The sequence below is a fragment of the Magallana gigas genome, chromosome 6, assembly GCF_963853765.1.
Source record: "Magallana gigas chromosome 6, xbMagGiga1.1, whole genome shotgun sequence".
NCBI classification, from domain to species: Eukaryota; Metazoa; Mollusca; class Bivalvia; order Ostreida; family Ostreidae; genus Magallana; species Magallana gigas.
This window is the reverse complement of record NC_088858.1, coordinates 13347752-13419840: the sequence shown is the minus strand read 5'-3', so window position 1 is coordinate 13419840 and position 72089 is coordinate 13347752. Positions and strand designations below refer to the sequence as shown.

At 32.0% G+C, this 72089-nt stretch overlaps 6 protein-coding genes across 6 annotated transcripts; 4 read left to right on the top strand and 2 right to left on the bottom strand.

The window, feature by feature from the left end:
- Positions 1–11792: 11792 nt before the first annotated feature.
- Positions 11793–15018, top strand: LOC136276136 (neuroglian-like). The gene is made up of 9 exons (XM_066087209.1): positions 11793–11985; positions 12165–12285; positions 12388–12566; positions 12686–12871; positions 13084–13203; positions 13710–13806; positions 13943–14127; positions 14315–14476; positions 15005–15018. The coding sequence occupies exons 1-9, from the start codon at positions 11919–11921 to the stop codon at positions 15016–15018; spliced, it is 1131 nt and encodes a 376-aa protein (XP_065943281.1). The 5' UTR covers positions 11793–11918.
- A 758-nt stretch (positions 15019–15776) lies between these two features.
- On the top strand, positions 15777–19153 carry LOC136276134 (neuroglian-like). The gene is made up of 8 exons (XM_066087202.1): positions 15777–16121; positions 16301–16702; positions 16822–17007; positions 17219–17338; positions 17845–17941; positions 18078–18262; positions 18450–18611; positions 19140–19153. Exons 1-8 carry the CDS (start codon positions 15941–15943, stop codon positions 19151–19153), a joined length of 1347 nt encoding a protein of 448 aa, XP_065943274.1. The 5' UTR covers positions 15777–15940.
- An 820-nt stretch (positions 19154–19973) lies between these two features.
- On the top strand, positions 19974–27859 carry LOC105336822 (neural cell adhesion molecule L1). Its single transcript, XM_066088987.1, has 10 exons — positions 19974–20256; positions 20436–20837; positions 20957–21142; positions 21354–21473; positions 23151–23247; positions 23386–23570; positions 23682–23843; positions 24163–24312; positions 26188–26281; positions 26387–27859. Exons 1-10 carry the CDS (start codon positions 20076–20078, stop codon positions 26730–26732), a joined length of 1923 nt encoding a protein of 640 aa, XP_065945059.1. The 5' UTR covers positions 19974–20075; the 3' UTR covers positions 26733–27859.
- Positions 27860–44545: 16686 nt separating this feature from the next.
- On the top strand, positions 44546–46345 carry LOC136276489 (uncharacterized). Its single transcript, XM_066088590.1, has 2 exons — positions 44546–46092; positions 46265–46345. The coding sequence occupies exon 1, from the start codon at positions 44827–44829 to the stop codon at positions 45994–45996; it is 1170 nt and encodes a 389-aa protein (XP_065944662.1). The 5' UTR covers positions 44546–44826; the 3' UTR covers positions 45997–46092; positions 46265–46345.
- A 12967-nt stretch (positions 46346–59312) lies between these two features.
- Positions 59313–59693, bottom strand: LOC136276133 (uncharacterized). The gene has a single exon (XM_066087200.1). The coding sequence runs from the start codon at positions 59691–59693 to the stop codon at positions 59313–59315; it is 381 nt and encodes a 126-aa protein (XP_065943272.1).
- On the bottom strand, positions 59690–60523 carry LOC136276132 (uncharacterized). The gene has a single exon (XM_066087199.1). It carries the CDS (start codon positions 60521–60523, stop codon positions 59690–59692), a length of 834 nt encoding a protein of 277 aa, XP_065943271.1.
- Positions 60524–72089: the final 11566 nt, after the last annotated feature.

Below are 72089 nucleotides of genomic sequence, written 5' to 3'. Positions count from 1 at the left end.
GAATTATATTAAGAATTTTTTTGTTCTATAGCAGCTTGTAGGATTACTTTGTCACATTACACAGGTAAATAAAAGGAACTCGATATATTGTAATAAAAGGACTGCTGGGATCTCCACTGCATCAATTTAAGGAAGCATGCTTGTATAAAAATACTTCATAGTCTCAAAAAGGCATTTTACTTTCGTTTTTCTTTTTGTAGAGAATAATGATACAGTTACTTCCAAGGCTATTTGGAAAAACAACCCGAAGGCTAGAATTGGAGAAAATGCAACGTTGCAATGCGTTTTTTCTGGAAGGTGAGAAGAGCTCAATTTTAATGAAATAACGAGCATAACGATCACATTTACAACTTTTGACTAAAAATGTTTCATACTTAACTTTTTGCAAATTTGGTGTTCTTGTAACAATTTTATTTTAAAAAAAATTCATAGTCCTGTTCCGAACATAGACTGGTCACTAAAAAATGGATCTGTTGTAAAACCTAATTCAAAATACCAAAGTAAAAACAACGGAAGACATCTCTTTATACGGAATGTAACATTTGATGATGATGGTGTCTATACATGTGTTGCCGACAAAAGCAACTTGACCATGAATTCATATCTAAACGTTACAAGTAAGTAAATGGATTACACGTATTCGCAGTGAAAATAATTACAAACTTAATCTTATTTTATGGCATGCTCACGTTTTAACAAAAACAAAATCTGACCCAGTTCTACTTTTACGTTTAATAACTTCATAGGGGGCCATTGGGGAGTCCCTGCTACAACAACAACATATAATTTCGTCTTATTGATATTTTTAGCTCCGCCAATTTTTGTTGATGTTGGTAATCGTTTCATGATGAAGTTAATACAGCTCTCACACATGGAAGATACAGAAATTCGATGCAATGCAATTTCGGCGCCAAATGAATCTGAACCTGTCGTTATTCTATGGATGAGGAATGGAAGAAACATAAACAAAGGCAATCACAAAATACTAGTTTATGTTTATACTTATTATCGTTGTAAAAATATTTATTATAATGTTTCAGGATTTCATAATTAACTTATCTGAATTGAAATTTAAATATACTTAAACACAATATTTTAAGTCAGTTTGTTATTAAAACGTTAATATATTTTTCTGCACCCTATTGGTTTCAAAATATTGTCATTTTATAAAAAATAACTTAACAAATTAAATAATTTTAATATACTTTTACTTAAATAATAAATTTAAAATTTTTCATTGACCTTTTATTAATAAACTTTGAGGATTTTGTAATTAAATTAAAGCTTTTGTATTGAACTTGCAGATCCGTTATATAGGTTTTCAGAAGAAAAGAAGAATATACATATAGGAACCAATGTTCCAATTTCAGAGAATGGAGACTGTTTCACATGTGTTACAGAAAACAGCGAAGGAATTGGAGTTGCAAATTTTATCTTAACTTTTAAAGACAGAGGTATTTCGGGTTTATATTTATCGTTTACAATATTGTGAGTCTTTAGGAAAAGAAATATAAAATATTATGAATTAATTAATGAAGTGAAATGAGTCATTATCGTGAAACTTTACTTTTAAAATGGTACAGGGAGTTTTAGGTACTTTTTGGTATAAATTGCACTAGTATATTCAAGAATATTAATGATAAAGAAGAAGGTACAGTTTCTATCAATATTTGCCATAAAACTCAAATGTTGTTTAACGAGGCCGAGTACAGATCAAGTACGCACGCTTTCGCGCAGCGTTTCATTTGTATTGTGACGTCATCTTTTTGCTTGGTTGACGCCTTGTCATGACGGATATGGTTTACTGTTTTGGTGTCCTGTCGATCCTGAAAGGATAGTAATCACAGAGCCAGAAACACAAAAACAGTCAATTTTAAAAAAGCAAATTATAGTGAACCGCCTTAAAACCTGCGCCAAAGAAAACAAATTACACAAAGCCACCTTAAGTTATAGGGAAGACTGGTGGATCAAATTCCATGTGGCGACAGCTGAGAATGTTTACAGGGAATCCAAGACGTCATAATTTGAGCTTAAATACTCCAAAATGTATGTAAGTTTAATTCAACTGATCTTAAAACATTCAGGTAGTCCATCCATAACTTTCATATTTCATATCTTATAGAGTTTAAGTTTGATCACTAAAATCTTAGTGAGAGTTTAAGGGGTTTATTAAATAATAAGGATTCACCTTTGAAATTTAAAAAAAAATAAAATTGACAAATTTATAATATGTTGAAGTTAACATTGAAGTCTATGGGAAAAATGCATTTTAAAATATATTTCTTTAGTACTAGTAATTTCCTTTCATATCTCTTTGTAAATAATGACTACCATAAAATGTCTTTGTTCTAGACTATGGGATGAAAAATCATCGAAAGTGTTTATAATAAAAACAATCGTTAATGATTTCCTAGTTTAAAGGGGAAAAAGTTGTTTTAATTTAACCAAATTATTCAAGTCCGGTTTTCATAAGAATATTTCCTGTTTTTATTACGCACAACGCACACAAAATAGTTTTCATTTGACATTTAAGTGAATAGTGAACAGGATTTCTCACCCAAAAACATGTCTAAATGCAAGGTAAATATGCATGTTGTGTTTTTAACAGAATTGAATGTCTTTATATTTGAGGGTAAGATGTAGGATAAATATGGCATCAGTTAAGCAGTAGAGGTCGACAATGTGAACTACTTTTGCATAAATTGCCACGTTTTATTATTATTTTTATCATTAAACACTGCTGTATCATAATTCGTTGCTTCATAGCGATTCTCTAAATCACTTATTGCATTTTCATTTTTTGGTTTTAAAGGATCACAATCAGTTAATCTGCCTCCATGGATAACATCAGTGTTTGAGCATGAGTATAATGACCCCTTTAAATCTCCAGTGCAAGGCAAAGAATGGGATTATAAAGCGAGGAACGCATTTCTCTGTTCAGTCATTATATTACAATGATTTGTAGTATTATAAAAAAATCATTAATATTTGTTACTTTGTATGATTATTCGCTTTACAGCTATCACTGGTTTAAGAATAACGTTCTTCAGTATCCTCGTTCGTTAAAATTCTTGAGGCAGGTAAAAATTAATTTTGAAATAGATCATAGCTCCTTGCAAAGCAATGAATATGTTTTAGCCTTACGTCAATTAACGCTTGATGTGTATTGTTTTCTACATATATCAAATTTTCTTTAAAGCTCTTAATGACTTTAGTGGGAACAAACACGGAAAAATTACATGTAAGATATTTCATCACTGCAAGATTCCCTGTTCCAACCATCCAAATTGTCAACCAATCAATGAGTGTATATTTGACTGGAAAATTGGGGAAGGAACAGAAAATACCATTAAAACAAATGAAAACGTAATAATTGATAGTAAGGGTATGAATAACATTTCTTTTTCTTTTTAATTTTGTCCATACAGTTTTTTTTAAATTTTAAATTACTTGTTTTATATTTGAATTTTGTATATTTGTATATCCAATTGATTTTTCTTCTTTCTTTTAAACTTTCAAATGTGTTGGGTTTTTCCACTAAGAAAGTATTAAGTATGTACATTTTCAGCAATTCCTTTTAAAGCGTTTTAACATTGAAGGTGATCTACATTTGCTGAGTATCAACAGATCCTACGACAGCTAAAATTTAACCTGTGGCATCTGGAATGGAATCGTAAGGAGGTGGTAGTTTTTCGCTAGTAATGGGAGGCATTGTACAACTACGTAAATGCACCCATCCAAATGAATACACCCCATAGCGTGCATGGGGATAGGATCAAACGAAATATTTTAAAGTTCAAAGTGGTTTTTAAGATGTTAAACATTTGGTCTCTTCAATTACATGTTAATCCTAAATGATGCATTTTCCACAAAATATTTTCATTTCCCGAGGGAATGCTCCGCTTTGCGGTGCCCTTGTTGTATATCTGATTAAGTATCCTAGCTTATAAAGTTAAATACATTCACTCTCCACTATTGTATTTTGGTTGCTATATAATAATATTATTAAACTAGAGACGAGTTCGTTGCAAGCAACGATTAGGTCTTCCGTCGTAGCTGCGTCATACTTGTGACGTATTACAAAAAATTGATAGCTGACCATAGTACAATATTAGATGTATAAACACTGAAAAACAAAGTATTAATTTAATACTACTGTGACCGCGTAGATTTTACGGTGCTAGAGAATTCGTCTGGATGTGTATCGGTCGTGTTCAGTACGAACCGGGTGAGGGAATGTTGGCGTAAAGTGTATAAGGTATAAGGTTGTGGCGCGCTGTGGGCCGTAAGCTAAAACGAAGGTTAGGTTTGCCGTATTCCCGAAGGTCCACCAGTATACAGTTCCAGAGAAATAAACAGGCAATTGATGCAGGATTCCACATTTATTGGACGAGACTCAATAATGGCAACATTATTACAATTTAACAGACAGACATGTTACAAACAAGTCGGATTTGGCCAGTAGTGGCCTCTGGACGCAAGACTCTGGGTGCATGAGTCGGACGTGGCCGGGGCTGGCCGCCGTATTCCAGACTGCGCATTGACAATTGTACATAACTATATATAAGAATCTTAACAATGAGTATAAATTGACAGGTAATGATATAAGTAAGCTGAGTGAAAGGTTAACAGATATAAAATAATTAAATAAACTCAATGAGTCTTTGATGTCCAAGAAATGAAAATCTGATAATTCCACAATGTTGTTTTAAGAGATTAACAGTCCTTGAGACATGACACTCTGTCTCTTTGAAATCACATATAGAGTTTGAAAAGTGTCAATCACTTAATAAAAAAGTATCTTTGTAAGAAATAAACTGTGAGAAAATATTACGAAACAGATGTTGAATTTTACAAGTAAAGTAAAAAAAAAAAATTATAATTAAACAGTGAATTTTGCACGGTGATACTACATGTTTATAAGCAAATACAGATCTTAACACGTTGTCTCTAGTTTGATTCGCCGCATTTTATTCACAGAGTGGGACTGTGGTTATGCCCGGTACGAAGGTAAAACGACCATTGGCAAACGTTTTACACGCATTTTTACCGAACGCAAGCGCCAATGAATCTTTTAGTACATGTATATATGCGGAGATCCTGGAAATTTTACAGGGGGTTTTGAAGAATAATTTTGTATTTCGAGGAGGGGGAACATGCGCGGATCGGAAAATTTTTTCGGGGTGGGGGTTGAAAAGTTTGACGGTTATTTGAGTTTGCCAAGGGATGTCCGAGGCATATTTGGTAAGTTAATAATGTACATGTAATTGAAAGAAATTTCGAGGGGGGGGGGGGGGTCTGGAACCCTTCCCCTTCTACATCCGCGGATGGAGAAGACCGATGCCGGTAATTTTACTGTAATTTTAAACATTTTTATTTAATTATTCATATTCATAATTATCAGAAAACCAATATTATCTTTTAAAGCAGTTAAAACTTAAGATACGAACTATTTAGTCTCAGTGAGTATTGCGTCCGCGTACGACAGAAATGGCAATTTTCAAGAAATTCGGATGGACGATCTGGGTCATAGGTCGTCCATCCGATTCTTTTTCAGACTAAAAGCTACAGACCTGCAGTTAGAGATTGCCAAACTCTTACTGATTATATCAATTTGTTTGTCTCAAAGAATCATTTTTTAAATCAATAAAGTTTCACCTTAAAAAAAGAAAGAAATCGGGCACAATTTTCAATGTTAGCATTTTAAAATTTTATGGTCTAATAAAATTTCAAGAAACAACTCTTCATTGCTTTATCCGAAATATTGCATGAAAAAAGTCTTTACATCGCATTTTTTAAATTACAAAAGGATATTCAAAATGAACTTGGACTAACCGCTAACAAACAGGCATAAAGAGAGACTGAGAACCAATTTCTTCTCTTTTTTTCACATCAAAAGAAATTCAAAAATAAATCAAAATATATTTTTTCATTGTATGCGTGAATGAAAATGTAGATCAGCAAGGGGTTCTTTGTCGTTCAAGCACCTACTTAACAGATTGTTACACGGGTCTACAACGATGACAAATATCGAAAAAGCAATATTGTGGGTGAAGGATGAATGTGTAATTTGTTTTTGAAGTTTTTTTTTGATACACGTAATTATATTTATCTGGATCGGTTTTGTTTGTTGGTTTGTTTTGTTTATTAAAGAGGGGAATAAAGAAATGAGTAATTTCCAGGCACGTAGCATCGTTTTTGAAAGTGGGGGGGGGGGGGGGGCAAACTCATCCAACAAATCTTGACAAGCAAAACTTTTGAATTTTACAAAATTTTCAAAATTTCACTCCTAATTTCATGATTTTCATATCATTTTTTTTACTCGCTACCAAAATGGGGGGGGGGGGGGCAACTCCATGATAATTCAATTTTTTTATGTAAATTTAAAAAAAAAAGTTGCTGCGAGAAAAAGTGGGGAGGGGAGATCTTTATGTCATATAACATGTGAAACTGATTTCATTCCACCCACAAACTTGAAATATTGAAATAATTTTAATGAAAGCAATATAAATAGACGTCATAAATCCCATATCAAACGACATATTACCACTTGATTCTGCACGTCTTTTTAATGAATTTATAAACAGCGGCAAATTCTAAAATGTATTTTTGAAGGTAATGTTAGCTGCAAGTCTGTAGCCCTTGTATGAAAAATTTCGGATCGTAGTCAATTTTTCCGGGATACAGACCGAGCAGTACATATATGCAGCTAAGGTAACTAAGAATGCTTCCAATAAAATACTTTGTTGAGTAATGCGAGCTTTTAAGAAAGCAATACTCATATTTGTTTAAAATATAACACCCCAATACTTCGTCTTACATTCGCTATTTGTAGAACAAGCAGAACCAGTATCAGTCCGACCGGCCTCACCATATACATTGTTCGAATTTAATTACCCTAGCATTGCATTGCTCTGCATGTACACAATTTCTTTTAAAAATTAAACACTCAAAGTGTTCATCTATATGGCTACTAATCTATTTGTACACATATCGTACACACGTGATTCAAAATAACCCAGACGGAAAACGGTAAAGAATTCAGTCATTGAGTCTACATTTTATAGAACTTGTAAAAAAAACACATTGCGGGTCTGAATGTTTGTTGATATGTCAATCTATCAATATACAGTTTGTTAATTTTTTTCGATTGCTAAGGCTACAGCGTATTTGATGAACATTGAACAACTTTTTTTCCATGCCACTTTTTCCCATGGAAGATGGCGAGTACAAATATAAAGCATTTATAAAATTTATTTAATTACCTCTTTAGAATTGTGTATGGAATAAATAATTTATAAGTTGCTGCTGAAGGTTGTTTGGTATTTTCGTTTGTAGATGTTTTGCAAGTAAAAAACGTGAAACGCGGGGCAAGTCATAATTAATATCCCTAATAACTGTAACTTAAAACTAGCAGCTTTGGATTCAAATATTATCGTATACGAATATTAAGTTCACTTTTTAAAATCATCTCCATGGTAATAATATTATATCCATCGCAAATCAGTATTTTGTAATGTTCTATCGGGAGCAATCCCGCGTTCGTTTAAATTACCAGGGTACATTTGTCATGTCATTAATACACATTGTGCTTTATAAGACGGCCGTGTATACGTATTGTAGAAAAGTTGAGTTTAATTACCATGCATTAGAACCATTTTAATAACACATCTCCCAGTACTGAAACTATTCAAAATGTCTCTGTTACAGTAACACTGTGGGGCTTTAAACGTGTACGTCCAGCTCTACAAGCACATGCACTGTCGTCTAGGCGACGGCCTGAATACAGCTAGCGACTCTCCTATCAATCGGTTACCTGAGTCTCGTAATGCATCTAAATATAGACAGGGGCACAGTAATGAAACAAACAACAAAAATAAGGTCAAAGAAGTTCATCTTTATGAAATGAAAATGTACATATGAATAAAAACATTTGGGAATTTTATGTGGAATTATTTTTGCGCGCTGCATGTATCAGTTAGTGCATTACAAGAAGATCTTTCATAACCTCCTAAAAGTGCACACCCCCACACAAATGGACCGAACTGACAACAATTGTTTCTGCAAATACTGACTATAAATTACGAAAACATTAAATTGAATACTATGGAAGGATTCAAAATTAATTTCTTTACAACTTTGCCTCAATAATGCATTAGAAATTTTTATTCTTTTACAAGTTATTGACAAGAAACTTTTGACGCCTCTAACTCCCTAATTATAGGGGCCAGCCCCTTTTTCTGTATACCGAATGAAATGTCTTGGTAAGACCAAGAACTTTTAAATACATGTTATAACAAATTTTTATCAGATAGAAAACTAACACGGAAAATAGGCGAATTTTTTTGAATTGTTTTCTTACTTTTGTTTCAACATCTATACCTCCCCTTTTATTTGCATTTAAATAATTAATAAAATATGTGTCGCACAAATTCAATGTATTAGCTTCCAAACAAGCCCATCTTTGAGACACTGCCAGTCATTGTTAAAGCTAAACCCCCCTGAACAAAAGAAGTCGTTCAATTTTACTAAAAGGGGAATAACTCAAAACCGGATAGGGATTTTCCTCAACTAAAATATGCAACGACAACATACATCTCGCGGCATGTTTTCAGTCCTGAAAATTTCAAAACAATCAGTGAACAAACGAGCGAGATATTAAGGATCAAAGTTGGCGTCTAGAAGAAAAAAATAATAAGAAGAAATTTGAAATTTTTTCAGAATAATAGTAAGGTCTTCCGCTCCCAGCGGAAGACCTTAACTAGTGAAGCTTCTCCTTTCATTAGCAGGGCTACATAACTTTTTGATTAACCGAAAGATAAACTTATAGAATTATATTAAGAATTTTTTTGTTCTATAGCAGCTTGTAGGATTACTTTGTCACATTACATAGGTTAATAAAAGGAACTCGATATATTGTAATAAAAGGACTGCTGGGATCTCCACTGCATCAATTTATGTAAGCATGCTTGTATAAAAATACTTCATAGTCTCAAAATGGAAAAACAATCCGAAGGCTAGAATTAGAAAAAATGCAATGTTGCAATGCGTTTTTTATGGAAGGTGAGAGGCGTTCAATCACATTTTAAACTTTTGACTAAAAATGTTTCATTCTTAACTTTTTGCAATTTTTTTGTTCTTGTAACAATTTTATTTTTAAAAAAATCTCATAGTCCTGTTCCGAACATAGACTGGTTACTAAACAATGAATCTGTTGTAAAACCTAATTCAAAATTCCAAAGTGTAAAAACCGGAAGACATATATTTATATGGAATGTAACATTTGATGATGATGGTGTCTATACATGTGTTGCCGACAAAAGCAACTTGACCATGAATTCATATCTAAATGTTACAAGTAAGTAAATGGATTACACGTATTCGCAGTGAAAACAATTACAAACTTAAGCTTATTTTATGGCATGCCCACGTTTCAACAAAAACAAAATCTGACCCAGTTCTACTTTTACGTTTAATAACTTTATAGGGGGCCATTGGGGAGTCCCTACTACAACAACAACATATAATTTCGTCTTATTGATATTTTTAGCTCCGCCAATTTTTGTTGATGTTGGTAATCGTTTTATGATGAAGTTAATACTGCTCTCACACGCGGGTAGGTTAAGGCAACTCCGAGTTTAATGACCGTCAACATTATGATCAATTTAAAAACTGTTTATTTTTATGAAAACAGTGCTAAATATGAATACCAAGTGAATGTGTTCACCAATATTTTATTTTTCTACTTCGGAATCGACTCGATCTTTGAAGCTGCCGTACCATGGTATCACGTGACAGTTAAAAAATAGATTTCTTTTTTACCTTAAAGTGTTACACTACCCCGAAGTTCATTTGTATGTTTGCTACAATAATTCGATCGGCAATTAGTTCATGTTTATAAGTATTATATATAATTACTGCTAGAATCCTATTGTTAATCGCATAAAATAAATATTGTAAATATTTATCGGAAACCCTCTCAACTTCTATAATTTCATTATAAATATTACGTATTTTTCATTTCAAACAACAAAGCACAGGATTCTAGCAGCACTTTTCAAGTAGTTTAGGTCATATACCGTTAATATATACCAAAGTCATCCTTCATAATATCCGGGGTAGTGTTACACTTTTTCCTTTTTTTGTACACACTGACAGAGGAAAGGCTGGTCAAGCCATATAAATGTCGATCTGCTTACCTTATAAAACTCGCTGATTAAACAAAATATCAATGCCTGTATTATCCTGATTATATCCTAACTGACACTCATCTAAATGTTAGGTATCTGTATTGAATAAGTCTTATTTCGGCATTGTTTACACTGCATTCCGATGATTTTTTTCTCCCAACATGATCTTCTCTATTAAACATGCTTGTGACGTCTTCAATGATACTTATACGTAATAGAGAGAAATCGAAGATATATTCAGTTATAAGAGTTTCTAGTGATATTTATTGATATAAATAAAACAATAATATTTTTTTCTGCATCCTATTGATTTCAAAATATTGTCATTTTATAAAAAGTAATTAAGCAAATTAAATAATTTTAATATACCTTTACTTAAATCATCAATTTAAATTTTTCATTGACCTTTTCATTAATAAACGTTGAGGAATTTGTAATTAAATTGAAGCTTTTATATTGAACTTGCAGATCCGTTATATAGGTTTTCAGAAGAAAAGAAGAATTTACATATTGGAACCAATGTTCCAATTTCAGAGAATGGAGACTGTTGCACATGTGTTATAGAAAACAGCAAAGGAATTGGAGTTGCAAATTTTATCTTAACTGTTAAAGACAGAGGTATTTCGGGTTTAAAATTTTTCGTATACAATAATGTGAGTCTTTAGGAAAAGAAATATAAAATATTATGAATTAATTAATGAAGTAAAATGAGTCAGTCATTATCTTGAAACTTTACTTTTAAAATGGTAGAGGGAATTTTAGGTACTTTTTGGTATAAATTGCACTAGTATATTCAAGAATATTAATTATAAAGAAGGTACAGTTTCTATCAATATTTGCCCTAAAACTCAAAGAATGTTTAACGAGGCCGAGTACAGATCGAGTACGCACGCTTTTGCGTTTTGTATTGTGACGTCATCTTTTTGCTTGGTTGGCGCCTTGTCGTGACGGATATGGTTTACTGTTTTGGTGTCCTCTCGATCCTGAAAAGATAGTAATCACAGAGCCAGAAACACAAAAACAGTCAATTTTAAAAAAGCAAATTATAATGAACCGCCTTAAAACCTGCGCCAAAGAAAACAAATTACACAAAGCCACCTTAAGTTATAGGGAAGACTGGTGGATCAAATTCCATGTGGCGACAGCTGAGAATGTTTACAGGGAATCCAAGACGTCATAATTTGAGCTTAAATACTCCAAAATGTATGTAAGTTTAATTCAACTGATTGTAAAACATTCAGGTAGTCCATCCATAACTTTCATATTTCATATCTTATAGAGTTTAAGTTTGATCTTTAAAATCTTAGTGAGAGTTTAAGGGGTTTATTATATAACAAGGATTCACCTTTGAAATCAAAAAAAAAATAAAATTGACAAATTTATCATATGTTGAAGTTAACATTGAAGTCTATGGGAAAAATGCTTTTTTAATTATATTTCTTTAGTACTTGTAATTTCCTTTCATATCTCTTTGTAAAAAATGACCCCCATAAGATGTCTTTGTTCTAGACTATGGGATGGAAAATCATCGAAAGTGTTTATAATAAAAAAAATCGTTAATGATTTCCTAGTTTAAAGGGGAAAAAGTTGTTTTAATTTATCCAAATTATTCATGTCCGGTTTTCATAAGAATATTTCCTGTTTTTATTACGCACAACGCACATAAAATAGTTTTCATTTGACATTTAAGTGAATAGTGACCAGGATTTTAATTTCTCGCCCAAAAACATGTCTAAATGCAAGGCAAATTTGCATGTTGTGTTTTTAACAGAATTGATTGTCATTATTTGTGAGGGTAAGATGTAAGATAAAAAGGCAGAAGTTAAGCAGTAGAGGTCGATAATTTGAACTACTATTGCATAAATTGCCACGTTTTATTATTATTTTGATCTTCAAGCACTGCTGTATCATAATTCGTTGCTTCATAGCGATTCTCTAAAACAGTTATTGCATTTTCATTTTGTGGTTTTAAAGGATCACAATCAGTAAATCTGCCTCCATGGATAACATCAGTGTTTGAGCCTGAGTATTACGTTCCAGCAAAACATCCGACCCCTTTAAATCTCCAGTGCAAGGCAAAGAATGGGATTATAAGGCGAGGAACGCATTTCTCTGTTCAATCATTATATTACTATGATTTTTGGTATTATCCAAAAAAATTAATATTTGTTATTTTGTATGATTATACGCTTTACAGCTATCAGTGGTTTAAGAATAACGTCAAAGTTCAAACTAATGATCAAGTGGTTGTCAATGAGCAGAGTGGGGATATTACCTTTCATAACCTAACAAAAGAAGATTTTGGAGTGTATTATTGTGTAGCCGAAAATAAGCATGGTTCTTCAGTATCCTCGTTTGTTAAAATTCTTGAGGCAGGTAAAAATTAATTTTAAAATAGATCATAGCTCCTTGCAAAGCAATGAATATGTTTTAGCCTCATGTCAATTAACGCTTGATGCGTTTTGTTTACTAAATATATCAAATTTTCTTTAAAGCTCTTAATGACTTTAGTGGAAACGCACATGGAAATATTACATGTCAGATATTTGATCACTGCAAGATTCCCTGTTCTAACCAGCCGAATTGTCAACCAATCAATGCGTGTAAATTTGAATGGAAAAGTGGGAAAGGAACAGGAAATACCATTAAAACAAATGAAAACGTAATAATTGATAGTAAGGGTAAGGATAACAATTTTTTTTTCTTTTTTTTTAATTTTGTCGATACAATTTTTTTTAAAATTTTAAGTTACTTGTTTTGAATTTGAATTTTGCATATCCAATTGATTTTTCTAGTTTCTTTTAAACTTTTAAATGTGCTGGGTTTTTCTATTAAGAAAGTATTAAGTATGTACATTTTCAACAATTCCTTTTAAAGCGTTTTAAAATTGTAGGAGATGTACATTTTCTGAGTATTAACAGAACCTACGACAGCCATAATTTAAGCTGTGGCGTATGGAATGAAATCGTACAGAGATTTGTGAGGGGTACAGCATATACAGTTAAAATAGATGGTAACTAAATACGTTTTGCTGAAATAGATATGTGAGCTTGAACCTAATCAAACGATATAAGATGTACGTAATAGGACCATTGTCAACGATTAAGTGTATCAAACAGTATAATTTAAGAAATCAACGAATAATAATGCCTTCAAATTTAAATGAAATAACGTTTTGAGCTGAAGTGTGAATGCCTTATACAGACCATTTTACATCATAAAATTACTGTAGATTGGCAATTAACCACGATGGTTTTAATTTTACCATGTTCATGATTTCTTTTTCTGAGAAGTTAAAACATTCGTGAATACTATCATCATTTCAAAAATGTTTCAATGCTTCTACATAAATCGTTGCGACATTTCGTACAGCGTGAAATTAAAACCATTGCGATTGCTACCTGTTTAGATATCGTGAAATTTTAAAACGACTTCGATTATCTGTTGAACTCAGACTTCAAATATTTTTTTGTTCATAGTCTCAAGAAGGCATTTTTACTTTCGTATTTCTTTTTGTAGAGAATAATGATACAGTAACTTCCAAGGCTATTTGGAAAAACAATCCTAAGGCTAGAGTTGGAGAAAATGCAACGTTGCAATGCATTTTTTCTGGAAGGTGAGAAGCGCTCAATTTTAATGAAATGACAAGCAATACGATCACACTTACAACTTTTGACTAAAAATGTTTCATTCTTAACTTTTTGCAAATTTGTTGTTCTTGTAACAATTCTATTCTTAAAAAAAATTTATAGTCCTGTTCCGAACATAGACTGGTTACTAAAAAATGGATCTGTTGTAAAACCTAATTCAAAATTCCAAAGTGAAAGCAACGGAAGACATCTATTCATACGGAAGGTAGCATTTGATGATGATGGTGTCTATACATGTGTTGCCGGCAAAAGCAACTTGACCATGAATTCATATCTAAATGTTACAAGTAAGTAAATGGATTACACGTATTCGCAGTGAAAACAATTACAAACTTAGGCTTTTTTATGGCATGCCCACGTTTCAACAAAAAAATCTGACCCAGTTCTATGTTTACGTTTAATAACTTTATGGGGGCCATTGGGGAGTCCCTACTACAACACCCACATATAATTTCGTCTTACTGAAATTTTTAGCTCCGCCAATTTTTGTTGATGTTGGTAATCGTTTTATGATGAAGTTAATACAGCTCTCACACATAAAAGATACAGAAATTCGATGCAATGCAATTTCGGCGCCAAATGAAATTGAACCTGTCGTTATTCTATGGATGAGAAATGGAAGAAACATAAACAAAGGCAATCACAAAATACTAGTTTATGTTTATACTTATTATCGTTGTAAAAAATATTTATAATTATATTTCAGGATTTCATAATTAACTTATCTGAATTGAAATTTAAATATACTTATCACAATATTGTAAGTCAGTTTGTTATTAAAACGTTAATATTTTTTTCTGCATTCTTTTGGTTTCAAAATATTGTCATTTTATAAAAAGTAACGAAACAAATTAAATAATTTTTATATACCTTTACTTAAATCATTAATTAAAATTTCATTGACCTTTTTATTAATAAACTTTGAGGAATTTGTAATTAAATTGAAGCTTTTGTATTGAACTTGCAGATCCGTTATATAGGTTTTCAGAAGAGAAAAAGAATTTACATATTGGAACCAATGTTCCAATTTCGGAGAATGGAGACTGTTTCACATGTGTTATAGAAAACAGCGAAGGAATTGGAGTTGCAAATTTTATCTTAACTTTAAAAGACAGAGGTATTTCAGGTTTAAAATTTTTCGTATACAATAATGTGAATCTTTAGGAAAAGACATATAAAATATTATGAATTTATTAATGAAGTAAAATGAGTCAGTCATTATCTTGAAACTTTACTTTTAAAATGGTAGAGGGAGTTTTAGGTACTTTTTTGGTATAAATTGCACTAGTGTATTCAAAAATATTAATTATAAAGAAGGTCCAGTTTCTATCAATATTTGCCCTAAAACTCAAAGGTTGTTTAACGAGGCCGAGTACAGATCGAGTACGTTTGCTTTCGCGCAGCGTTTCATTTGTATTGTGACGTCATCTTTTTGCTTGGTTGGCGCCTTGTCATGACGGATTTGCTTTACTGTTTTGGTGACCTCTCGATCCTGAAAAGATAGTAAAACAGTCAATTTTAAAAAAGCAAATTATAATGAATCGCCTTAAAACCTGCGCCAAAGAAAACAAATTACACAACGCCACCTTAAGTTATAGGGGAGACTGGTGGATCAAATTCCATGTGGCGACAGCTGAGAATATTTGCAGGGAATCCATGACGTCATAATTTGAGCTTAAATACTCCAAAATGTATGTACGTTTAATTTAACTGATTTTAAAACATTCAGGTAGTCCATCCATAACTTTCATATTTCATATCTTATAGAATTTAAGTTTGATCACTAAAATCTTAGTGAGAGTTTAAGGGGTTTATTAAATAATAAGGATTCACCTTTGAAATTAAAAAAAAAATTGACAAATTTATCATATGTTGAAGTTAACATTGAAGTTTATGGGAAAAATGCATTTCAAAATATATTTCTTTAGTACTAGTAATTTTCTTTCATATTATATCTCTTTGTTAAAAATGACTACCAAAAAATGTCTTTGTTCTTGACTATGGGATGAAAAATCATCGAAAGTGTTTATAATAAAAAAAATCGTTAATGATTTCCTAGTTTAAAGGGGGAAAAGTTGTTTTAATGTATCCAAATTATTCATGTCCGGTTTTCATAAGAATATTTCCTGTTTTCATTACGCACAACGCACACAAAATAGTTCATTTGACATTTCAGTGAATAGTGAACAGGATTTTAATTTCTCGCCCAAAAACATGTCTAAATGCAAGGCAAATTTGCATGTTGTGTTTTTAACAGAATTGATTGTCATTATTTGTGAGGGTAAGATGTAAGATAAAAAGGCAGAAGTTAAGCAGTAGAGGTCGATAATTTGAACTACTATTGCATAAATTGCCACGTTTTATTATTATTTTGATCTTCAAGCACTGCTGTATCATAATTCGTTGCTTCATAGCGATTCTCTAAAACAGTTATTGCATTTTCATTTTGTGGTTTTAAAGGATCACAATCAGTAAATCTGCCTCCATGGATAACATCAGTGTTTGAGCCTGAGTATTACGTTCCAGCAAAACATCCGACCCCTTTAAATCTCCAGTGCAAGGCAAAGAATGGGATTATAAGGCGAGGAACGCATTTCTCTGTTCAATCATTATATTACTATGATTTTTGGTATTATCCAAAAAAATTAATATTTGTTATTTTGTATGATTATACGCTTTACAGCTATCAATGGTTTAAGAATAACGTCAAAGTTCAAACTAATGATCAAGTGGTTGTCAATGAGCAGAGTGGGGATATTACCTTTCATAACCTAACAAAAGAAGATTTTGGAGTGTATTATTGTGTAGCCGAAAATAAGCATGGTTCTTCAGTATCCTCGTTTGTTAAAATTCTTGAGGCAGGTAAAAATTAATTTTAAAATAGATCATAGCTCCTTGCAAAGCAATGAATATGTTTTAGCCTCATGTCAATTAACGCTTGATGCGTTTTGTTTACTAAATATATCAAATTTTCTTTAAAGCTCTTAATGACTTTAGTGGAAACGCACATGGAAATATTACATGTCAGATATTTGATCACTGCAAGATTCCCTGTTCTAACCAGCCGAATTGTCAACCAATCAATGCGTGTAAATTTGAATGGAAAAGTGGGAAAGGAACAGGAAATACCATTAAAACAAATGAAAACGTAATAATTGATAGTAAGGGTAAGGATAACAATTTTTTTTCTTTTTTTTTAATTTTGTCGATACAATTTTTTTTAAAATTTTAAGTTACTTGTTTTGAATTTGAATTTTGCATATCCAATTGATTTTTCTAGTTTCTTTTAAACTTTTAAATGTGCTGGGTTTTTCTATTAAGAAAGTATTAAGTATGTACATTTTCAACAATTCCTTTTAAAGCGTTTTAAAATTGTAGGAGATGTACATTTTCTGAGTATTAACAGAACCTACGACAGCCATAATTTAAGCTGTGGCGTATGGAATGAAATCGTACAGAGATTTGTGAGGGGTACAGCATATACAGTTAAAATAGATGGTAACTAAATACGTTTTGCTGAAATAGATATGTGAGCTTGAACCTAATCAAACGATATAAGATGTACGTAATAGGACCATTGTCAACGATTAAGTGTATCAAACAGTATAATTTAAGAAATCAACGAATAATAATGCCTTCAAATTTAAATGAAATAACGTTTTGAGCTGAAGTGTGAATGCCTTATACAGACCATTTTACATCATAAAATTACTGTAGATTGGCAATTAACCACGATGGTTTTAATTTTACCATGTTCATGATTTCTTTTTCTGAGAAGTTAAAACATTCGTGAATACTATCATCATTTCAAAAATGTTTCAATGCTTCTACATAAATCGTTGCGACATTTCGTACAGCGTGAAATTAAAACCATTGCGATTGCTACCTGTTTAGATATCGTGAAATTTTAAAACGACTTCGATTATCTGTTGAACTCAGACTTCAAATATTTTTTTGTTCATAGTCTCAAGAAGGCATTTTTACTTTCGTATTTCTTTTTGTAGAGAATAATGATACAGTAACTTCCAAGGCTATTTGGAAAAACAATCCTAAGGCTAGAGTTGGAGAAAATGCAACGTTGCAATGCATTTTTTCTGGAAGGTGAGAAGCGCTCAATTTTAATGAAATGACAAGCAATACGATCACACTTACAACTTTTGACTAAAAATGTTTCATTCTTAACTTTTTGCAAATTTGTTGTTCTTGTAACAATTCTATTCTTAAAAAAAATTTATAGTCCTGTTCCGAACATAGACTGGTTACTAAAAAATGGATCTGTTGTAAAACCTAATTCAAAATTCCAAAGTGAAAGCAACGGAAGACATCTATTCATACGGAAGGTAGCATTTGATGATGATGGTGTCTATACATGTGTTGCCGGCAAAAGCAACTTGACCATGAATTCATATCTAAATGTTACAAGTAAGTAAATGGATTACACGTATTCGCAGTGAAAACAATTACAAACTTAGGCTTTTTTATGGCATGCCCACGTTTCAACAAAAAAATCTGACCCAGTTCTATGTTTACGTTTAATAACTTTATGGGGGCCATTGGGGAGTCCCTACTACAACACCCACATATAATTTCGTCTTACTGAAATTTTTAGCTCCGCCAATTTTTGTTGATGTTGGTAATCGTTTTATGATGAAGTTAATACAGCTCTCACACATAAAAGATACAGAAATTCGATGCAATGCAATTTCGGCGCCAAATGAAATTGAACCTGTCGTTATTCTATGGATGAGAAATGGAAGAAACATAAACAAAGGCAATCACAAAATACTAGTTTATGTTTATACTTATTATCGTTGTAAAAAATATTTATAATTATATTTCAGGATTTCATAATTAACTTATCTGAATTGAAATTTAAATATACTTATCACAATATTGTAAGTCAGTTTGTTATTAAAACGTTAATATTTTTTTCTGCATTCTTTTGGTTTCAAAATATTGTCATTTTATAAAAAGTAACGAAACAAATTAAATAATTTTTATATACCTTTACTTAAATCATTAATTAAAATTTCATTGACCTTTTTATTAATAAACTTTGAGGAATTTGTAATTAAATTGAAGCTTTTGTATTGAACTTGCAGATCCGTTATATAGGTTTTCAGAAGAGAAAAAGAATTTACATATTGGAACCAATGTTCCAATTTCGGAGAATGGAGACTGTTTCACATGTGTTATAGAAAACAGCGAAGGAATTGGAGTTGCAAATTTTATCTTAACTTTAAAAGACAGAGGTATTTCAGGTTTAAAATTTTTCGTATACAATAATGTGAATCTTTAGGAAAAGACATATAAAATATTATGAATTTATTAATGAAGTAAAATGAGTCAGTCATTATCTTGAAACTTTACTTTTAAAATGGTAGAGGGAGTTTTAGGTACTTTTTTGGTATAAATTGCACTAGTGTATTCAAAAATATTAATTATAAAGAAGGTCCAGTTTCTATCAATATTTGCCCTAAAACTCAAAGGTTGTTTAACGAGGCCGAGTACAGATCGAGTACGTTTGCTTTCGCGCAGCGTTTCATTTGTATTGTGACGTCATCTTTTTGCTTGGTTGGCGCCTTGTCATGACGGATTTGCTTTACTGTTTTGGTGACCTCTCGATCCTGAAAAGATAGTAAAACAGTCAATTTTAAAAAAGCAAATTATAATGAATCGCCTTAAAACCTGCGCCAAAGAAAACAAATTACACAACGCCACCTTAAGTTATAGGGGAGACTGGTGGATCAAATTCCATGTGGCGACAGCTGAGAATATTTGCAGGGAATCCATGACGTCATAATTTGAGCTTAAATACTCCAAAATGTATGTACGTTTAATTTAACTGATTTTAAAACATTCAGGTAGTCCATCCATAACTTTCATATTTCATATCTTATAGAATTTAAGTTTGATCACTAAAATCTTAGTGAGAGTTTAAGGGGTTTATTAAATAATAAGGATTCACCTTTGAAATTAAAAAAAAAATTGACAAATTTATCATATGTTGAAGTTAACATTGAAGTTTATGGGAAAAATGCATTTCAAAATATATTTCTTTAGTACTAGTAATTTTCTTTCATATTATATCTCTTTGTTAAAAATGACTACCAAAAAATGTCTTTGTTCTTGACTATGGGATGAAAAATCATCGAAAGTGTTTATAATAAAAAAAATCGTTAATGATTTCCTAGTTTAAAGGGGGAAAAGTTGTTTTAATGTATCCAAATTATTCATGTCCGGTTTTCATAAGAATATTTCCTGTTTTCATTACGCACAACGCACACAAAATAGTTCATTTGACATTTCAGTGAATAGTGAACAGGATTTTAATTTCTCGCCCAAAAACATGTCTAAATGCAAGGCAAATTTGCATGTTGTGTTTTTAACAGAATTGATTGTCATTATTTGTGAGGGTAAGATGTAAGATAAAAAGGCAGAAGTTAAGCAGTAGAGGTCGATAATTTGAACTACTATTGCATAAATTGCCACGTTTTATTATTATTTTGATCTTCAAGCACTGCTGTATCATAATTCGTTGCTTCATAGCGATTCTCTAAAACAGTTATTGCATTTTCATTTTGTGGTTTTAAAGGATCACAATCAGTAAATCTGCCTCCATGGATAACATCAGTGTTTGAGCCTGAGTATTACGTTCCAGCAAAACATCCGACCCCTTTAAATCTCCAGTGCAAGGCAAAGAATGGGATTATAAGGCGAGGAACGCATTTCTCTGTTCAATCATTATATTACTATGATTTTTGGTATTATCCAAAAAAATTAATATTTGTTATTTTGTATGATTATACGCTTTACAGCTATCAATGGTTTAAGAATAACGTCAAAGTTCAAACTAATGATCAAGTGGTTGTCAATGAGCAGAGTGGGGATATTACCTTTCATAACCTAACAAAAGAAGATTTTGGAGTGTATTATTGTGTAGCCGAAAATAAGCATGGTTCTTCAGTATCCTCGTTTGTTAAAATTCTTGAGGCAGGTAAAAATTAATTTTAAAATAGATCATAGCTCCTTGCAAAGCAATGAATATGTTTTAGCCTCATGTCAATTAACGCTTGATGCGTTTTGTTTACTAAATATATCAAATTTTCTTTAAAGCTCTTAATGACTTTAGTGGAAACGCACATGGAAATATTACATGTCAGATATTTGATCACTGCAAGATTCCCTGTTCTAACCAGCCGAATTGTCAACCAATCAATGCGTGTAAATTTGAATGGAAAAGTGGGAAAGGAACAGGAAATACCATTAAAACAAATGAAAACGTAATAATTGATAGTAAGGGTAAGGATAACAATTTTTTTTCTTTTTTTTTAATTTTGTCGATACAATTTTTTTTAAAATTTTAAGTTACTTGTTTTGAATTTGAATTTTGCATATCCAATTGATTTTTCTAGTTTCTTTTAAACTTTTAAATGTGCTGGGTTTTTCTATTAAGAAAGTATTAAGTATGTACATTTTCAACAATTCCTTTTAAAGCGTTTTAAAATTGTAGGAGATGTACATTTTCTGAGTATTAACAGAACCTACGACTGCCATAATTTAAGCTGTGGCGTATGGAATGAAATCGTACAGAGATTTGTGAAGGGTACAGCATATACAGTTAAAATAGATGGTAACTAAATAAGTTTTACTGAAATAGATATGTGAGCTTGAAGTTATTCAAACGATATAAGATGTACGTAATAGGGCCATTGTCAACGATTAAGTGTATAAAACCGTAGACTTTAATACATCAACGAATATTAATGCCCTCAAATATTAATGAAACAAATTTTTGAGCTGAAGTGTATTCAGTGTATACAGACCATTTTACATCATAAAATTACAGCGTGAAATTAAAACCATTGCGATTGCTACTTGTTTCGATATCGTGAAGTTTTAATACGACTTCGAGTATCTGTTGAACTCAGACTTCAAACATTTTTCTGTTAATTAATTATATCCTTTTAAGTTATAGTGGCAACTTGTTGCAAAGGGGATATAGTGTGTGTGTGTGTGTGTGTCCATGTCAGCCTTTTTAGCAAGATTCAAAGAAAGCCCTCGCGTACATGTTTATAAAACTTCGTACACTAAATAAGCATGTTTAAAAGACAAACACTATTTTTTTTTCAAAGATACATACTTTTTAAAATATCGTTAGAATTACAACAGTTCGAAATTTTATGTACGACTTCCGGTTCTTGAAAGTTTTTTAAATCAACAACTTGATATTTTGTTGGATGTAGGCGCTGTAAAGGTAAGAAGCAAACGATTGTGAGAAATGGGGAGTTGGAAGGAAGTCCAAAGAGAAAAACTGAACTGAAGCAAGTAGGGATTAAGTTCAGCCTAATTTAATCAAAACAAGATGGCATCTGAGCCGAATTTCTGGCTATATCTAACGAATTACTTAGAGAGGAACAGGTTCATAATTTAGAAGAGACTTTGACAAATATCGTCAACCGGGAATTCATTTCATGTAATCGCTAAAACATGTTACTTTTTTAAAAAAAATCTTAGGGTTAAAATTACGACATGTTAACTCATGTTTTCTCATACAGCAGACTATAAATCGCCAGATCGTAGCTACGTTTCATTTTTAATATGAAACTTATTTGCATACACAAATTGTCCAAATGCGTAATGTATGTCACTGGATAGAAAGAATATATCAAACTATCTTACTAGAGTTCGACACGTTTGTGGTGTGTTTTCGCTAGTTATGGGAGGCATTGTACAACTACGTAAAAACACCCATCTTCCATGAATACACCCCATAGCGTGCATGGGGATAGGATCAAACGAAATTTTAAAATTCAAAGTGGTTTTTAAAATGTTAAACATTTGGTCTCTTCAATTACATGTTTAGTCCTAAATAATGCATTTTCCACAAAATATTTTCATTTCGTGAGGGGATGCTCCGCTTTGCGATGCCCTTGTTGTATCTCCGATTAAGTATACTAGCTTATGAAGTTAATCACATTCGCCCTCTACCATTGTATTTTGGTTGCTATATAATAATAATATTATTGAAATAGATAAGTTTCTCCTTTCATTAGCAGGGCAACATAACTTTTTGATTAACCGGAAGAAAAACTTATAGAATTATATTAAGAATAATTTTTTTGTTCTATAGCAGCTTGTGGGCAAAAATAAGATTACTTTGTCACATTAAATAGGTAATGAAAAGGAACTCGATATATTATAAAAAAGGACTGCTGGGATCTCCACTTCATCAATTTAAGTAAGCTTGCTTGTATGAAAATACTTTATAGTCTCAAAAAGGCATTTTATTTCGTTTTTCTTTTTGTAGAGAATAATGATACAGTAACTTCCAAGGCTATTTGGAAAAACAATCCTAAGGTTAGAATTGGAGAAAAAGCAACGTTGCAATGCATTTTTTCTGGAAGGTAAGAAGCGCTCAATTTAATGAAATGACAAGCATTACAATCATCACATTAACAACTTTTGACTTAAAAATGTTCATTCCTAACTTTTTGCAAATTTGTTGTTCTTGTAACAATTTTATTTTTAAAAAAAAATCATAGTCCTGTTCCGAACATAGAGTGGCTACTAAGAAATGGTTCTGTAGTAAAACCTAATTCAAAATTCCAAAGTGAAAAACATGGAAGACATCTCTTTATACGGAATGTAACATTTGATGATGATGGTGTCTATACATGTGTTGCCGGCAAAAGCAACTTGACCATGAATTCATATCTAAATGTTACAAGTAAGTAAATGGATTACACGTATTTGCAGTGAAAACAATTACAAACTTAAGCTTATTTTATGCCATTTATGACAACAACAACATATAATTTCGTCTTATTGATATTTTTAGCTCCGCCAATTTTTGTTGATGTTGGTAATCGTTTTATGATGAAGTTAATACAGCTTTCACACATGGAAGATACAGAAATTCGATGCAACGCAATTTCGGCGCCAAATGAATCTGAACCTGTCGTTATTCTATGGATGAGGAATGGAAGAAACATAAACAAAGGCAATTACAAAATACTAGTTTATGTTTATACTTATCATTGTTGTAAAAATATTTATTTTAATGTTTCAGGATTTTATATTTAACTTATCTGTATTGAAATTTAAATATACTACACAAAATATTGTAAGTCAGTTTGTTATAAAAACGTTAATATTTTTTTGTACATCTTATTAGTTTCAAAATATTGTCATTTTATAAAAAGTAATAATTTAAATACACCTTTACTAAAATCATAAATTTAAAATTTTAATTGACCTTTTATTTATAAGCTTTGAGAGATTTGTAATTAAATTGAAGCTTTTTTGTATTGATGTTGCAGATCCGTTATATAGGTTTTCAGAAGAAAAGAAGAATTTGCATGTTGGAGACAATGTTCCAATTTCAGAAAATGGAGACTGTTTCACATGTGTTATAGAAAACAGCGAAGGAATTGGAGTTGCAAATTTTATCTTAACTTCTAAAGACAGAGGTATTTTGGGTTTAAATTTATCGCTTACAATAATGTGAGTTTTTAGGAAAAGAAATATAAAATATTATGAATTAATTAATGAAGTGAAATGAGTCATTCATTATCTTGAAACTTTACTATTTAACGGTACAAGGAGTTTTAAGGACTTTTTGGTATAGATTTTACTAGTATATTCAAGAATATTTCTATCAATATAAAATAATGATAAAGAAGAAGGCACAGTTTCTATCAATATTTGCACTAAAATTTAAATTTTTTTAAATCTGATGAAAAAACACATATACCATCTTGAACATATTTGTATATAAGTACCAATTTATAACTTTTATCCTGTTTTCAATCAAAGAATAAAATGAAGAATAACATATTGTCATTCTTCTAAGATTTAGTCATTATGATGAAAAAAAAATATTTTCAGTTTTTTTAAAGAGGAAAATGTGTCCGCAGCTGTCTCCCACAACGAAATTAACATATTTTATGTGATATCACATAATAAAGTTATAACGTCAGTTTCATCGTCGGCGATAGCTGCAGGTCTGTAGCTCCCGCTCTGAAAAAAGTCGAATAGACGACCTGGGAGCTACAGTGCCTCCCATAGTAAAAAACTGCAATTTACGGCACGCAAAAAATTGAGCTAGTTTTCGACTGATTAACCTTATTTGCGAACTTATTCTGTGAAAACTATCATAACCATTACATTTTTCATCCAATTTACTGCTGATATCGGTACTTTACATGCCTCACTTTCTCTTAAACACGCTTACCGATCTCGGAAATTGAAGTATGTTAAATTCAAGTCGAGCTCAAGAGTCGCCATTTTGAAATGTAGACAAACTGCACCACATCACTTTACAGGGCTGATGATGAAGTTTAAAAGAATATCAGAGGCAAGAAAAGTAATGATGTCTGTAGAAAATGTCCTAGAAATTTTTTGGAATCAAATATTTGTGCAGAATATGTTCGGAAATTTAGGTTAATCAGTCCAAAACCAGCGCAATTTTCTGTGCGCCGTGAATTGCAGTTTTTTACTATGGGAGGCACTGTAGCTCCCAGGTCGTCCAACTGAGTTTTTTTCCGACCGGGAGCTACAGCCCTGCAGCTACGTCGGCGACGGCTGTGGACAAAGTTATGTATTAAAAAAACCCACTGAAGAATTGGTGTCTTCTGCTCATTTTTAAGAAAATGACGGAAAAATGCACTGTTTATGACTTCACAATTACACTTGTAAAAGTCTAATCTGGTAACTATTTATAGATGCTTGATTTATGGGTATTCTTGTGTAAATAAATTTTACATTTCAATTTTTTGTGATGTTTTCAATTACCTTTAAAACAGAGCAAAAACATGACTGAAACCATACCTAGTTCTTTGCAAACCAATAAAATGTTTTCAGTAAAATAAGAAATTTTTTTGCAATTTTGTAAATATTTCTTTTTATATTAAAGCTGAATAATCGTAATTACATACCGTTTGCCATATTTCTCTTTCTCCAGACCTCTCTGCAGACCTCATAACAGTTTAAATATTTCGCTGTAGAAAAATCTCACCTGTGTAGACTTATATCTTGTCTCAACTTGTTACTCTGGCGCGATGAAATTATTTAGTTTTAGGCAATATTTGCAAGCCAGGAGAATACTAACATTAAGTAAACTGGTCAAAATATAATTAACAAACACAATATGCACATAAAGTTAGAATAAGATCCCAAGACCACCTAAGGAATACTACACGTTGACCACAATATTCAGGTGTGCAATCAGGTGTAAGAAATTCGAAGGGTATAAATACCAGGTACCTGTCTGACGGTGCCTATTTATGAGCAATGAGCAGCTTGAAGTTTATAAAGGTACTTTTTATTATGATATAACCTTTCAGGTGAGAGCCAGAGAGTGAACTACGTAGTCATCACCGTTTGTTCTATAGCCATGGTCATTCTAGTCAATATAGGAATCATCATCGTGAAGAAAAAGTAAGGATCCGTATTAAATTACATAAAGTAAAATTCAACATAACCCGAGTAATTGTCTATCAGTTATAACCATTTAATCTATTCTATATTATTTTTAAATCTAAGAGGAGTTATGTGCAAAGCAAAGGTTAAAGATATCCCAGAGGAGGCTGCTGAGGCAGAAGAAGAACCTGTATATAGTGATCCTGTTATTGAGCTCTCAGAAAATCTGTACAATCCATACTGTGGTGAAGAGGTGTCTTATGATACTCCACAAATGTCAATTTATGATTATTCTGAAAATGATTACAACATTTTAAGAGAGTACAAGGTTGAACAAGCAGACAACAATTTTTACGACTGTACAGAAAACGTTTCTGGAACATATAACTTTAGTTTCCGGCGGAATCCTCAAACAATATTGGGATTATCTGATAATCTAGGAATCGAGGAAAAAAGTACAGATACCTGATTGTGCTTATTATGCATATTCACAAATTTTCTTTTACCTTGTTATGGGGTCTTAAAGCAAATGTTGTAAATAAAAAGTGAAGACAAATAACTTATAGTTATACGTAAAGCATCATTAATAATTTTCAATATCAATTCATTTATCAACTTGGTTTAGATGCCATGTGTTACTCAAATTTTAGCTATTTTTTTAAATAGTGATATGAGAGTCCTATTGGTTTATTTTCAGAAAGCGTAAATAACATTGTATCTATGAAACAAAGACAGAAATAGTGGGTATGTCATAAAAAGTACTTTCAAAAGAAGCATTTTATATAATTGATAGCATTGTAATCAATAATCTTGTGTCATTCTATAGACAAATGATGTGTGTCTAAATTTTTTGTATCAAATACAATAAGGAAAATATATTGTATTGATCAGCTGTGCACTTGAACGGTACTTGGCAATTAAAACTGTGTGAAATTTGCTGTATTTGATGTACATTATAAATAGAATATTGGATTATTTTGCGCTAGTATGCAACAGTCATACAGCAAATGTTTGGCGGTAAAAGACACGGATGTTATCTTGCTTAATCATGTTATCTTTATAAATATATTTTGTTTAATTTCTACAACTGATTATTGCCTTTTGCTCAAATGCCGGGGATAAAACTAACTAAAATATCCTCTCCGACAACACCAAATTAAACACAAATTATAGGGCTATGAAATAATATGTGTGATGCATGCATTTGCAAAATTCTAAAAGTATTTAAAGTTGTAAAAGTTTATTAAATTTTAAATGTAATATTTATAGTGTAACCATTTGATATATGTAACACATTGAGATTTCGTTCACATTATTTGTAAAATTGTTTGTTGGATACGGTTTATCTTTTTTTAAAAGATAGTCAAATAACAATTTACCTGTTTTTTTTATATTATAAGTTATTATAATGGCGAACTCAGATTTTTTTCAAATAGTTGTTATTTATGCACTTGCACAAGGTATGTTATAAATATTATTTTACAAGGTATGTTACTATAATGTTAGAAATATCTTTTCATATACCACCTTGTATAAATCTTGTATAAATATCAGCCTCCGGCAGATGCTATTAAAATTACTGCTCGTACATTTACATTGGAAGGTGTTTGGTTTTTGATAAATTTATTACGTATATGGTTGACAGGATGCACACGGGGAAGTGGACTTACATAGGCACTACATGATGTCCAATCCCGCACAATATAATATTGGTTAAAGTGAAATATACTACAAATATTTACATCCCCTCTGACATATAACCTTCATATTCGTCTCATTTTGTAAAGTCTTCCTTGACTTCTATATCAAACCTAAAATGTTTTTATAACACATCCATTTCAGTTGACTGTGTTGTGTTAAAAAAAGAATATCTATTTCATCCTATGATTTATCAGGTTTATGCTTCCATAAAAATGTAGAAATATGATTGCTTATATCTTTTGAACAAGAAACAAGGATTGACATCATATTACTTTAAAATAAAATTTCAATTTTGCTTTACATTTAGCTCGAATGCTAGATCCTCTAAAGCGTATCGATGAACTGTTTAACAAGACACAGTCTTATTTTAATTGGATTGACGTTAAGATTTATTATTAAACAAGACATTATGTTATGAATGTCTACTCACGTAGTGTATGCATATTTGAAAGCGCATTCATATCATATGGTTTTGAGGTAGTTTTATATCCATTGCCCCCTTCCCAGACCTTCTGGTCTTCGGTGGGGGGGGGGGGGGTATTGAATTTTTCTTCTCCTGATTTATAAGGTGTTATCGACATCAAGTCCAGTTCTTTTTCATCAGAGGGGATACTGTACTAAATAAAAAGTCTAAAAGGTAATTTTACTTGAATTCATTTAAGTTGATTAACGTAATTTAACATTCCATATGTTGAATAACATAGTGATAACAGGTGTTGGACCTTCTTACACAATGAGAAATATAATTTTATTTATGTTAACCTTGATAAGTAATAAAATAATTCGAAAAGCTTTAAATATAAAAAAAGAGAATAATTAGAACAAATGTAGAATCAGAATGAAAAATTAAAAATAAACCAAATTATTAGATTTTTTCTTCTTAGTATTGTATCTTCCTATTCATAGGTTTATGTAGCTGGTCGTTAAATGCGTATCACTAGGTAGTCTGAATTACTTAGATCGACTATTAGCGCGAAAACAATACCAATATGCGGCATTTTACAGTTAACAAACAGTACTTGAAAAAATATATCTTTAAGATGAAATGTGATTGATGCATATATTAATACACCAGAACTATCACTAAGCCTCAAAGTACAATGTCATTTTTTTCATCATAAAAATGTTATTTAACCTACAAACTTTATAAATAAAATAAAATGAAAAGAAATTTGTTGATTGTATTCATGCATTTTACTAGTTAATACAAGTTTACTAGCATGTTATAGCAATTTTGGCCACGATGGATAAATTGAATGAATAACGTATACTTGAAAGCAGAGGTAAATAAGAAGAAAAGGTTACAGCGTAACATCGGTGATAAGAACCTCTTCACCTCTAGGTACAATGTAGTAGGCATCCGTGGAGCCTCAAACAGGTCGTTGAAAGGCCTACAGTACCGATCAGACCCAATCTAACACCAGAGTAAAGCCCAACTAAACCCCAAGTTTACTTTCTGGGTTTACTTTGAGTTTACTTTTTGAAAATTTGGGTCCACTCGGGGTTTACTTTGGGTTTACTCGGGGTTTACTTTGGGTTTACTCGAGAATTGCTTTTGGAGTCTAGTATACGCACTGAAGTGTGAAGCAGACCTGTATTTTATCTTATCATCCTACTGCCTGTGATTCCTGCCCCTTGTATATTCCGAATGCACATGTAGCGTCTGCTTTCAGGTTATACTTCTGATCGGAGTTTACTCTGTGTGTCCACTCTGGGTTTACTTGGGGTTTACTCTGGGTTTACTCTGGGTCCACTCTAGTAAACCCAGAGTAAACCCAGAAAGTTAACCCAGGGTTTAGTTGGGGTTTACTTTCTGTAAGATTGGGTCTGATTGGTACTGTAGTAATATATTAACTCTTCAAGACTAAATAAATTTTCTTATAAAACAGGCAGATTTATAGTACGAATAAAAAATGCCGGGTATTTTAGAGCTATCGGACATCACTGAAGATCGGGTATCGTTAAAAATTCGGTGTTTATTGAATAACGTTAACACATCCAGACAATTTGACAAAAAAACTTAAAAAAATTAAACGTGTTAAGTTTGAGTTCTATTGTTAGCTGAATCGTACAATTTTTACCTACTTGATTACAGTACCGATCAGACCCAACCTAACACCAGACCACACCCCGACTAAACTTACTTTTTGTGTTTACTTTGCCTTTACTCTAGGTTTGCTTTTTGAAAATTTGGGTCCACTCGGGGTTTACTTTGGGTTTTCTCGGGATTCACTTTGGGGTTGCTTTCGAGGTCAACTGTACACACTGAAGTGTGAAGCAGGCCCGTCTTTTATCTTACCATCCATTCCGAATACACAGTTAGCGTCTGCTTTCAAGGGTATACTTCTGACCGGGTTTACTCGCTGTGTCCACTCTGGATTTACTTTATGTTTACTCTAGGTCAACTCTAGTAGACCCAGAAAGTAAAACCAAGGTTTAGTTGGGATTTACTTTCTGTTAGGTTGGGTCTGATCGGTATGTTATGTTTGATATTTCCAGACTTTTTAATGTTTGACGATTCTAAAAGTCTAAACTTTTCATCCAACCTTGTCAACAAGGTGTTGCACACCAATACACCAATACACCCACACAGTAATCTGCAATCCCATTCATAAATACACATTAAGTAATGTTTCAATTCCTCTAGAAACAGGTTGCGCTAAAGTTTATTTACACAAAAGTTAACAAATACTCGCCACGATAACAAAAGTTTTTATTGAAAATTATTAGTTGATCTTGTCATTGGTACAGGGCAGATGGCAATACAATGTTTACTTCCTAAGATATTTAAAAATGCTATTTCTATAATATATAAAGAAGGCTCATTGAAACGACTTAGATGTCATTTCATAAAAGGCAAAATAATAATTTTTTTAAAAACTCGTAAACGACCTAGAAAATTATGGATATTTAGAGATGCATCGTCGCATTATCTCTTATATAAACAATTTTATGTTCTTCCCAAATTCACTTCTCGACACTATTTAAAAAACGGTGTTGATTCTAACCTAGCTATGACCAAAAAGGAGTTCTAAAATGCAGCTAAATATCTGATGAAAACTCTTAGGACAATTAAGCACAATTTGCTGTCATCAGAACACCAGATGGGTTGAGATGCACGCATTATTTATTGGAACGCTTGTGAAAGAGGTTATTTTTGCCAGGCTTACAAAAACACAGGTATTTATTTGATACTTAGTCTCTAGACTCTCTGTAGAATCTCTTTATAACTGGACCCTTCTCTGTCAAAACAGACGGGCATTGAAAAAATAAGAGTGCATTTATTTTAAGAAATTGGTAAAAAACCATCGGAAGTTAAGGTAAAATCAAAACTGTCAGACACGTATTAGAAAGTTTTATTGTCGGGGGTAGGCTTACTTAAAATCTTGCAAGTTAAAAAAATTGAGATAAGATAGTACCTAAATTTTTAGAATAATGTTATGGTAGTGTGATAGCGCGACAATGCAATGAGAGTGGTGCGATGGTACGATGAAGTGATAGTGCGAAGACTCAATGGTAAGAAAGCGATAACACGATGTTGCGATAGCAATATTGCAATAGCAACGACGCGATGCTCTATGGTGTCATTGTTAGTTTTATATCGCGCTATCGTTATCGTGTGATCGCGCCATCGCTTTATCGACTTCATTCAAAAAAGGATTTCATTCCCAGCAGTCATTGCACATTTTCGTGTTCGATGACGATAAAATAATGGAGAATTTCTGGGATGGGTACAAATATGACTTAATGTTTAAGAGTAAGATAATTTAACTTAAAAAAAACTCAACATATCTAAGTAACAGGAACGTAGTAATTGGAGGGGAGGTTGAGAAAGACTTTGTTTTTGGTATTACAAATAACGTCCATTGAGGGTTTGTACAGCGTGTTTATAGGTGCTGTACATGATTTTAGTATACATGCATATAATCCATGCAAATATATCACAAGATAACAAATGTCATGTTATAATATTGTGCGTGATTTCCATCTACTTTTAAATTAAAGTATGATATTAATATTTTAGCAATATAATTATTTTTGTTTTTCCTCGGACTGAAACGTCACACTTTTATTGGTTTAAACATGTCACGTAAATGCTGGATATATCTCTATTTCTTCTGGTGAGAATCAACACTCGGCAATATGGCCGATGAATCGCCTACTTATCCCGGCATTTCATAATATTTAATACAGAAACGGCGTTCCATAAGTATTAAAAATATTTGGAGAAGATGCCCTTTGGTATAATGTTTAAATCAGAGTTGTTTCCTGTTGAACTGAGGTCACATTGTGATGTCTGGAGCAGAATAAAATTGCAGCGTCGAGATTTCCTCAAATCACTGTAGAGGAAATGGGGAAAACGTTTAAAATTAAATATCAACAAAACATTGTAAGTAAACAATGGTGCAGCAAATATTTTCAAAGAGTATTTAAAAGGTGAGAAGTCAATGATAATTTTAGGGGTTTGATTGTGTAAAATTGGACGAGATGTAAATGGATTTGTGTAGAACATCACTCTTTTGTGAAAAACTTTCTCACTTGATTGTAGTCCAGAAAACAAAACGCTTATTAGGTTTGTTAATGACTGACTACAAAAAAATATATACATGATTGGTCAATCAAATAGACGTCGAGACGAAAAGGAAAAATATTATGTACAGTATAGTTAACCTGTGCATGCACAGGTTGATCGAGTTAGATGGACGAGGAATGGGGAATTTTAAAAAGGAGATAGTTAGAATTTTGCCATAACCATTCCCTTTTTACATGTACCACCTTTTCACTCCAGAAGATTTACTTTCCATTAGACTTTATCGGTAAAGATGATGGAACACTTGGAGCACCCATCCCCTGGGTCGGATAGTTTTACATCCGGTCTGGTTCTTTTTTTTTTAAATGGTTTAAAATAGTAAGTAATGTTTAAAATAGAAAGTTTTGTACCTATGTGGAATATATTGTATTATTGCTTTCGTTTGCGTTTCATCACAATTCAAGATACAACTAAAATATAATCAAACCACTGATGGCAATAGTATAGTTTATAAGAAAAAGTATGTCATGGGCATAGGTGAACTTTATGTTCTGAATTTTTCTTTGAATATTTGTATCAAATTATTTTTTGTTAAATAGCGTGACTAGTAAACCCATCCCCAACAACACCCGCGAATCCAAAGTTTATGCGTGGATGCAATTTAATAAATTTGTTATTGCGCTGCCCAAGATTTAGGAGGGTGTCTTGTACGTAATGTGTCTTGTACGATATCTTGAATAGTATAACCCATCAAAGTATTATTCTCTGGGATATGAAAAATAAAATTTTTGTATCCGTTTCTGAAACGCGTTACGGTACGCTGATTTTCTGAAGAAAATTACTAGCTAAAACCTGTAAAATTCTCTACATACTGGTTTTTATGAGATTTTGACCCTTTCATATTTTGCTAATTTTTCATGATTTTTCAGCCTTTTAGACCTCCCCATCTAATTCCCTGTAGAGGGTTGACCTTCCGTACCGCGTTCATGTTGCACTATAACATGTCAGAAACTTACCAGTGTATAGTTTACAATGTCCCATCCACCTACTTTTTGTGATATCTTGCCTCCCGTCTGTAACTTGCAATTTCACTGTGTATAGTCAACACAACAGTCATAGCCGCAGGTTTCGCATTTTAATTCTGATTCTCATGTACCTAGCATATGGGGCCTACATATTGCATATCAATTTCAACAAGAGACACCCCTCTAACTAATGATAATCATTAAAAATCATTTCATGAGTTTTAGCAACACTCATAAGCCTTCAAGTACAGCAACTCTCAATTTTACAAAAATATTGACGGGTACTTTATCCGAAACTGTCCCTTTGTATAACATTTCGGTAATACTGATCTGGTCAACGGAATTTGCACGGCACTACCATCATATGAGCAGAATATGCACTAAAGAACTTTCTTTGTGCTAGTGGTTTTTTTGGCACCCACAGGTCTTTTACCGTGTTTAGTTAGTCATAGTTTGATTCAAATTTTCTTACTTGTTCAAAATTGTGAAGCCATGTTTTTTCACCAGTTACAATATTTGCAAAGTGTCAAATAAGATTTGGGAAATTCGCAACCACCTTTTTTATTGGGGGGGGGGGGGTCATGTCATCTATAAGTGGTTTTGCATCAATTTGTTCATTTAAAGGGAGACAAATTTGCAAACATAGATAATGTGAAAAAAGTATGAAAATATGAAAATTTGAATAAAACCTTTCAATATAATATAATTCCATTATATAATTAGTTGATGAGAACAAAGTAGTAGTACTCGACTTAACATTTCGTTACACACACTGGTTCAAGATAAAATATGTATACTCTCAGGGAGTACAAACCGTTTTTTTAAATTTATCTATTTATTTAGGGTCTTCCGTTTCCGACGGAAGACCCTCTTGTTATTCTATTGTTTTTTTTCCTTATTAGGGTCTTCCGTTTTCAACGGAAGACCCACTTGTTATTCTTGGGTTTCTTTTTAGGGCTTTTCGACTTTCGGTCGAAAAGACCTATTGTTTTCGTTCTGTTTTATTATTATTATTCTTCTCGACAAAGTTTCGTCATGGATTTTTTGAAAACGGAACAGAAAAATAAAAATTTAATGATAGATTCTTTTAGCAATTGTTTAGTTCTCCCGTATTTTCCCTTTTGGACTTCCGGTCTATATACTTCCGGTTTACACATGCAAAAAACAAAATATTAAAAGGACCTTTGTATCTATTTTATTTTTTGATTATAAACAAAGAAATTTTGGATTTAGATACTTCATAGTATGATTTACAAAATCGTGAGCGACAACTTCTTTGTATCTCTTGCCGTTTTTGAGATATTAGACTTCAAACTATGAAAAAAGGGGGGATGAAAAAAATAAAAATTGAAATAACCACCAAATTTTTTAAATGAGGAATGGAAAATGTTAAAACTGTCATAATTATCATATATGTAAAGTTTTGTTTGAAACAATTGAGAACTTCCGGTTTTATAAGTTGATAAAAAATCGTCTATGGGTGTTTTAATGTTAAACTGAATTCGTGCGTGCCACTTTTTCTCAAACAGTTTTCAAGTAAATGTTTGCATATTTAATATTTATATTGAGGGACCTAATTTGCAGACCGGAAAATGTTTTGAGATAAAAATTTTGAAAGATAAGGGATCCAAAGGGGTCAAAGCTAAAAACAACCCATTAGCTGTATCTTTTTTATTTTTCATCCGATTTTTAAAATCTTTTCGGTTTTAAGTTTTGAGTAAAGAGTACAATTTAAAAATTATGATCCGTAGGGCCATTTTTTGACTTCTTATAGGAGTATTAAGGGTGTGAATATTGCAACTTTTTAAAAGTAGAAAAAGTGATTTAGAAAGAGTTATCTCGCTTTGCTCAATGAACGTAAAACATTAATTAATACTCTAGGCATACCACGTTTTATATTTGAATAAGGAATACTTACTTTTTAAGATTTTTTGGAAATATTCTTTTAGAAATTAAAAGTATATTTACTTTTAAAGTACTGCAGTTATCTTTTTTTTTGACATTGCATTATTTATAAGGTTATATTTCTAATAGGCAACTGATTATACCAAGGCGGTGAAGAATTTTAAAATAAAATAAGATACGATTTTACCTGACATTTACAATCAAAAAAGGGAAAGGGGATGTCGAAAAGCCCTTACTTTTTGTTGAAGACAAAAAAAGTTCTAGTTATTATTATTTTTTTCTTTTTCTTTTTTTTCTGACTCCTTTTCGGCTTCATAACTCCAAAAGTTTTCAACTAATTTAATGGAAACTTGCAGGGATTATGTGCAATTATAATACCTCAAAGATGTTAAAGTTTCCTTAACAACGTCACTTCCGTTTTGACGTTACGTCATTTTTAAACTTGAAAAAAGTCATTTTGTCCGCGACATTTCTCAAAAACGCTTGAAGATAGAGTCTTGAAATTTTCCGTGGTTATGAATTTGGCAATTTACATGTGCAATAAGGCTGGAAATAAAAATCGGTCACTTTCGGTCGAAACCGGAAGTGATTCAAATTTTTCGAAAAAATAAATTTTTTGATCAAATAAAAAACGTATATTGATTTTTCGGGAAATTTAGATTCCGCGTCGTTGGTTTGAAAAATAGCGTAATGTTCAAAGTCAAATTAACTCGTACAAAAAATAATTGCTAAGTCGTACTTGAACACATCCGGATTTTTTTTGGTTAAGTCGTTCTTGAAATCAAAAAGGTTTTTGTTAATTCGTACGTAAAATCATTCGATTTTTGTTAAGTCGTACCAGGAATAATTCGATTTTTTTCATCTTTTTATTTTAGTTACTCTTGATATTGGTTTAAGAGCTCTGCCTCTTACAGGAACTTCCAGCTTTACTTCCGACATTTACGGAAGACCCACTCTTTGCTTTGCAACGAGCTTTGCTCTAGTTATTATTATTTTTTTTCCTGACTTTTTTCGAACGCTATTTCTCGTGAACTACATGACCGATTTGCATGAAATTTACAGGACACATTGAGCAACAAATATACTTGATATTATAAAATTTCTGGCTGATGACGTCACTTCCGGTTCGAGATTTTGAGGATTTAGTGAATTTTTAAGGACCATTTTGTCCACGTAACTTCTCAAAAACTTATTGCGATAGAAACGTGAAACTTTCAGGGATAGTAGATGAATGTCTGTAGATGATCCTATTTATCTGATATTTTGAAAAATGCGCAATGCGGCGAAGCTCGTCCGAGCTCAAAAATAGGCACCAATTTTTTTCACGAAATTTTCGCACATTTTCGGCCCTAGCTTTTAATGTGTAAATATTTTGTTAAGACATGTAATGCAAAAGTTGTTCAGATGAACTAGGACTTGCGTTTGATTTCAAGAAAAAGGGGCTGGCCCCTCAAATAAGGGGCAAAAATGGCTCTTAAGTCTTTTTGCAATAACTCTTTACTGAACAATAATTTGTTATCAATTATAGAACCAAAAATGTTCATTGTATATCTGTTTATTTATACAGTACCATGCCTAAGTCATATGTTACGTAATTAGGGGTTTCAAGGGGCCAGAGGTCCAAAACTTTGATCTTTAGTATCTAGAAAAGGAGAATTATTTTGATAAGCATTATAGAACAAAAAATGCTTATAATAATGTTCTTAACAATATGCTACCTAAATAATTTTTGTTGGTGGCCCCAGTAAGGATTTTAAGGGTCGGCCCCTAAAACACAATTGTTCAGATATCTTTAGAACGGTCAACAATTTCTGAACACTTGTTGAGCAAAATATGTTTATATTTACAAGACCTTTTATTTGATATCAAGGAATAAGGGCTGGCCCCTCAAATAAGGGGCCAAGAGGGCTCTAAAGTCTTTAATAATAACTCTTTACTGAAAAATAATTTGTTATCAATTATAGAACCAAAAATGTTCATTGTACATCTGTTTCTCTATACGGTACCATACTTAAGACATGTGATACGTAATTAGGGGTTTCAAGGGGCCAGATGTCTTAAAATTTGGTCATTAATATCTAGAAAAGGAGAAATATTTTGAAAAGCCTTGTAGAAGAAAAGTTGCTCAAAATAATGTTCTTAACGATATGGGATCTAAAAATATTTTTTGGTGGCACTGGTAAGGAGTTTAAAACGCAGTTGTTCGAATATCTCTAGAACAGTTAACAATTCGTGAATACTTGTGTAACAAAATATGGATATATTTACAAGACCTTTCATTTGATATCAAGAAAAAGGGGCCAGTCCCTCAAATAAGGGGCCAAAAGGGCTACAAAGTCTTTTCATAATAACTTATTTTTAAGCGATAATTAGTTATTAATCATAAAGCAAAAAATAAGAGCTTATTATTCATAATTCAAAACTGAAATCCGTTCTAAAATCGGCCGATGCAATACAGAGATAAAGGGGTTTAAAATTTGATTTTTCCGGTAATTTTGATTCCACATTCTTGGTTAAGAAAATAGTTTTATGTTCAGAGTTAAATTAACTCGTACCTAAAATTATTCGATAATTGTTAAATCGTACTTTAACAGATTCGGATTTGTATTTGCTAAGTCGTTCTTGAAATCGATAAGGTTTGTTAATTCGTACTTGGCATCATTCGGATTTTGTTAACTCGTACCAAGAATAATTCGATTTTTTGTGTTTTAGTTTCTTACGTTTGTTTGTTTAAGAACCCTGCTTCTTACAGAAACTTCTAGCTTTACTTTCGACATTACCGGAAGACCCACTCGTTGCTTTGCAACGAGATTTGCTCTAGTTATTTATTTATTTTTCCATTTATATATTTTTGGTTTAATTTAGTTTTTGATCAATGTTAATAAATAGAACAGATGATTCTGCCTTGTGCATTATTGCGATCTAAAGCAAAAAATTATGATGTATTTATTCTGTTTCAAATAGACCATCCAACCATAAGTTATAAACCTGCTAAGGGAAACTGTCGCTTACTTTTATAGCTAAATCACAAACATTTGCCTTCTTGAACATAGTAATCGTGAAACGACAATTTGTTTTGTAAGCAGTTTAAATTTATATCAGTACACTAAGTTCTTCTTATTTGGAAAAACTTTTCGTGTGCAAAATTAAGACATTTAAGTCTTAATTGTTGTTAAGTATGTAATAAATCCAGAGGTGCTCGAAGGAAATTCACGAGATTCGCCGAGATTTGTTGAATTCCTGTGAAATTTCGAGCTGAGGTGTAAGTGTTTGGATGACATTCTCAAAATACGCAATTACTGGTCGTTTTTCATATCCTACTTTGATTAGCCTAAAACATGAAAGTCTATTATGATGTATATCTTATTTCATCATCTAGCGGTTATCTAAACTAAACAATGATATTCAGAACAGAGTTATTGTTCGTGTTCAGCCACTGTACACGTGATTGAAAATATAAACATCGGGTTGCTTGATAAAATTATAATATGTTTGAGATGTTTTTGGAGTGCAATACCATGGTTTGTTTTTGTTTTAAAATGGGTGTCTGTTTTGTATTTTAAAAAAGCTTAAGTTTTCATTTTCAAGAAACATTCTGCATTAAATTTGATATAGTCTGTTTAACTATGGATTAATACTAAGTCAGGCGCGGATCGAAAATTAATCCTTAGGGGGAGATCGCTACTAAGCATGTGTATTGTTGCAACAATAGGAAAACCCTATATTTTCCATTGTCACTTTTCTTTGAAGAACTATTTACAATCACTAATTAATGAAGATACAGTTTAAAATCAATAAACGTCTAGATTTTATTATAGACTACAAGTACCTTCATTCTCTGTAATAGACAATAAACACGAGGCGCCATTTTCTTGATATGTTAAGGATTGATTAAACTCTTTTCTCAATATGTAAGGTTTATTTGTGATCCAAATGTCAGTATATTAGAACTGCATGTGCCCTAATTTTAAACCATTATATGCCCTCTTAAGATTTGCCCTTTAGTTTAAATATAATAAAAACTCATATTTTAAAGTAAATATGTAAGAAATATTTCAGAGAAATTTCTTTGAGGTTTTCTTAGATATCTTTCAATTATTTTAAAGTCCCTAGTTTTCAAACTCCACTTGCGGACGTCAGAATGGCTAACAAAAATTCTAATGTCAATTTTTGTTGCGGAACATGTAGAAAATTAAATGATTTATTGTTATTTATAAAATAAGGCAATGATAAATCATAAAAGACGTAATATTCTCTCATAGCTTTCGATAATCTTTGCATCTGCGAAATACCACAAATATCCAATTCATCAATTTTTTACATTGATTTATGCTAAGTGCACTTTGGTGTATAAAGGTTCATATCATTTCTCTTTGTGTATTGTGTTGCTTTTGTTTGGTTGGTAAGGTGCTTCTTTTTAATTTCCTTCCTTCTTGTATCAAATTTAAATTTTTGAGCTGGGTTAGCATTCTTATCAAATGATTTCCTAAAACATATAGATTTAATTCTTTTGTTTTAAAAAGGTGGTTTAAATAATCTGCATTTTGTTAATACATTCTCTCATTTGTTTAAAAAATACCCTTAAATATTTCGTTCTACAGATACAACATAAAGGTGAATATATTTCAAAGTTTAAAAACAAAACAAGGCAGAGATTTCGTTCAGTGGTGGCACAATGATGATGGTGTCCGAGAAATTACTCTGTTTGGTGTGGCTTGTTTTTCGGAAAATGTAAAGGTAAGATCGTTTTTGCTTTTTATTTTTGGGAAAAAAAATTCAAAATTCTTAACGTAGAAGGTAAATTTTTTACACAACACTATACACAGTACTGACTGTTTCCAAAAAATGATTTTTTGATTAAAAAAATTAAATTAAACACTATATAACAAAGAAGAAAGGGAAGTAAGGGCCAATTTTGGTCTCATCTCAAAAAATGATAAAATTTTACAAAGGTATCTACAGTAGGCACAAACGTGAAGTTATCTTAATTGGTCGAAGGGGTTTAAGAAAGCGGAGTATGAGAAGTAAGGGAGGAATCGTGCACCAACTTTGTAAAGTAAAACATTGACGTTGAAGAAAAATAAGACGGCATTATAACATCCAGACATGTCTTAAACTTATTAGAACCCGACACTCTTAACAAAGCATTATTTTGATTAATTGCTAATATGTCATAAATAATAAATGGTATTTCGGCGATATTAAGAGCACGTCATTTAAAATTTTTAATAAGGCTCGCCTCGTCCGGAGTTTACTTTATACATAAATGAATTAATCAATGTGAACTTCATTTGATTTTAATTTGGAGTTAAGGATAAGATTTTGTATGTCACCATAGGAGGTGTTGTAAATAATTTTTTGCGTCATTCGTCATCTTGTATGTTGTCCCATTATTTCATGTGTCGTTTCCTTGGCCTTTTTATACATGGGTTAGATTTGGTCTTCAAAACATTAGGTACAGTCTTTTAATTGTTGTTTTTTTCATTTGTTGTTCATTTGCTTTTTTGGGGTTGGGGATTGGATTTTTCTTTTTAGAAGATCCATTCTTTTTGCAGAAAGAGTTACTTGCATAAAAGGTTCAATTTCTAATTGCTTGTAATACAGCTTAATCACTAGTATTTTGCAGATGTCTGGTACATTCTCCTTTGATTAGGCCTTTTAATTTTTTTTTATCTCTATATGTTATGGTATTTTGATTGTGCAATATGTAAGATTTGCCCACATTTGCTATTTGCTTACATCTAAGAATAGCCGGAATATCAGTCAAACATAGCTCGAGGTTACTTTTTGACGGGCCCATATTGGCCATCGTAGAATTTCATTGACTTGTGCTAAAAAGAAATTTTGCTGAATCACTTATTACATCTTTACTATAAGATTAGATAAGATACTCTTTATTTCCTCCACATTATTGATGAGTATTATGATATTTTACATTAAAATAAATAACAAAAAACCAATTACAAAATGGTCCCACAATAAAAAAAACGAATTTCGTTACACAAATCATAATTTTTTTCCACTTTTCAAAAGTAATTTGGGCAAAACTGGCATTTGCATTGCATCCTAATCGAGCCAAATATTGTATTTGGGTATCTTGCAAATCAAAAGAAACATATTCAAGTACATCAAAATATCTAATAAATCCTCCAAAGGCTTGTCTTTCTCATTCATTGATCATGAACAACTGAGCATAATGTTAAAGCACTGATGAAATGTCGGTATTTAGAAATATTCATTGTAAATTAAATTCAATTCATATATGGGAAATAGTTTAAGAAAACCCTGGCCTGAGAAAATATTTTAATCGTCTTTTTGCATTATTGTCTATGAAAATGGTTTTTAAATTGTGTACTCACTGTAAAAGAATGGAATCGTTTTATTGCATTATTGTCTATGAAAATGGTTTTAAAAAATTGTTTTCCATTCTTTTACAGTGAGTACACAACTTTAAAACCATTTTCTTAACAATTTCCCATATATGAATTGAATTTAATTTACAATGAATATTTCTAAATACTGACATTTCATCAGTGCTTTACAACAATTGTTTCCATTTTGCTCCCTCTTTAATAAAATCATTCTTGACTACTTGTTTTGAAAATAAAGCTTTGTTGTACATTTAAGCACGATCTGTATATTATCAAAACCGATTTGGTTTGACTTTTCCGATAGCGTCGCCATCAGTTTTGACAGCTACGTCAAACATAAACAATACACGCCGCCGGTGTTAAAACTGTCTGATTGGTCAACTCGTTTTCTTAGGCGGAGTTGCTTTTAAATGCTTAGTAAACGTAATGCCAGAGCACGATATCTCGCAAACACACTTTAATAATTCGGGAGTTAAAGAAACGAGGAAATACCGTATGATACACATGAATTAGTCAAATGTATTGTAAGCTGCATTATGTGCATTCGGAAGAGGTTCTCATGATGAAGTACAAAAGTCGCAAATGCAATAATATTCGTATTTTTTTTTATTAACCCTCGTAGTGTATTATAGCTTATCAAATTGACGCGTTTTGTTTGTTTGTTTTTTTTTTTTGGGGGGGGTGTCGTTTTTTAACTATTTATTTCCATGTAGTCATGAGGCAACTCTAAAGTTTATAAAAAAAAAATGTTAAAAAGTAGGTACTTGTATTGTGTATCTCTTGCGGGGGGGGGGGGGGGGTATACATGCAATACTGCTATTTTTCCTCCCAAGGTACCCACTTTTTAACGAAGCTTCTTCTTTTCTACAGCACGGATTATTTTTTTTTTACATTTGAAAAAGAGAGATTAAAAGACAAAAGCAAGACCGTATTGGTTTTTATTTAATTAATAGTTGATATACTCCGTATTTTTGAAAAACGACAAAGTGTCAGCTGATGTTATCTCCTTAAAGGCCTCGTAAACTGCAACTTTTAGGTCAGCATGCAAAAGTGTGATGTATTTATCCCCTTTCAAAATGTTCTTTATTTTACGAAACACTGCTTCGACGGGATTGAGATCAGGAGAATATGTTGGTAGAAAGAAATATTCGACACCCACTGTTGGCAAAAAGTTGCGAAGCTCCCTTTCTGCTCTGTTATGGTGAATTGCTGCGTTGTCAGATATCAAGACATCCCCTGGGTGGAAAACAGGTTCACCCTCGTCTGTAAAGCTTTGTGTGGCTTCTGCAATGAACTGAACATATTCAGTGCCATTTGAAGGTCCATCAAATATCTTTACGTATTTAACCCCACTCATTCTAACTATTGCGTTTACAGTGACATTCGCATGAGGATTGTATCGAGTTATTTCTATACATGGAAGGCCCTTAACTGAATGACCGTAATTATTTTGTCCATCTGCAAGTTTAATTCCCATTTCATCCATAAATTTTAAAGTGAATGGATCTTTCTGATTGATATGATTGATATAATGCTGCGTATAATTCATATTCTGTGGGGTGAATCGGATTTTATTTATTTTTGATATTCGTTTATATGTCATGTTCAAGTCCTCTTTCAGTGTTCTAGAAATGGTACTTAACCCCAAGGTTTCTATTGAATTTGAATTCTTCAACAGTTCGTCTCTAACAGTTGTCAAGGGCATTGATGGTCTACATGCTTCAAAAAAACGGACGTACTCTACATCTTCTTCCAACAATTTCTTTATTCTTCCTCGATTAGTTTGAACAGGTACTTTTACGCACCCTTCATTACAATACTGAGTCCAAAATTTAGTAATTGTGGCAGGACATACTTTTAACTTTTGAGATGCAGTTTTTCGCAAACCTGTGGGTAGAGAGTATTCTCCAAGCCGCGCCCCAGTGCTTTCCATATAGTCTATTATACTTCTCCGATAGTCAATTCCCGTTGGAATTCCCTTCTCATACGCCCTTCCTGCAATATTTCTTCTGTTGACTGATAGCATGCCTTAAAAATCAAATGTTATAAATAAATAGGAATATACAGTTGATGAAAGGGGAATTCGTAAGGAAATGTAATCGTCAACATCTGCATGTATACAAAACATGTAGTTGAATTATATCCATCAATAATGCCGTGCTTTAAAATACATAATGTTTTATACTCATATCAGTGTGGCACGTCCTCTCTCCGGCATTCCACCCACCCCCGTCCCCACGGGTCCCCCAAATCCCGTGTATGCAATTTTGCATATATAGTGAACATTCAGTAAATGCTTTGGTATTTCTACATTTTGTGTGTGAGTTTTTTAAAGTTCTTCTGAAAGGGTGTGTTATATGGAAATTGGGGTAAACATCCCTTTGAAAATTTCCAGATCCTCGTCTGCCAAATTGTTTTATATTTATATAAAACCGACAGAAAACATCTTTTCTCGGATGATGCTAAAAATATAAACAATTCATAATTTATATATATTTTTTTAAATAGGAACTGCTGAAATATACACAACTGTAGAGACTGTCCCCTCGCTTCAGTTTTTCTTTCAGCAGACGTTTTTTTTTATATTTAACCCCCCCCCCCCCTCCTTTCACTATCTTGGGAGCATGTAAAAATGTAAGTCAGTGAAATTGAAGTTATAGGTCTTGTTCAACCCCCTCCCCAGCGGATTAGGCTTTTTTTGGCTTGTCAAGAGTATTTAGATGAGTCTGCCCCCCCCCCCCCTCTTTTAAAAAACGATACTACGTGCCTGTAATATAGGATTTATCATTGCCATCGTGACATCATGTAATAAAAGGCTGTCAAGATGCATCCAAAAACCGCCTTTTTTTAATAATAATAAACTTAATGACAAGCAAAAAGATGCCGGGAATCTTACAGATGATCATGTGCCATGGGTTTAATTATCGTTGTTATCAAATATAAATATCTAAGGTGTGCTAATGAAAAATTTCTCACCTCTCCCTCTTTCTCTTGCAAGTTGCAATAAAGGTTAAAGGTCAACTTTTGTTTATGGAATTTCTACAACATAGCGGGAACTTTCTTGTAATTTGGTTGGTCAATCAGATTGCGCACAAGATTTTAGCAATCATTCGGCCACTATTTGTAAAAAATATGGCGCTCTCGAAAGCTGTGCCGAATGCAGGTGATGAGATCGATTTGAAGATTCATTATTTGTATTATAATGAAAATCGCGTCTCGCCCATTTCTATAGAATTTACTGAGCTGATGTCCCTTGGATACATCGGACTTGAAGCTGTCATACAGTCTCAGATTAAATACATCAGCCGGATGCCGACTCTGCGAATGTCATACAAGGACAAAGAAGGGGATTATGTCGACCTTTTTCAAGCCAATTTCTCGAAATTTCTCAGGACCGTTCGCACATCAAGTTCAGATGAAGTTCCCGTTGTTAATATAAAAGTATCCGAAGGAACTTCCCCGGGACATTTCCAGTCGTCTATTATTTGTATTCTGCGATCCGGAGAAACGCCAGCTCGCAAGGAGTTGGATTTTCAGTCGCAGACACCTACAGTTACTAATCCGGGAAGTTGTACATGTGGGGATGAAGTTCTCGATCTATTTACTTATCGATCACCAATCGAACAATCGATAAACGAGTTGCATGACGACATGAAAGAACTTCAGACAGAAGTTGAGAGTGCGAGGGAGTATGTGCTGAGCATGCAGGAAAAATATTGTAGGGCCCCCGCTCGAAATATTGGCAATGGAAAACAATGTGGAAATTGTCCCTTGCGTCTTGACCATACCGCGCGACAGTGCCATATTGAAAAATGCGTGACAAGCCAGCAGTGTGGGGATGTAAGTAAGCATCCGGAAAAGAAGTCTATCCTAGAAGGTGCGAATGATCATCTAAAACGACTAGAGAAAAGTTTGAGAGAGAAAACGTTGGATTTAGAGATGAAGCAGAAAGCAGTCGATTCGGTCAAAAATTCTTTTAGCCAGAAGATAAGAGGACATTTGATAAATAGTGATAAAGAAAAATATCTACTGAAGACATCGAATGGAAACTATGTACCAAGATCGGGCCTTGTTAACATCGACACGGCGAAAATTGAAAAATATTTTCAAGGCAAAGTTCCGGAAAATATCGAATTGGTTGCCAAAACTTTTCCAATGATCATACGAAATTTCGACAGCGGACGCCCATCGCTAGGTTAGGAAACCCTGCTCGGCCTATCTTGGAGGCAAATTCTGTTAGATTTCCAACAGCCGCACTAGGAAGGCCTCCAAGTCCCAGAGGATCATGCTTCTGGGGTGAGTAAATGCTTCAAAAATTTATATTTTAAACAAAGTAATTTAAGAAAACTTTCATTGTTTACAAGATGTGCCGTACGACAATTGCTGATAGAATTAGAAAGAAGTACTTTCATACGCTATCGTAAAATACCAAAATCTGACAATTCTTGGTCTCTTTTTTTTATTTCAGAAGAATCTGTACCGCCAAAGAAGAGGCGTTGACGTTTCATGTTTAAAACAGCGATGCACGATTAAATATACATTTACAGTTGCTGTGTTTTGTTTCTTTGCCTGGTAAATTTGCTCTTTCCGTGCATAATTAAGTATCCTCAAGCAGCCAATCAGCGGTAAGCTGAATCGACCAATAAGAAAGTTTGTGGTTAAGGGGCGGGTCTTGTTTATACTACATGTAGCTGTCAAAACTGATGGTGACGCTATCGGAGTCAAACCAAATCGGTTTTGATAGTATACATAAAGAGACAAATCATACTCAATTGCTGTCCTTTGAATAGTCTTAGAAACAATATATTTATCTGAAACATCCTTGGAAGAAAAAAACATAAAAACTTTATTATGAACAGCGGTTTTGTCCGCTCTGATTATTTAGTTTTAGTTTGGAATGGTCCTTTTTTGTAAGATCAGTCACAGAAATATGTGACTGTTTGTTGAAAACATTAGAAACACTTTTATTTGAATTGTAATGTAATCTCCATTTGTAAGCATATAATTCCACAATTATAATGATTCTTGAATAGATTGAGACGAGTTGCTCATTAGCGCAGTACCATCGGCAAGCAGAACCCCTAGAACTTGAGAATTGACTCCAGCAAAAGATACAAAACGTTTGCTATCATAGTACCAATTTTTAGAAAAAAATTCCATTAGTTATTGTCAATTTTAAGTTCATATAACTTATACAAGAGACCATTGTGCCATATTCTATCAAAAACCGTTTCTTTATCAAGAAATGTACAGAAAACTGGTGAACCTCTACTATTATAATAACCATTGATTTCTTTTATTTATTTATTTATTTATAACATAACAAGCAGGGACACCACCATGATCAGTTCTAAAACAAAATTCTAATGAGAAAAAGAAATACACGATTTCTGTATGTATGTCCAAAATTGAGGCCAATATTGGCATTTTCTGCCCTTTTTACTTTTGTTTATGACATGCACAAAAGAAATGATATCGAAAAACCTGTCATTCTTCTTAAAGTAATATGAGCTGCAATATATTTTGCTAGTCATTTAAAGAGACAATCAAAAATTATATCGAAAACTAACATTCCCTTTTTGAAATAAAGCTGTTGATTATGTACAGAAATCCAAAATACGAACTCAAATTGAATTTGTAAACAATCAGCCATGCAGTTTTTACCATTTGTTGTACTGTTTATATTTTGATTTTGTGTATCAGTTATTATATTTATATAAAAATTATCACCACATTTGTCAGGTCTAGGCAACCTCCGTTTTTGGAGGATAGCTCAATTTCAAGATGGCTGCTGATTTTTACCATATATGGAAAGTCACTTTGCATTGTGGGTGAAATTATCCTCCATTTTTGGAGGATAGTATGGGTATATTTCAAAGGCTTCGTGCATATCTTTAATGAGAAAATGCAAGCACCAGACCATATGGGAATTAAAGTTAAGGGAATAAACTAATGATTGTATGCGGCGATTTGAAATTCTATGTATAGTATTTTCACAATATGCTTTGAAAGTGTGTACTTCCTGTGTTCAGTTTTACAAATGACATAGACTATTTACATGTTTCATTTAATAAAAATCACAAAATAGTGATGTTTATTACTCATTAAAACATTAATGAGTTCATTCACGTTTAGAGACACACAATAGATATCTTGATCTGCTATATTTTACATGTACAAAGTAAATGTTTGCATATACCTTAGGAACTTTGTAGCTCTTATTCTAATTAATTCACAGGTTATTAAGTATCATTTAAATTTAATCCCTTAACACAAAAAGACATTGTTAAATTTTATTAATCAAAATGATACCATTTATAGATATCAATTATCCAGAATATTGAAAAAAAATGTGAGAGTCTTCACATAAGATATTTTTCTTTAAAATCAGCCCTGCAATTATTTAAACTTAAATATTTATTAAATATTATCAATAATTATAATTATTAATAGCCAAATAAGGTGATATTTTTATAGTATAATAATTATATTCTATTCATAGTTAACTCCCTTTGTAAAAACAGAGTTAATTGCCCTTCATCTGAAAAGATCCACCAGGGGGCGCATACGTCTATCCTCCAAAAACGGAGGATAAAATCTATCCTCCAAAAACGGAGGTTGCCTAGACCTGTTTGTGTCTATGCTAAGTAACGACTAGTATGCAATTTCAATGGCAACCATGATAAAAAACTTCAAGCATACATCATTTTTTTCACATTAATTTTTCACCGACTTTCGTCTTTATATAATATTGTCACTTTGTATCTCAACTCTAGACCAACTTTTTTAAAAATATTCATTAGTTGTTTATATTCATCTTTATACAATCTTACACATTTATTTAATCCGTGAAGAACTGTAGTCGTTGATAAAACCAAAGGTTACAAATAGGTTGAATGGGCCTGGTGTTTATTGTTGCTGTACAACTTATTATGGGGGTTTACGGCACAATTATACTAATATACTAGCTGATATATATGCCTCTTCTAAATGTACAATCTATTATAGCATTGAATCATGATGTTTTGAAGTATACAGTCTCATAACTGCAGCGCTTTGTGCATACAAATTGAGGAACCACGTAAGCGCGTTATGAAAATTTGTATGCACACACCGCTGCAGTTATGAGACTGTATACTTCTAAAAAATCTTGATTTAATGCTTATATTTACATTTTTTTTATAACTTCATGCCTTGTCTGTAAATGTGATTCATACCTTACAATTCCTATCTTATTATAAGGGTAAGTTCATATTAATGGAAGAGCTACAGTAACAACCGCAAGCGTGAACGTTGATTTTCGCTTGTGACTTTGCAGTAAACAACGTTCAACGTGACGTCATAATAAAACTCGTCATTTTAACCTTTGTATACCCTGTGTCCATTACAGTATAACTGCCGTAGCTTTCAACACACTTTACAAGCAAAAAATATGTGGAATGTAAATATAAATATCTAATTTATCATTGTAGTTTGCAGCCATATCTGACAAAAAGAATTTATTTACAATATAAGAGACTTATATGTAATTAAGATTAGCATCTCCTTGCCTCACCGTTGTAACTAGTAGATACAACAATATTCCATTAGAAAGACGTTTATATCCTTTATGTACTTCATAGATTGAAGATGAATGTCATTTCATATTGAAAAGTCCTTTTTATTGTAATGTAAGAGAAAAATTCCTAATGAAGTATATTTCTATATTAAACCCTCTGTCTTCTAACTAATTTAACTATTGTCAACACAAAATGTAAAAGAGCTGTGCAATTTAGGTAAATATATTGAGAATGCTATTGTTATTACAAAACACCATCTATAAACTTGCCTATTTTGCAAGTGTGCCGTCCATATGCAAACTAACACGTGTACATTAATTGTCATGTATATTTTTAAGTCTATGACCTGTACAGCTGTTGACCAATAAATAATATGAAGCACTGATTCTATTTGCAATTTATTATGCCCTAACTTACATGCCGTATTCAATTTGTTTGCACAACCAAGTGTTAATGACCGAGGATATCAAGAAATAAGTGTTTCAATGCTTAATTACAATGTAAAAGGAAATTAAAAAGAAAGAATAAAATATAATGACTAAAAAACATTTGATTAAAACTTTACAGAGAAGAGCAATTCTGATGAACTATTTATTTGAAATGCCTTTATCATATAAATTTTCCGCAATCAGGAAATTCTTAACAGCTCGTTAACCGAATGTATAGTCACCATTCAAAAAACATATGATGGGATGTCAGATACATTACTGAAAAAAGTGCTCTGCTCGAAACATTAAATGAGACTAACAATGAAAGCATTGCTAACAAGTTTTCAAATTTTGGTAAGGGCGTTTATTAAACACTGTAACTACTTACTTCACATTTTAAATGTGATAACGAGATTATATTATATGTATTTCAGAATGTAACAATAGATATGTATTTAAACTATAATTTTTTTTGTAATTAACGCGCTATTTTGAAATCCGGACGAATCTAAAAACTGTAAGCAGGATACACTTAGTATAAAAAGATGAAGTAGTTAAATGTTATTCCATGCATATATGTCACTTAAATCTATTAAGAAACATATTCAAAATTTTAGAAAAACTCAATAAACAAATACAAGTATATATTTTTGTATCACACCAGAAGCTAGATTCTTGTTTTACTCATGACAAACGTTTGCAAATACAAACAAATTAGTTTTATAAACAATTGTCTTACTATAATACTCTTATTATTAAGGGTATTAATCAATTAAGTTTTAGATGATATATTTTTTCAAATTTTCCGATTTTCATCAGGAAACTATATTGAAGACGTCACTATAATAGGAGTCAGTATAGGCGATTCATATAAAGGATGGAGACTCCGGGACAAGAGGTGGAAGATTGGGATCTACGAATACTCAGACCGAGTTGGAGGGAGGATGTTTTCAAAATACTTCCCTGATGCACCAGATATTCCAGTGGAGTTAGGAGCAATGAGACTAAGGCCTGAAGACCATGTTAGGATAATCAAGGCAGGACGGGAGCTCGGGCTTACCTTTGTTCCTTTTCCTGAAGGTGGTGGTAGAATTCCTGAGCGAACTATTTCATATATGCGTAATACACGTCTTCGAACATACGAGTTAGGAGGACCTCGCACTCCGTACAGACTAAGGCCAAAGGAGCTCATGGACCCTCGCGATTTGTCAAGGTTTGTCTGCTCAGAAGCATCATTCAAATGAATAGCACCGTTGTTTGTTAATTTTTAACCATATCAAATAATTTACTACTGTAGTAGACCTGAATTGTTTATATTAGCTTTGAAATTGTATTGATCTTTAATTCATTTTTTTTCAGATTACTTTCTGAAACGTACACTAACTATAACGGTACAAACCCAAGGACCGAACGTTTTACTGCTACCACTATAGATGGAGAGTTCCTGTATATCTTCAAAGGTTGTCTTTCTTTCTTTTTGTGTTTGGTTTCTAATGTTGTATGTTTGTTCAAAAAGTGTTACTGTTTGAATTCAATTTCATTGGTGTTGTTTTTATTAATTTGCGTCTTAGTATAACCCCCTTAGATTTGAATTTGTATTATTAGCGAACGATTTCTATCAGTAAAACAAATCTGAAGATGGATACAGCTAGTCTTAAAAATAAAAAAAATGTTCTTTCAAAGTAATCATTTTAAGACTTGCTTGTAAGTGGATATTTTTATTAGCTTTTATGCATTTCTATTGAAAAAGATTCATTTTTCTTTTAAAATTTTTAAACCTCATCAGCTATGTGTGGCAGTTCTAGGTTATTTTTTTCTTCTCGTCTTGGAACAATTTTTCTTTTTCGAAAAATGATTAAATTGATTCGAAAATGTTATTATTTACAAGTCTTCCCTTTGTACATTTAACTAAGTTAAAAATTGTGCTATTAATTTACATCTAAATTTTTTTTTCAATGGTGGTTTTGCAAAAGTAAGTGCTAATATTTCTCTTTGATTTTCAACAAAAGATTAAAATAACTTCAAATAGAGCTTATTAGTCGACTTGGTTTAATCCATTTTCTTCTAACTTTTTTTTGAAACTGGTGGTGGTGGTCGTAGTTATACATGTGTAAAGCGATTAAACCACATGCCCGTTTGCATCACAGAGTTTATTTACCAAAATTATATTGTATCCTTTCTTCGATAGCTATGAAGACGTCATACTGAAAACAGGAATCAGTGCAGAGGCTCAAAAATATATCAAAGACAGCAGTGCTTTTCACTTTGGCTTGGGTCTTGCACAGAGCAATGCACATTTTCTAAAAAATCGACAAGAATTTGCCGAAAACTCTAGACCTACAGACCTTCCTTCATATGTGACCGTTCAAACCGGGATGAATTCTTTCCCTGTAGAATTTATGAGGCAGTTTCTTACATCTAATTCAAAAAGGTAATTATTTAATCTGAGTGAATAGAATACGGTAACAAATGACTATGATTTTTATTTTGGTATTTTAAAAATGCTGTTCAAAACCAAATGAACTTCTTATCATTTGTTTTTCGTATCTCAGTCAACAATTTTTTTGGATTGCTTATGCTTTTCATTTAATTTCAGTCATGCTCTTAATTTGAATTGCCAGCTTATGAAAGTATTAAGAAAGAATAAAGGGATTTATCAACTGAACTTCAGAAAAACAGTTTCAATCAATGGAAAGATTATGCCTACTAAAAATTACTTTTTTGTTTATTCTCGAAATGTTATACTTGCAATACCAAAAGTTCCCATTCTAAATATACAGATGCCACAGTTTAGTAATCCTCTAATTTTGTCTGCATTGAATTCAGTGGTAGACGTCCCATTATCGAAGATTTTTCTGATTTACGACTACCCATAGTGGCTCGGAAGATCTCATAATATCACATATACCCAATCCGATATTCCTTACAGACAGTCATTAAACTAGGGTATTTCAGGGACAGGGAAGGCAGTTCTCCTCTTATCATACGCAGACACTAATGCTGTACCATTTTGGAGCCGACTTCGAAACATGGGAAAAATAATCAGTAAGAGATATGACGACACTAGAGTTGCAGATAAAGTTGTAAATCAGGCTCACTTACAGTTATCCAGAGTGTACAACATACATGTCAATAGTATTCCAAATCCAATTGATGGTATGATGTTTGCCTGGAACAAATATCTTTATAATGATGGATTGGTGGAGTGGAAACCTGGATCAAGGTGGTACGATGTCAAAAAATATCCTACTCGGCCGTTTTCTTGAGAAAATATTTACATAAATCATGGTTACTGGGGAGCTGATCTTAACGGATGGGGAGAGGGTTCCTTGGAGGCTGCAGATGACGTTCGTCTTATTTCAATGTACCATCCTATTTGAAAACTAAATAATGTGAATTTAATATAAACAGTTTAAAAATCTGGATAGTTAAGTTGATATAAACATGTATCTTTGATGTAATACTTTTTTATTAAAGAAGAGAGACATTATTGTAGGAAAAGAATTTATACATTTGGATTCGTGTGAAGAACCTGCTTGATTTATCTATTAAGGTCTTTCTGGTAAATTTACATCTTCAAAAATGACATATGATGACTACTGTGTGTCTTCTAAGGGATATCCAAGTTATTGAACATATGAACATAAGATGACCATTGTTCCCCTTAATGGCATCCAACTTACAGTGACCACTAGTCTCACTACAGTTGCTGACTTAAGTTAAATCTCGTTCTCCCTTTAGATAAGCAAACATGTTACATTGATTTAGATTATAAGGTGACCTCTGTTCTCCTTATGAATATTTCACTTAAGGTGACTCCTAGTCGCCTACAGTGGCTGATTTCTGGTCTACTTCCATCTTCAAAAATAACCTAAGATTACCCAATTGCCAAGATTACCTATTGATTAATGAAATTACATCTACAGTGGTTGAGGATATTAGGATACTTTTGGTCTCCTTATTGATATTCTACTTAAGTTGACACCTAGTCTCCGTTCAGTGGATGGAGTATGGTGAATTTCCATTTTCAAAATTGCATTAAGGTTATCTTTTCCTAAAAATGCCTTAACAAAAAGAGTGTTTAAACTTCTGCGATGATGAGTTGCTGAGAAAAATGCGACAGAATTTCTGTTACGGACGGACAGAAAGACAGACAGATATGCACACAAGTGAAATGGTCACCAGCGGTCAGTTGAGAATAGAAATTGCTGTGTGTTTTTTTTTTCAGATGAAAGTAAATTCGTGATTGGGAATGAGAAGAGAGTTTGGATTTTTAGGAGAAAAGACGAAGGACGGAGACCTCACCTCTTTGAGATGAATTCACAAAGGTTCGTGTTGCTCTGCTTTAAGTTTGTATATCGCTTTATGGATTTTGAGATGGTTGACAGTTTGTTATCGTCATTTTTTTTTTTTGAAACATTTTATTGAAACTCTTTTACAATTTTACATACATGGTACAAAAAAATTAATATATAGCGTATTATTATGCAAAAGAGTTATATTTGATAGAGAAAGTAAAAAGAGAGAGAGAAAAAAAAAGACAGACAGGCAATATCATCATGTACATCAAACATAAATCAGCTATTGTATATTTTACTTCTAGTACTAACTATAGTAGATTTTGGGTTTATAATTCAGAAGTTCTATGTAATAGCTAATATATATGCTACCTACAGCAAATCACAAATTGCTTTCTATTCTCTTTCATATTCTAAATATTTGCAGTTTTTTAATAACATAAATTTCTGAATAAGGAATCTGTCGGCAATTATGATACTTAAACCAAAAAAGTCAAGTTTTTGGATAGGTTTGAACTTACAAGAAAAAATGTATTGTTTTACAATAAGTATCAATAAGTTCTGAACTCTGTATAATTTATTATTGTTGTATTTACCAATCTTTATGCTTTTTTATCAAAAACAAAAGAGACATTATATTTTGTTAAGAACAGCTCTTCAATTTTATACCATATATCCTTAACTTTAGGGCATTCTGCAAATAAATGTTCTATTGTTTCAATGTTTAATTTACAAAAGCTACAGAGAGGAGAGTCCTTAAGCTTAATTTTATATAGATAATTATTCGTAGGAACAATTCTATGTAATATTTGAAATTGCATCCATTGGAGTTTAGATTCAAGAGTAGCTTTAAATGGAAGTTCAAAAATATTTCCCCAGTCAAATTCATTCATATCATATCCTTTCTCTCGCAAATTTATTACCGAGGTAACTTGCTTTTTCTTTTCTCTAGTAAGTAAATTGTACATATCTTTACATCCTTTTTTGCTTTTGTAAAACACTTTTAGGGGCATTGGTATATATGGCTGAATCTTTTGTTTTACTTGTGTCATATTAAATGTCCCTATATATTCAAAAATTGCGTTCCTCAGTCCTACATATTCTACATAATTTGTTTTTACCTTTGAGTTAATAATTGTTTCATAAGTTATGAAATTACCATTTAGATCAAAAAGGTCAATAATACAAATCATACCATCATTAAAATATTGTTTTAGAAATACAGATGCCTTGTTTATTTTAATTCTTGGATAATACCATATATGTTCAAATGGAATTAATTCTTATATAGTTATCTGGCAATCAGTTATTTTGGTCCAGCTCAGGAGAACTTCTTTCCAGAAACAATTATGTATTAATTTACATATTTTTAGAGTATATTCAGTACCTCTTGACCATAAGTTGCTAACACTAGTATTCATTTCAGCTTCTAAAATATGTACATGTATCCATTTTGGCGATGAATGAAGAAGTCTTCTTATCCAGGTTGATTTAAGTGCTAACATAAATTCCTTGTAATCGATCATCTTAAGCCCTCCCTGATTGTAGTCTTGAATGATTGTATTTTTCTTAATTTTGTGTATATCTGACCCCCAGAGATAATTAAATAAAGCTTTATCCAACTTTTGTATTAATTCATGGTCGGGTTTGGTAAGGTTAAAATCAAATGATTCATTTTGGGTACAATTAAAGTTTTTATAACAACTATTCTTCCAATTGGAGTTAATTTTTTTGATTTCCATTGTTTAATTGTTTGTTCGATTTCCAAAAATTTACTTTTATAATTAAGTTCTGGCATTTCCTGTAAGTTAACTAAAAATTTAATTCCTAGCAGATCAAAAGTTGTATTATTCCAGGTCAGTTTCCATCTAGAGTGATGAAAAACATCTTTTGAAAATTTTTTATTGCCTATCCAGACCATTTTTGTTTTCGTAAAGTTAATTCTTAGACCTGAAATACTCGCAAACATATCTAATTCTATAAGAATCCCATTTAAAGATTCTGGTGATCCATTTGTAACAAGAGATGTATCATATGCGTATTGAGAGATTTTATATTCTTCTCCAACTATTGTCATTCCTTTAATATCTTTGTTATTTCTTATAAAAATTCCTAATATTTCAGCACATAATAAAAATAAATAGGGTGAAATTGGGTCACCCTGCCTACAGCCTCTTTGGGGTTTAAAATATTTTGAAGAAAATCCATTTTGTAAGACACATGAATTTATATCATTATAAAATGTTTTAACCCAATCTTTGATAGGTTGACCAAATTTGAATATGTCAAGTGTCTGATAAATAAAATCCAAAAGCTTTTTCAAAATCTATCAACATTAGCAGACCAGGTATGGAATTTCGTTCTGTATAGTTCATAACATCATATATAATCCTAATGTTTTCACCTATAAATCTCCCTTTTATAAAACCTGTTTGATCTTTACTTATTAATTTGTCTAGAAATTTTTTAATGCGTTCTGCAATACAACCTGAAGCTATTTTATATATGACATTAAGAAGACTAATAGGGCGCCAGTTTTTCAAAAATTGTTTAGGTTTTCCGTATTATGGTATGCAGGTTATAATCGTTAATTTATTTGGTTCTGAAAATTGCATTAATTCTTTAGAATTATTGATTGCTCTTGCAATAAAAGAGCTTATACATGTATCTGTCCAGAAAAACTTGAAAAATTCACATGTAAATCCATCAGGACCAGGAGTTTTGTCATTTTTCATTTTTTTTTAAAAAACTAAGAATTTCAGACTTGGTTAATGGGCCTTCAATACTTTTAGACTCTGTATCGCTCAACTTTGGAAATTCAATTTTCTTTAATTTTGTAATAAAAACCTCTGACTCAATAATTTTCTTTTTTTTGTATAAGTTTTCTTAAAATAATTTTGTTTCATCTAAAATTTTAAACTGGTCAGATACAACTTGTCCATCATCCTTAACCACTTGAGATATTTGCTTGCTTATGTAATTTCTTGATTCTAGTGAAGTGAAATATTTAGAGGGTTTCTCTCCATCTTCCATCCATTTAATCTTTGCCCTAATACACTGACCCTGCATCTTTTTCTTTCTGATAGCTTCAAGCTCTGTTTGTTTATTTGTTAGCTCTTCTGTGGAATAATTTATTAAGTTTTGTTCTATATTTGTTATATCTTTTGCAAGAGCTGACTCTTTTCCTCTTATTTTCTGTTTTTTAAAGGTTGCATAAGAGATAGTTTTCCCTCTAATTTCTGTTAATAAAATATCCATAAAAGTTTGATCTTTGATGGTTAATTGTATTGTATCATTGTCTATATTTAATAAGTTATCTGCATTATAAACTGGACATGCATATTGTATTTTAACATCATTTATTGTTTTCTTAACTATATCAACATAATCTTTATCTGTTAATAGTGAGTTGTTGAGCTTCAAGAACCCTCTGCCTCTTTTTAAGTTATTTATTTTGCAGTAAAGGACTACTGGGGAATGGTCTGAGCGATAGCTATTTTCAAATTTTACACATGGGGTCATTGTTTGTAAAGATTCTGATATTAGAAAAAAATCTAGCCTTGCTTGTTTCATTGGATTTTTTCGTCTCCATGTATATCTTTTTAATTCTGCATTGTTGCTACGGTAGATATCCTTGAGATTGAAATTATCCATTAAATTTAAAACTTCTTGTCTAGAATTTGGATTATGTAAATGTAGGTAATTCATGGTATCTAGATTTTTGTTAAGTACTAAATTAAAGTCACCACCTAATACTAAATGTTGAGTAGAGTAAATATCTTCAATTTTATTTGAAAGCTCCTTATAAAATTCTGGAGAGTCCATATTGGAACCATATATATTCACTAGTATAAAGTTTAGGTTTTCATCTGTTACATCCAGAATAATATAGTTACCATTGTTATCATTAAACTGATTGTGAACTTCTATTTCACAATTATTGTTGAATAGAATGGCTACTCCTCTTGAATTTGATCTATAAGAGTTAAAATAAACTTTATAGCCCCATTGAGTCTGGATTAAGTTTTCGTTTGTATTTACAAAGTGTGTATCTTGTATAAAATATATATTATAATTTTTGGCCTTGAGATGGTTAAGAACATCTTTTCTTTTGTTTGTTTCTCCTAAACCTTGACAGTTTACAGTAAGAATCTTTAGTTGATTTTCTTTATCCATAATCAAAAAATAAGACTGAAAAATGGGTTAAACTGCCTCTGTCTGTGGGTGACTTAAAAAATCCAAGTAGTAGAAGAGCTGAGTGAGAGAAAAATAAACAAGAAAATATGCAATTGCAAATTGCAGTCATGTTGTGATCCAAAGACTATAATAAATAGAGTGGGTGGGTTCTTTTTTCCGCAAAAAAACCCTGATATTAGTTATGATAATCTACTGGAAAGGCAAAAAGCCCATTAATATCTCTTCTATTTAGTGCATATATAGTACAGGTGTAAGAAGAACTTGTTGCCAAGTCTTTATTCTAAGTATTATTTTTATCAATAGTTCAAATGAGCTGTCAAGATACATATACTGAGACTTTCCTTAACATGTGTTTATGTAAAGAACAAAATATTTCAGAAGAATATTTTAGATGATCAAAATTTTTTACTATGATTAAGACTTGTGCAAAAGTTTTCTTCGAGATGAATGTGGTGATAGGGGCTTGGGTATGCGATAGCATTGCATATTTACCCCCCCCCCCCCTCCATAAAAGGCGATCATCGGAAAACTGTAGTAATATAAACATAAAAAAATAATGAAAAGCACGCGCAAATAAGGGCCAATAAGGCGCTTAATTATAAACAAATTACATAAAAAGAGCGCTTACCACTAGACTAGGCACTTTGTCGTGAACCAAACATGTAAACCGGAAGTAGTATCTGCGAACTAATTTCAAAATCGGGTAGACAAGTGCAGAAAAAAATCCGGAAAAAGATAGCGCACTTTTTGTACAAAGTTGGTGATAAAAAGAAAGTATAAAGGGGGGTAAAACCCCAAAAACAAAAGACAAAATCAACAGAAAAAGGTCAATGTGCATCATTTTGATCAATAGTCCATAATGAATATTATATATTTAACCACATGGAACCATATTGATATTATGATAGTATATTGTAAAAGGTATGAGACATACGTTATAAATATTGAGTAGAAAAAGAACGACGTCTACAGATTGTATATAGTCATGTACGTAATGTTCCACAGAAGTGATTAAACATCGGTGTTGATAGAGTTTAATCTTTTAAAGATAAATTTTGTAATGCACTTGCGCCGGTGTCTTTGATATGAGTGAACCTTCTCGCGCCTATTTTGGATCCAAACCATCGCGACACCACGACTAAAGCATTTTGTGTCCCATTATCACACATGGTGCGTAGCAGTGCTCTTCCGGCCCCGTGTTCGCCGTCGTCGTCAGATCCTTCGTGTTGTATCCCATCTTTGCTTACAAAGCGATATGCAATCATGTTATGGCTAGCGCTGGATATAGTAGGGATTCGCATTATTTCTACGAGTGATTTTCTGACTTTCTTGAATGAGTCTACGGTCGTTGCGTGTGAGGCGAACCGGTTCCCATTGTCTTCCATGTGGTTACCTGCGCTGACGGAGAGCTTCATTGTGTCACCTGAGATGACCTTGTAGGTCGCGTACCCATTTTATCCCTGTAGACGTTACCGCTTTTGGTAAAAATGAGTTTGTCCCCCTTCAGCCGGGTTTCAATATTCTTATCGTCATATGATTTTTGCACTTCCAAAAGCTTTCTCCTATGCTCACGGAGTTCCTCTGGTTGATGACTCGAGATTCTGATAGGTGACCGTTTATCTTTTAACACCTTGATCCTGCTCATGATCAGGTCTTTGTCTTTCTTACTATTGAACTGTACACACACAGGCCTTGGGTGTTTTCTGTTTGAATAAATCCCTCCCATTCTGAATGCACTTGTGATCTGAAGTTTGGCAACAGTTTCGTTTTGGAGATCTAAATCATGAATAAACAAATTTCTAACAATTTTCGCTAGACCTATTTCGTCAGATTTTTCCGTGCATTTTTCATCTATACCATTGATAATGATATTGTTTTCTAATGAACGAGTCTTCAGATCTAGAATTTGTTTCTCTTGTGTTTTGATTTTGAACTCTAGTTTTGAGATGTAGTCTTTCAAACAACCTATTTCTCTAGTCATTTTGTCTTGGGAGTCTTTTAAATCAGTTATTGAATAGATAGTATCGTTTGCTTGCTCTTGGACCTGTTCTAGACGTTCTTGGACCCCGTGTTTCCCCCGTAGTTCTTTTGTTATTTTGTCCATATGCCGCCCTTGACTATCTAAACGAAACATGAAGCTCGCTAGGGTACTCTGAATACTTGAAATGCCCTGCATAATTTCTCGCAACTGGAAGCCTTCCACCCCGGAGTTTTTATTTATCTCATTATCTTGAGTGTCTTCCATTTCGTTCAGGGGTCTTTTTTGGGGTTTATATCAACCATTTGTTTACAAAAAGACAGTGTGTTTATCAGGGAGAATGTTAACAACAGTTGAGTATCGCTCACCTTCACCTAGTGTCCGGCCTTTGTTTCCAATATTTTTCGATTTCCAGAGCAAGTTGCACACCACAATTCACAGTTATTACTCCAATTTTGAGTATCGAATATTCACATATTAAATAAAAGTTTTCAACTGTCTCACAAACTTTTTACAAAAGGTTTTTTTTGGAAAAATTCATCCCACCGAAAAAAACTCCCCCCTTACATCTCGAGCATGCGCATATGATCTCGTCATTTTTCATTCACAGGTGAAGTTTGATATAGGGTGCATTTGTTGTTAAAGTGTGGGGACTATATAACATAAATGTAGCGAAATATCAATACATTTCATAGGAATACTTGTAGCCGTTAGACATTTCCCTAAAAATGAATATTTTTTTCAAAACGACAACACTCCATTTCATCAAGCCAGATCAACTCTTGAATACGTGGCAAGAAATTGTATTAACTATTCAAGCTGGCCTGTTCAGTCAAGGACTTAAATATGATTGAAAATGTGTAGTAGCTCGTAAAAAAGGAACATCATATCACGCACTTGCGCAATTAAATCAAAGAACAATTTTGTCGAGGAAATTCGATAAATTTAGACTCATATCTCGCATGCTAGCACTATAAGTTTGTATGGTTCTGCTTTCAATAGCATCTTAAGGGTGTTTCTACTAATGTGCGTTAGCTGTTAGTCTACTTATATACATAAACCGTATTGCTTTTTTAAACCTATCTTTTCAAAACAAATCTGACATAGAGAGATTATCTTCATAGTACGAGGCATTTCTTGACGTTTTTATATCTCAGTGTAATGTTCTTTTAGGATTTCGTGGTGGTGATATCGAAAACGACAAACAGTGAAATAAAACAAAATGAATTTATTTATCAAAATATTAAGATAAAAGAATTAAAAAGCACTAAAACAACAATAACCTATTCTTAAACCTATTACCATACTAACTACTACAACCACTACTTTAACACAAGACCACATCCCCATCAATATAACATTAAACTGACAAAATATATATATATATATATATATATATATATATATATATATATATATATATATATATATATATATATATATATATATATATATATATATATATATATATATATATTATATCGGAAGGTTGGGGAAAAACAAATACCTTAACAGATGTATAGTATTTCTGGCTACCAGACTACCAGACTAAGTTCTGGAATTCGATATAAAATTCAACAACGTTGCCGCACTCTGGAGAAGCAGCTATAAAATTTATTTTTCTGTTTTTAGTGTTTGCAATGCTTTAGAAAGGCTTTTGTAATGGTCAACCAAAATTTGAGTGTAAGTTGTAGTGATATAAACGAGATACATATCTTACAAATCTTTCTCATGTAAACAAAGCATTGTTTACGTTTTAAATGCAAAAGTTAAAATTTCAGTTTTACACCCAAACGTATTGTGAAAAACGCTAGGTATTATTAATTTATGCTTAAATTGAATTGGAGAAGAAAGAAATCAGCTTGAAAAAAAGTTTACAGATATTGAACCAATGTAAACAAAAAACAGGGCACGAGCTTTGTTTACATGACAAAGAATTGTAAGCCATGTATCTTCCTTATATAAATCTACGACTGACTCTTTAATTTTATTTGATCATTAGAAATGCATTCCTAATGCATTGTACATCTTGATAATTAAAACAGAAAAAAAGAATTGACCAAAATCGTTACCATGCCTCTATAACAATAAGTGTTTTAGCTTTGGTCCTAGTTTTTATGGTTAATGTCAATTCTTTCTAATGATGATTGACACTTGCTTTTAAAACAGCACAAATTTTCTTTTCTGACAACGTTAAGCATTGCAATATTAAATGGCACAATAAATTCATTTTCACAATCAAAGGGAACTATTTTGATTTTACACTACTTTGTTACTTGTTACCCTCCCTTTTCCAAAAAGCAGTTAGAGCGATATACCTAAAAACCTGTCGTCACTATGTTAATGAAGAGGTTTTTCTGGAGCCAGTAGAGTCCAAAGAGTATTTCAATGGAATTTAAATGAAACAAAACTTAAAACGCAAATTATGTGTTACAAAACATGTGACTATGATTTTGAAATATGGTTGTGTATCTTAACACTTCTGAAAATGTTGGCACTGATCCGGGAAGTATTTTGAAAAATGTGAAGTTATTAGTTACAGTGTTTAATAAACATCCTTACCAAAATTTGAAAACTTGAAGTCTCATTTAATGTTTAGAACAAAGCACTTTTATCAGGAAATATATCTGACATCCCATCATTAGTTTTTTAATGGTGATTAAAAATTTGGTTAACGAGCTGTCAAGAATTTCCTGATTGCGGAAAAACTAGATGATAGATGACGCTTATGGTAAAGTGTGAAAAGTTAAAAATACATTTATGCATTTCAAATAAGTAACGAATCAGAATTGTTCTTCTCTGTAAAATTTTAATCTAATATATTTCAAATCAATCGTTATATTTTATCCATTAATTTTAGTTTAATGAATTGCATTTAGGATCACTGATTCTTATCATTGTATAATTTATTGGTTAACAGCTGTACAGCTCAAAGACACATACATGACAATTAATATACAATTAATATACAAATATTGAAATACATATGGATGGGACACTAGAAAAGAAGGGAAGTTTATACATGAAGTTTTCTGATAACAAAAGTATTCTAAATATTTTTATCTAAATTGCAAAGATCTTTTACATTTTGTGTTGACAATAATTAAATTAATTTGAAGACAGAGGGTTTAATAAAGTAATATACTTCATAATGAAATTTTCTCTTAAATTACAATAAAAAGGACTTTTCAATATGAAATGATATTCATCTATCTTTGAAGTACACGAAGGATATAAATGTATTTCTAATAGTGTTGTATCTACTAGTTACAACAGTAAGGCAAGGATATGATAATCTTAATTACATATAAGTTTCTTATATTATAAAGGAATTCTTTTTGTCAGATATAACAGCAAACTACAATGATAAATTAGATATGTGTTGAAAGCTACACTGTAAAGCACACAGGGTACTTAAAGGTTAAAATGTCGAGTTTTATTATGACGTCACAAACGTTGAACGCTGTTAACTGCAACGTCACAAGCGAAAATCAAGGTTCACGCTTGCGGCTGTTACTGTGGCTCTTCCAATAATATGAACTTACCCTTAGGATAAGATAGGAATTTTAAGGTATAAATCACATTTGCAAACAAGGCATGAATTAAGTAAATGTAAATAGAAGCATTAAATCATGATTTATTAAAGTTTACAGTCTTATTACTGCAGCGATGTGTGCATACAAATTGAGTAACGCGCGTGAAACCGCTGCAGTTATGATACTGTATACTTATAAAATCATGATTCAATGCTATGATAGATCGTACAATTTGAAGAGGCATATATAGCAGCTAGTATATTAGTACAATTGCGCCATAACCCCCCCCCCCTAAAAAGTTGTACAGCAACAATAAGCACCTGGACCATTAAATCTATTTGTAACCTTTGGTTTTATACACGATTACAGTTCTTCGCGGATTAAACAAATGTGTAAGATTGTATAAAGATGAATTTAAACAACTAATTAATATTTAAAAAATATTGGTCTAAAGTTAAGATACATTGTTAAAATATTCTATAAAAATGAAAGTCAGTGAAAAATTAATGTAAAAAAAGATGTATGATTGAAGTTTTTTTTGCATGGTTGCAAATGAAATTGCATACTTGTCATTACTTAGCACAGACACAAATGTGATGATAATTTTTATAAAAGATATAATAACCGATACATAAAAACAAAATATAAACAGCACAGCAAATGGTAAAAACTGCATGGCTAATTGTTTACAAATTCAATCTAAGTTCGTATTTTTGATTTGTACATAATCAACCGCTTTATTTCAAAAAGGGATTATAATTTTCAATATAACTTTTTAAATGACTAACCAAATAAATAGCAGCCCATTTTACTAAGAGGAATACAGGTTTTCCGTTAAATTTCTTTTTTCTGCATAAAAAAGCGTTAAAAGAATTAAAGAAAGACCCCCCCCCCAAAAAAAAAACCCACCAAAAAAAACCTCCCAAACAAACAGATGCTAAAGAAGAAAAACAATTAAAAGACTTTACCAAATGTTTTGCTGACCACTTTAACCTATGCATAAAAGGGTTAAGGAAACGACATATAAAATACTGGGATAACATACAAGATGACCGAGTACGCAAAAAAATATTTACAACACCTCCTATGGTGACATAAAGAAAAAACGAAAAGTTTTGAATTTGATCAATGAATCAAAATAAGAAATTTTCAAAGTTATGTGGCTGTTTCAGATCTCATTTCTCACAATGCAACAGCGAAAAATGAAACATGTATTTTAAGAAATAAAATTATGCACAATTCAATGTGGCAATTGGCTGGTATCGTTTTGGATACCAGTTCTGAGGTGGAATTACAGCAATCAATGCGTGTATTATAAATGCATATCGAAGTATGATGGTATCATATCATTTTTATTTATCAATACAATGCAAAATATTTTTGTATTTTGCTATAACATTATGAACGTCAATATTTGAATTTTATATATAATGGACTTCAGATATCTGAAAGCCAGATATCCCGACGCTATAGTTTAATGACGATTTTTTTAAATTTGGGAAAACATTTTTATGCATTATTTTGTTTGGTCTCATTTATACAGAATACTATACGGTCTGTTTTTACCACAAAACTGCTTCAACCGGAAGATAAAAATAAGTGATACCCCTCTGAGCACAATTGGAAAATGCCTGTCAATAGAGTTAACATCTTTATCACGTGCAGGACCCTTATGCGTATCTTAAATAAACCGTCTTACTTCCCAAATCATTTTCAAATTACAGACAGTTTTGACCAGAAAGGATAAGTCACCCTTCACCTCACGAACTTGGTTTTCTTTACATGTGCACCTGTCAAAATCCATAACATTTTACAACATCCCTTTATTTTAAAAGAATAATCAGCTAAATGAATCTAAGAAAACTGAAATATTGTTTATATAACTTCGTGGTTTTTCAAATATATTTTTCTTAATTCAAAACAAATTTTTAAAATAAATCATCAATTATGGTGAAAATTGACGTGTCTAGAAATAGTTTTAAAAATACATATCCTAAAACCACTTATACCACTTAGACACAAAAAATTTTGCCTCATTCGTTTATAGCAAAAATCCGATTAATATTTCCTGACAAAAAACGCATAAAGCGTTGTTCCTTTCATACCAAAAAAAACTGAAGGTGAATTTCAACGATCCACTCTTATTTGTTGCGTATAAGTATGACATGAAAAGAAAACAGTATTGTCACTCATTATAGAAAAATATATTATCTATTTATGACGACAATACATACATGTCAAATATCAGTACGCTACACTCATCAGGTCGTTTGGACTTGAGAGCACAAGCGTCCGGATGACAGAGATTCCACTGTAATTGATGTTGATTTCTTTTGTTCACAAAAGTATAACCACTTTGTATCAGACATATTTTGTTCCAAGTCGATTGCATTCCGTGATACTAAACAATTAAAACTTAATTGTTTTGTGATAATGGACTTTGTAAACCAATTGACAAGATGCCAGTTCTCTTTATGTTGAATCATTTTGATCCTGAACAAATTTAATTTAGCAGGCCTTTTTTTAAGATAAAGAATAATAAACAATACAGCCTTAATTATGGTTTCTGTTAATGATTCAACTTATTTTTTATAACTTTGATATTTGCAGGACTTTCAAAGACAATATCGTGGTAAATCCCTTCTTAGAACAGCGATTTTTAAAAAAAAAGAAAGTAGTAAAACTATTCGATATCTTTTAATCTATGTGCCACATCTAAAAAGGTTCCTACCACGCCAATGGCTACCTTCCTTACTGAACACGTAATGGAGAAAAAATTAATCAACTTAAGATATAATCTTTTTGAATTTGTTGTTAATCAGTTTGTTTGCAAATAGGAAGGTATATTGAAATAGGACAACACGTCATCTGCAGCCTCCAAGGAACTCTCTCCCCACCCGTTATGTTCAGCACCCCAGTAACCATGATTTATGTATATATTTTCTTGTGAAAAGGGTCGAGTGAGATATCTCTTGATATCGTACCACCTTGATCCAGGATTCCAATCCACCCATCCGCCATTATAAGGATATTTGTTCCAGATAAACATCATCCCATCGATTGGATCTGGAATACTATTAACATTTATTGTACACTCTGGATAACTGTAAGTGAGCCTGTTTTACTACTTCGTCTGTGACTCTTATTTCATTACATTTCTTACTGATTCTTTTTCCCATGTTTTGAAGTCGGCTCCAAAATGGTACAGCATTAGTGTCTGCATATGATATGAGAAGAACTGCCTTCCCAGTCCGTGATATACCCCAGTTATATGACTGTCTGTACGGAAGATCGAATTAGGTATAGGTGAAATTATGTGATCCTCCTAGCCATCATGGATAGTTGTAAATCAGGAATATCTTTGAGGATTGCACGTCTACCACTGAATTCAGTGCAGACAGGAATCGAGGATTACTAAACTGTGGCATCTGTATTTTTAGGATAGAAACTTTTGGTATTGCAAGTATAATATTTCGAGAATAAACAAAAAAGTAATGTTTAGTAGACATAATATTGCCATTGATGGAAACAGTTTTTCTGAACTTCAATTGATATATCCCTTTCTTCTTTCTTAATTAATTTCTCACAAGCTAGCTATTCAGATGAATGGCTTGGCTGAAATTAAATGCAAAGCATAAGAAATCGAAGAAAATTTGTTCACTGAGATGCAACAAAATGTTTTTAAGATAAGCCCTTTTGGTTTTCAATAATAGTACAAAAAATTCATGATAGGAGTCGGAGTCAAAATTGCTGCGATATTCTATTAAGTCAGAGAAAAAAATTACCACTTTGGATTAAATACAAGAAACGTCCTCATGAATTCTATAGGGAAGGAATTCATCCCCGTCGGAACTGTCAAATACGAAGGAAGGTCTGAAGGTCTAGTGTTTTCCTCCGCAAATCCTTGTTGAGTTTTTGAAAAACGTGAATTGCTCCGTGCAAGACCCAAGCCAAAGTGAAAAGCACTGCTGTCTCTGATATATTTTCGAGCTTCCAAACTGATACTTGTTTTCTGTATAACGTCTTCATAGCTGTTGATGAAAAATACAATATATTGTTTGGTAAAAAAAACCCTGTGATAAATGGACGAAAAGTAACTGTCTGTTGTTTGGATTTTTTTTCAGCACAAAACTGGATTATAAGACGTGCTAACATTATTCATTAACTTTGTTGTTAATGCCAATTGGCACGCGGTTTAATTCAAATCATTATTACATTCACTGAATTTTTAAATAAAGTAATTTTTGAAAAGAAAAAAATAATTGTTCATAACGAGGAGACGAAGTGGGTTAACAAACAACACTAATGTTAAGTTTATCCAACCAAATAAACTGGTACTGCTACACACAGCTGATGAGGTTGGAAGAAAAAAAATCAATTTAACAGAATTAAATCTCTTTTAAAAGGAAATATTCATACATATAAGCTAATGAAAAAATTCAACTTTATAGCAATTCATAAATAATTACTTCAAGAGAACGTTTTCCTATTGTAAGACTATTTGTAACCTGGTGTAGATTATTTTACTTTTATTTTTAAGACACTGATCTTCACAAATGCATTTATAACCATTTGCCAGCCATTTATACAAAAACAAATATTTAAGGGAAGATTATATCAAAGTATAAACATTTACAAACAATACCGATACATTTGTCTAATAGAAAGAAAGACAACCTCTGAAGATATACAGGAACTCCATCGATAGTATAGTGGAAGGGTTAAAATGTTCGGCCCTTGGCTTCGTACAATTATAGTTAGTGTAAGTTTCAGAAAGTAATCTGAAAAAAAAATGAATAAAAAACTATACGGTTTTAATGTTTGAATAAACAATTCACCTCAATAAGTGTAATGAATCATTTGATTATATGAAATAATTTGATAAACAACCATGTTACTAATTTAAATGATGATTATGTGTAGAAACCTTGACAAATCTCGAGGGCCCATGAGCTCCTCTGGTCTTAGTCTGTACGGAGTTCGTGGTCCTCCTAACTCAAATGTTCGAAGACGGGTATTACGCAGGTATAGAAGCGTTCGCTCAGGAATTCTACCTCCACCTTCAGGAAAAGGAACAAAGGTTAGCCCAAGCTCCCGTCCTGCTTTGATCATCCTAACATGGTCTTCGGGTCTTAGTGTCATTACTCCTAACTCCACTGGAATATCCGGTGCATCAGGGAAGTATTTTGAAAACATTCTCCCTCCAACTCGGTCTGAGTATTCGTAGATCCCAATCTTCCACCCCTTGTCCCGGAGTCTCCATCCTGTGTATGAACCGCCTATACCGGCTCCTATTGTAGTGACGTATTCAATGTGATATCCTTACAAAATCGGTAAATTAAAAAAAATCTAAAACCTCCAAAAAATTTTATTTTATTGATTTTCTTCGCAATTAGAGTGTAATTGGAAGAAAATTGACAAAACATTTAATTAAAAATATAAAAATTAAGGAATAATATCAAATGAAAAAACAATTTCGAGAAATGTTTGTTTTGATAATATTCTTTATATGAAAAAATCCATTATTGTAACGTGTATAAGAAAATGTACCAAATGCCTTATATCTTTTAGTGATAAATATATAATGTTAAACTCCATAACATTGAAAAACAAACACAATTTGTCATTATTTGTGATTGAACACACTTTTTTAAATGTTTACAAATCTCACTATGATGTGTTACAAAGGTTATTGGATAGTAATTGTGGGACTGTTGTACATGTATTCAACATTAAATATTTGGTTTATTCAAAATAAGTTTTTATAAAACAAATATCATTTCAACGGTCCTTCACCCTAGGAAAAGTTATGCATTCAAGCTCGTTGTATGGGGATCAAAATTTTACCGCTATTCGTGAAAATAAAAGTCCCTGCGATATTCGAACTCAGGACCTGCGATAAGATAGGTCGAAGCTATACACCCATTGCGCCACAGGAATAGACCCCATATTTTGGAGACTTTAATTGTTTCACAATGCGCTAAAATCGCCATGTTGTGACGTACCGACATAAAAAAGAAGTCACGGGGTGTCATTAAAGCTGTGTATCTCATTCAATACATATTTTGAACCTTATCAAGAATAGCTGCATTTGAAAGTATTGTTTGAGAGGCATTTAAAGCTTGGGAAACCTTTTTTTAAATCATAAGTTAACTTGGTTGATCAGAACTTCATGCTTGTATTTTTACGAAGTAAACATTTTTGAGTTATTGAGTAATAGATGTATTTCGTTTTTATAAAATGAGGAAATCAGACATATCATATTGAGCGGTTAATAATATGTTTTAAATTTTTACCAGGTGAAAGTGTTTAAGTTTAGTTTTTGGCTGGAATGAATTGCTGAAAATATAGTCAATGTGTTTAAGTTCGACATTTAAATTATGGTTATATATATCGGCATTATATTTTTATAAAGTCATTTTAATGTTTATATGGTTTGGTATTTATGATTACGCCATTTGTTTATATGATAAAAAATGATATATTCACATATCCTGGTTGTTTAAATTTCACATGCAAAAATGTGCTGCGAAATGCAAGAATTTCATTTTTCTAATTTGTAAAATATATTGTTTTTATATCATAAAGATGTTGCGTGCTGGCTAGCAGTAGCTTACGTTTGTCGCGAATGAAACATAAACCCAGCTACTGATGTGTTAAAATACGAATACATGGTCATGACTAAGTTCTCAAATTTGAATACATTTTTTTCAAAGTTTCTGGTGAAATGTGTTGTGTATAGTTCAATGTTAAAATTGATGACAAGTATTCTTTGTACAAACAAACTATTTTTCAGTTCAATATAAATAGCTTTGGTTAAAGTTACGTATTTCATTCCGGTAAAGTAATCCCTTCCCTTCGACCTTACTGATCAGTACGGTCATACATTTGACAACCAACTTGCATCCTTTATTATTAGTGCCCCAATCCATTATATGAGTCTTTTTATACCATTAACTGTTTTTTTGTCAGAACAAAATCGTATTTTTGAATTATAAATAGGATGTTATTCTAAAGATAATTCCATTCTTATAAGTATGTCACGCCATTATGGTATTTAAAGTAATTTACATTTTCTTCCAAGATTTGAAATAATAGTTTTATATTTTCCATTTTTGTAAATTGATTTCTATATTTGTTGTAGTGTTTACCAAACACGACGGCAACGTTTATCACACAATAAGAATAAAAACAGTATTAGTTTTGCAGTTCGTGGTTACCTATCTGCCTGCACGAGACAGAATGATATATAAGCTTGGCGTAACAATTAACCACATCTACCTTTACATACAAAGTGCAAATCAGTATGTTCAGCAGGATTTCAAGACAGTGCGTAAATTACATAAACAAATAAAGATTGTATACATATGATGAAAATTAGCTGTCAAATTTTAACGATTTCCGACAAAAGTTAAAAACGTCCCTTCAAAAATCTAAAAACTTATTAGCATTACTTTAATTTATTGTCTCATTTGAATAGAGCACATTGTATTTGGGGAAATATGACATTCCATCACGAGCTTTTGAGTGGTAAATGAAAATTTGATTAACTTTGCGTCAAGGGTTTCCTAACTGATAAAAATACCAGGATAACGATTAAACATGAACAGTTGATGAATCAATTTATGCATTTCAAATAAAAAATAATTCATTTTTTTTTTTTTACTAAAACATTCAATAAATGTATTTTAAATAATTATATTGTATCATTTCTGTTTAGTTTTTTTTAACATTGTGTTCAAGCATTAAACGGTTGGCCATATAACACTTACTTGTGCAGACACATTAAATACGGCGCGTTTCTGCTGTTATATAAATTTTGTTTACAATCAATGCGTCAAACTTGTACAATTAATCCGTACATAACTCCAAAAACCATACAGTTGTACAGCAACAATAAGCATCATGAAAATTTTCTTCGATATGACCTAAGTGGGTTTCTAAGATATAACTTAAGAAAAAAGTTAGAAACATCCTATGATCAGCTAAGGACACATCTTAAGATGTAGCTCGACGGTAACTTAGGAACATTCTAAGTTAGGATATTATTAATGTACCTACTAAAATCATTCATAATGTCATATTAATTTATATGGATAGAATTTCAGAAACTTTCACAAGGATAAATTATTAAACATTTTGACAGGGAAAATAAAACACGACTTGTAATCTATGTCGAAAATATGATAATACAGTTTATTAACATTACGAATTTTCTTACGATTATTTTTCAGAATGGGGTGATTAAAAAATCAGAATGGTAATACATAACAACAAACAGATGTAGATTTATCTTA

What these genes read in the sequence shown, in the direction of transcription:
- LOC136276133 (XM_066087200.1), bottom strand. Translation starts at nt 59,693, where the DNA reads ATGAAGCTCTCCGTCAGCGCAGGTAACCACATGGAAGACAATGGGAAC.
- LOC105336822 (XM_066088987.1), top strand. Translation starts at nt 20,076, where the DNA reads ATGTCCGGTTTTCATAAGAATATTTCCTGTTTTCATTACGCACAACGC. An exon ending in CGTAATAATTGATAGTAAGG is followed by an intron (nt 21,143 to 21,353) that starts GTAAGGATAACA and finishes TTAAAATTGTAG; the next exon opens with GAGATGTACATTTTCTGAGT. An exon ending in ATATACAGTTAAAATAGATG is followed by an intron (nt 21,474 to 23,150) that starts GTAACTAAATAA and finishes TTCTTTTTGTAG; the next exon opens with AGAATAATGATACAGTAACT.
- LOC136276136 (XM_066087209.1), top strand. Translation starts at nt 11,919, where the DNA reads ATGTCTAAATGCAAGGCAAATTTGCATGTTGTGTTTTTAACAGAATTG. An exon ending in GATTGTCATTATTTGTGAGG is followed by an intron (nt 11,986 to 12,164) that starts GTAAGATGTAAG and finishes GTGGTTTTAAAG; the next exon opens with GATCACAATCAGTAAATCTG. An exon ending in CAATGCATTTTTTCTGGAAG is followed by an intron (nt 13,807 to 13,942) that starts GTGAGAAGCGCT and finishes AAAAATTTATAG; the next exon opens with TCCTGTTCCGAACATAGACT.
- LOC136276489 (XM_066088590.1), top strand. Translation starts at nt 44,827, where the DNA reads ATGGAATTTCTACAACATAGCGGGAACTTTCTTGTAATTTGGTTGGTC.
- LOC136276134 (XM_066087202.1), top strand. Translation starts at nt 15,941, where the DNA reads ATGTCCGGTTTTCATAAGAATATTTCCTGTTTTCATTACGCACAACGC. An exon ending in GATTGTCATTATTTGTGAGG is followed by an intron (nt 16,122 to 16,300) that starts GTAAGATGTAAG and finishes GTGGTTTTAAAG; the next exon opens with GATCACAATCAGTAAATCTG. An exon ending in TTCATATCTAAATGTTACAA is followed by an intron (nt 18,263 to 18,449) that starts GTAAGTAAATGG and finishes TGAAATTTTTAG; the next exon opens with CTCCGCCAATTTTTGTTGAT.
- LOC136276132 (XM_066087199.1), bottom strand. Translation starts at nt 60,523, where the DNA reads ATGGAAGACACTCAAGATAATGAGATAAATAAAAACTCCGGGGTGGAA.